The following is a 72,089-nucleotide window of genomic DNA, read 5'->3' on the forward strand; positions in this document are numbered from 1 at the left end:
AGACAGAGGGTCAGAGGGATCTTGGTGTGCAAGTTCACAGATCCCTGAAGGCGGCGGAACAGGTAGATAACGTGGTAAAGAAGGCATATGGGATACTTGCCTTTATTAGCCGAGGCATAGAATATAAGAGCAAGGAGGTTATGATGGAGCTGTACAAAACACTGGTTAGGCCACAGCTGGAGTACTGTGTGCAGTTCTGGTCGCCACACTACAGGAAGGATGTGATCGCTTTGGAGAGGGTGCAGAGGAGATTCACCAGGATGTTACCAGGGCTTGAGCGCTTCAGCTATGAAGAGAGACTGGGAAGATTGGGTTTGTTTTCCTTGGAGCAGAGGAGGCTGAGGGGGGACATGATTGAGGTGTACAAAATTATGAGGGGCACAGATAGGATGGATACTAAGGAGCTTTTTCCCTTCGTTGAGGGTACTATAACAAGGGGACATAGATTCAAGGTAAAAGGCGGGAGGTTTAGAGGGGATTTGAGAAAGAACTTTTTCACCCAGAGGGTGGTTGGAGTCTGGAACTCACTGCCTGAAAGGGTTGTGGAGGCAGGAACCCTCACAACATTCAAGAAGCATTTGGATGAGCACTTGAAATGCCATAGCATACAAGGCTACGGACCAAATGCTGAAATATGGGATTAGAGTAGACAGGGCGTGATGGCCGGCGCGGACACGATGGGCCGAAGGGCCTCTATCCGTGCTGTATAACTCTATGACTCTATGACTCTATGCTCTTTCCAGGTGGTGAGGACTGGACTCTTCACACTTTCTGATGTTAGGAGAACCTTTCACATATCAGTGACTTCTTGGCCTCACGAGCAGCCAGGTGAGCCTCTGCTCTGCCCTTGGGTTCCTCCTCCTCCTCCTCCTCCTCAATGTGGGTGGCAGATGTGGATGAAGCCTCCTCAAGCGGCACCCCTCTCTGTTGTGCAGGGCACAAAACACTACTATAATGCGTCCCACTCTGTCTGGTGTGTATTGAAGCACTCCTCCAGAACTATCAAGGCACCTGAGGCGCGTCTTGAGCAGCCCTATAGCATGCTCAATTGTAGATCTGGTGGCGATGTGGCTGTCGATATATCAACGCTGTTGCTCGGTGATGGGGTTCCTCAGAGGTGTCATGAGGTGTCATGAGCCACGTGTGCAGGGGGTACCCCTTGTCCCTCAAGGGTATTCGGTGCATGGAAGAGGGGCGGGATGTTGGATTCCCTCAGAATGAAGGAATTGTGGCAGCTACCAGGGAATCTGGCGCACACTTGAAGGAATCTTTTGCGGTGGTCACAGATGAGCTGAGTGTTGATGGAGTGATACCCCTTTCTGTTGATGAACAGTCCTGGCTCATGTAGAGGTGCTCGTATTGCTGTATGGGTACAATTGATAACACCCTGCACCCGTGGGAAGCCAGCCACAGCGTGGAATCCCACTGCCCTCTCCGTCTGGCCAAGGTCATCCATGGGGAAGTTGACGTTGTGCGAGGCTCTGCAAAACAAGCCGTCGGTGACCTGCCTTATGCACTTGTGTCCAGACGACTGAGAGACCCCGGCGATGTCCCTGGTGGCACCCTGGAATGATCCGGAGGCGAAGAAGTTGAGGGCAGTGGTGACTTTGACAGCAACAGGTAAGGAGGTGCCGCTCGGCCCAGCCGGGAGCAGCTCGGCGTGAAGGAGGCTGCAGATGTCTGCAACTACCTGGTGACTGACTCTGAGCCTCCGTATACAATGCTCCTCAGAGAGAGGTCCAGGATGCTGAGCATCGGTCTGTAGACCCTGTGGCGAGGGTAGTGCTTCCCGCGACGTCGCTCCCTCTGTTGTTGCCCTCTGTGCTCTTATGCAGGTGCCTGTGGTGCAGCACTGTGTTGTGGAGCTGCAAATAGCGGAACTGCACACCATGCCTGTCGAGGCTGGTGATGTTGCTCGTCCTCGGATGCAGTGGTGAATGCAGCCATGGTGCCTCTCCATCCTGATGGTGCGAGTTTGAGGGGATCTGAAAAGTTGTTAAATATGTGTGAACAGAAAAATGATGAGTGGAAAGTAAGAATTTTCAGTGAAAACACAAAGATCTTGCAGCCAAAAGTTTGTGTGAAAGAACTGAGTGCCCTGCAGCAAGAACTCACCTTTTCTCCCCATCTGTCAAACAAGCATTTGAATGTGCAACTAGCTGCTGACTGAAACACGTCTGGTAGAACACGGAGTGTTTCTCACAGCATGGGAGACACGCTGAGGATGCTTCAAAATCGGACCCCTGCCTTAATGTGGGCAAAATTAAGTATTTCAAGTACTTCAAGTATGTACATAAGTCTCTTAACTATTAACCCACGGCTTTAATTCCGCATTTGGGAGGCGCGCGCGCACCCAGACGCGTCAATGGGGAACCTGGAAGTCTGTGGGTTGGAGCTGGGTTCCAAACCCGCATGGGATTTCCGCGATTTTCGGAGCCCCCCTGCCACCAACTACTTCATTCCAAAATCGACCCCATGATGTGTGCATGAAGCTAGAAAATGGCAAGCGTGCTGCAATTTATTTAGTTGAACACATTCGCCAATACCATGAGGAAAACAAAACTAGCCAGCAGAAAGTTAACATTACCTATGATGTGTTACGTGTGAGGCAACCAGTATGCAGAAGTGCATGATGAAGATGCTCTGAAGAACGGGTTTCAGACATGCTCACTTACTTGACAACAGCCCAACATGAAATAGTTAACGTGGCTCAGGAGAGTGAGAAAAGCTTTTAAGCAAGGCACTGACACATGCTCCATTGAGAAACCAACTAATTAATTAAACAATCAGGATAGAGTTAAATACTGGTACCAATCAGAGGGATTGAAATTCAAATAAAGAGGGACATAGAAATTTGGATTTCCAAAATTCAGGGTTAGGTTCCTTTGAGTTAACAATGAAATTGGGACAATTGAGGAAAAATATCCACAAGATGGATCTTAGTAAAAAGAGAGGTGGAGAATCTTTTAAGTCCATGATTTCTCGATAATATGGTACACTGTAGTTTTCTGTGCAGTGCATTATGATTTTCTTTGTCTATGACACGATGTGTAATATTAACCAAATGAAACTTAGAAGCAATATGTGTATTTGTGTGTGTGTTTATGTAATTAAGTGTATCTTAAGGTGATCTTAGTCAAGACCGAGAAAAAAGTTACAGGGTAAGGTGAAAATTGACCCAGAGAGGTTTCATTCAGGTTCAATGGGAGGGAGATGTAAGAATATGGTTTAAACTGAGCATAGTCAAGTATCCCACCTCACATAGCGTCTAGGTATTGGGCAAGAGGGCGGTACTGGGGGAGATAAAGTTGCTCTCCGTGTGAACAAAAGCAGCTTGTAAGCCAGGAGATAAAGGATAAGGTAGTCACGCCATGTGGGGTACAGTTCATCTGAAGTTGTTTAACACAGAGCCAGCACGGGAGTGGGTAATTTACGGCTAGGAGGTAAGACCAATGATGCGTATATGCAACCTCGACAGCTGAATTGTATAAAGATAGGCTACTCTGCATCCAAAGGTTAGAGCTCTTGGGACAGTTGGAAGTGAAAAGGGGGGGGCCAAGAGTTAACTCAGTCTATAAGTAGCTAGCCCCTACTCAGACTCAGAGTACAGGACAGTACCAGGCAGGTAAACAAGAATGAGAGTGTGTGAATGAAGAAATGGGGAACAAGGTCGTGGCTTCTACCCAAAGGACAATGGGATAATATAATTCTCAATTGTGCTTTGTAAACCATTGCTTAAATACTGTAACATATTGATTCTTGCTTGTGCTAAATCAAGTCGTATGGCAATTAACCATTATGGTGTCAGTCTCGAACAATTGAACAAAGTCAAATTTACTACAAGGAGTATTTGAGATTAATAACATGGAAGCATTTAAGGGGAAGTTAGATAAGCACATGAGGGACAAAGGACTAGAAGGGTATCCTGACAGGGCTAGATGAAGTTGGAAGGGAGAAGGCTCGTGTGGATCATAAACGCCGGCATAGACTAGTTGGGCTGAATGGCCTGTTTCTGTGCTGTAGTTTAGATATAACTCAATGTAAGTGGCTGCTGCTCTACGATTGTTCCAATTGGTTAGTTGATCAAAAAATAACCATCGGGGATGGAATTGGAATCCAGTGAGCTGTTTGTTTCCTTTGCTGTTCTCATTCTCTCTTGCTGTCTCACAAAAACAATAGGTTGTTTAGATCAGGAATCGAGCTAGGATCAGCCCTGTGATGGACAGACTAGAATCCGTCACTGAATCACCGAGACACAGGAAATGCTGTTAAATCTTCTCCAGGGACTGTTCCATGAGTAGTGAGGAGGTTTCCTAAATGGTTAAACAGTACTTATGACCATCCTATTGTGGTTTTACCATCCAACGTGTATAGCAGGCTAATCGCTAGAAGTGATAGGGACTGTAATTCAAATGTTGGGAACTCTTTAATACTTTGAATACCACAGAGAGGTCAAGAAGGATGAGAAAGATAAGGCATCATGATCGCTGCGACTTTGGTTAGGACTATTTCGGTGCTGTATGAAGAGCAGAAGCCAAACTGGAGGGATTCGAGCATAGAGCGATGGAAAAGATCTGCATGAGGCATGAACAGGAAGGCAACAATGTGTTCAGGAGTTCAGAAGGGGGTGGTAATTGGTGAAGACAGAAGATTCATGCGTGGGTTTTTGGAGGAGGGGTGGTGAATAAAGGCAAATTGAATGGGAGGGGGATGGTGCTGGAGGAAAAAGAACCACTGACAATGCCAGGTACCGTGGGGGCCAGGAAAAGAAGTTTGTGCACTCACCTTTTCTATACTGATTTATACTCCATGAAAGAAGTATACTCCTCTTCGTACAGGAAATTTCATAAGTGCTAAGACTCACTGAACTGTCTCTAAACTGCATAATTTTAACAAGAGAAAGATTAATGAAGACAAATGTAGGTCCCTTACAGTCAGAAACGGGAGAATTTATAATGGGGATCAGGGAAATGGCAGAGCAATTAAACAAATACGTTGGTTCTGTCTTCACGGAAGAGGACACAAATAACTTCCCAGAAATGCTAGGGAACCAAGGGACTAGTGAGAAGGAGGAATTAAAGGAAATTAGTATTAGTAAAAAAATAGTGCTGGATTAATTAATGGGACTGAAAGCCGATAAGTCCCCAGGGCCTGATAATCTGCATCCCAGAGCACTAAAAGAGGTAGCCATGGAAATAGTGGATGCATTAGTTGTCATCTTCCAAAATTCTATAGATTATGGAACAGTTCCTTCAGATTGGAGGGTGGCAAATGTAACCCAATTATTTAAAAAAGGAGGGAGAGAGAAAACAGGGAACTACAGGCCGGTTAGCCTAACATCAGTAGTAGGGAAAATGCTAGAGTCTATTATAAAGGATGTGATAACAGGATACTCAGAAAATATCAGCAGGATTAGACAAAGTCAACAGGGATTTATGAAAGGGAAATCATGTTTGACAAACCTACTGGAGTTTTTTGAGGATGTAACTGGTAGAATAGGTAAGGAAGAACCAGTAGATGTAGTTTATTTGAATTTTCAGAAGGCCTTTGATAAAGTCCCACTTAAGAGGTTCATGTGCAAAATTAAAGCACGTGGGATTGGGGGAAATATACTGGCATGGATTGAAAATTGGTTAACAGACAGGAAACAGAGAGTAGGAATAAATGGGTCTTTTTTGGGGTGGCAGGCGGTGACTAGTGGGGTACCGCAGGGATCAGTGCTTGGGCCCCAGCTATTCACAATATGTATCAATGATTTGGATGAGGGAACCAAATATAATATTTCCAAGTTTGCTGACAACACAAAATTGGTGGGATCGTGAGTTGTGAGGAAGATGCAAAGAGGCTTCAAGGCGATTTAGACAAGTTGAGTGAGTGGGCAAATACATGGCAGATGCAGTATAATGTGGATAAATGTGAAGTTATCCACTTCGGAAGGAAAAACAGAAAGGCAGAGTATTATTTAAATGGTGATAGATTGGGAAATGTTGATGTACAAAGGGACCTGGGTGTCCTTGTACACTGGTCACTGAAAGCAAACATGCGGGTGTAGCAAGCAGTTAGGAAGGCAAATGGTATGTTGGCCTTCATTGCAAGAGGATTTGAGTACAGGAGCAAGGATGTCTTACTGCAGTTATACAGGGCCTTGGTGAGACCACACCTGGAGTATTGTGTGCAGTTTTGGTCTCCTTACCTATGAAAGGATATACTTGCCATAGAGGGAGTGCAGCGAAGGTTCACCAGACTGATTCCTGGGATGGCAGGACTGTCGTATGAGGAGAGATTGGGTCGACTTGGCCTGTATTCACTCGAGTTTGGAAGAATGAGAGAGGATCTCATTGAAACATATAAAATTCTGACAGGGCTAGACAGACTGGATGCAGGGAGGATGTTTCCCCTGGCTGGGAGGTCCAGAACGAGGGGTCACAGTCTCAGGATACAGGGTAGGACATTTAGGACTGGAGATGAGGAGAAATTTCTTCACTCAGAGGATGGAGAACCTGTGGAATTCTCTATCATAGAAGGCTGTGGAGGTCAAGTTGAATATATTTAAGAAGGAGATAGATAGATTTCTAGACACAAAAGGCATCAAGGGGCATGGGGAGAGACTGGGAATATGGTATTGAGATTGAGGATCAGCCATGATCATATTGAATGGTGGAGCAGGCTCAAAGGGCCGAATGGCCTACTCCTGCTTCTATTTTCTATGTTTCTATGTAACAATAGAGAAACTCTAATTTTTATATTTTAATAACAACAGACTAGGAGATAGGTTTGTATCTAGCACAACCTAGTAATCAGGACCTTCCACAAACTTGTAAAAAGAACTTTCATTTGACAAATGATTTTGATGTTGTTAAAATGTTAACAATCCTAATGTCGATAGCTTGACTCCTACTGATGGAAGCATGCCTGTCTCTCTCTCTCTCTCTCCTTCTCAGCGGGAAACTCTATAATGGGTCAGCCATTATACAAAACAGATCTCTCTCCTCCTTGCAGCGATGAACTCACAAGTGTGACGAATAGGCTGGAGTTTTGCTTAGCATGGGAGATCAACATGCATTTACATAGCACCTTTAGTGTAAAAAAATGTTGTAAGGCACTTTAGAGCTGGAATCTGAACAAAGCGGTAATAGGAGGGGGACTAGGGAATGTGCTGAAGATACCATCAAAAATGTAAGAGGATTTTTTTCTTTATTGATAGGGAATTTGTGGAAGGTGCATCTGTTGAAGGGTGGGAAGGAGACTGTGGCAAAAATGGAACGTTTTCATCTATGGGAGATTATTGATTGGATTCTGTTCTGGTTACAGCACATACAATTTTAAAACTAAGGTTTACTTAAAAGAAAAATAACAGCAGCTTTTTGTCAGAGTCACAGCATTTTCTCTCTGATACCAATGCCTGACATACATTCAATATCTATAAAAACAGAAAATGCTGGAAATCCTCAGCAAGTCAGGCAGCATCTGTGGAGAAAGAAACAGAGTTAACGTTTCAGGTCGATGACTCTTCGTCAGAACTGGAAGAAGTTAATGATTAAACAGTTTTTAAGCAAGTACAGAGCCAGGGAAAGAGTGGGAGGAAGGGGAAGGGAGGAAAGAACAAAAGAGAAAGTCTCTGATAGGGTGGAGAGCAGGAGGGTAGTAATGGGACAAGTAGAGAAAATAAATGGGTCTAGAGGAGCTGTAAATGGCAACATCAGAATGATTACCAGCACTTGCTGTCCGAAAAAATGGAAGCAGTGGACATGATCTAAAGTTATTGAACTTCACGTGATATCAAGAAATGGCTGAGTGCACTGGATACAGCAAAGGCTATGGGCCCCGACAACATCCCGGCTGTAGTGCTGAAGACTTGTGCTCCAGAACTAGCTGAGGCTCCAGCCAAGCTGTTCCAGTACAGCTACAACATTGGCAGCTACCCGACAATGTGGAAAATTGCCCAGGTATGTCCTGTCCACAAAAAGCAGGACAAATCCAATCCGGCCAATTACTGCCCCAACAGTCTACTCTCAATCATCAGCAAAGTGATGGAAGGTGTCATCGACAGTGCTATCAAGCAGCACTTACTCACCAATAACCTGCTCACCGATGCTCAGTTTGGGTTCCACCAGGACCACTCGGCTCCAGACCTCATTACAGCCTTGGTCCAAACATGGACAAAAGAGCTGAATTCCGGAGGTGAGGTGAGAGTAACTGCGCTTGACATCAAGGCAGCATTTGACCAAGTGTGGCACCAAGGCGCCCTAGTAAAATTGAAGTCAATGGGAATCAGGGGGAAAACTCTCCGGTGGCTGGAGTCATACCTAGCACAAAGGAAGATGGTAGTGGTTGTTGGAGGCCAATCATCTCAGCCCCAGGACATTGCTGCAGGAGTTCTTCAGGGCAGTGTCCTAGGCCCAACCATCTTCAGCTGCTTCATCAATGACCTTCCCTCCATCATAAGGTCAGAAATGGGGCTGTTCGCTGATGATTGCACAGTGTTCAGTTCCATTCGCAACCCCTCAAATAATGAAGCAGTCCGAGCCCGCATGCAGCAAGACCTGGACAACATCCAGGCTTGGGCTCATAAGTGGCAAGTAACATTCGTGCCAGACAAGTGCCAGGCAATGACCATCTCCAACAAGAGAGAGTCTAACCACCTCCCCTTGATATTCAATGGCATTACCATCACCGAATCCCCCACCATCAATATCCTGGGGATCACCATTGACCAGAAACTTAACTGGACCAGCCATATAAATACTGTGGCTACAAGAGCAGGTCAAAGGCTGGGTGTTCTGTGGTGAGTGATTCACCTCCTGACTCCACAAAGCCTTTCCACCATCTACAAGGCACAAGTCAGGAGTGTGATGGAATACTCTCCACTTGCCTGGATGAGTGCAGCTCCAACAACACTCAAGAAGTTCAACACCATCCAGGACAAAGCAGCCCGTTTGATTGGCACCCCATCCACCACCCTAAACATTCACTCCCTTCACCATTGGCGCACTTAGTGGCTGCAGTGTGCACCATCCACAGGATGCACTGCAGCAACTCGCCAAGGCTTCTTCGACAGCACCTCCCAAACCCACGACCTCTACCACCTAGAAGGACAAGAGCAGCAGTCACATTGGAACAACATCACCTGCACGTTCCCCTCCAAGTCACACACTATCCTGATTTGGAAATATATCGCCGTTCCTTCATTGTCGCTGGGTCAAAATCCTGGAACTCCCTTCCTAACAGCACTGTGGGTGAACCTTCACCACACGGACTGCAGTGGTTCAAGAAGTCGGCTCACCACCACCTTCTCAAGGGCAATTAGGGATGGGCAATAAATGCTGGCCTTGCCAGCGACGCCCACATCCTATGACTGAATTAAAAAAAAATTAGAAAAGAGTGATCAGGATGTTTCCAGGTCTTACGGATTAAGTTACGAAGAAAGGCTGGAAAAAAAATGGAAGGGGACATGATCCAGATCTTTGAAGCAATGAAAGGTATAGACAGGATGGAAGTAAACAATCTGTTTAACTTGGACAATGAGCACAGGACTGGAGGAAAGAAAAGAAGAAAGAAAAACATGCATTTATATCGCGTCTTTCATGATCTCAGGACGTCTCAACGTGCTTTGCAACCGATTAAGAACTTTTGTGGTGTAGTCACTGTTGCAATGTAGGAAACGCAGCTGCCAATTTGCGCACATCAAGGTCCCACAAACATCAATGAGATAAATTATGAGATAATCTGTTTTTGTGATGTTGGGAGATAAGTGTTAGGCAGAATGCCGGGAGAATTCCCCGGCTCTGCTTTGAAAAGTGCTATGGGATCTTTGAAATCCACCTAAGAGGGCAAACGGAGTCTCAGTTTAACGTCTCATCCAGATGATGGCACACTCTGGCAGTACAGTATTCCCTCTATTCTGCACTGATGTGTTAGTCTAGATTATGTGCTCAAGTTTCTGGTGTGGACTTGAACCCACAACCTTCTGCCTTCAAGAGGCAAGAGTACTACCACTGAGCCAATCAGACCTGAACTTACCTTGTATCAATTTGTACCTATGTCCCATTGTCCTACAGTCATGGTTTAACTCGAAAAAGTGCTTAGGATTGTCCTTTCCTATTCCACTCAGTATCTTATACAATGCTATAGAATAATGATTGACACTGGATGCTGTGGGCTTGATGAGCTGAATTCTCAAACACAGCCAATACATTGTGACAGGTACTGACAAGCTGGGTTTTAAATTTGCTTCCTGCTAAATTGGATTCTTGTTTTAATCACAATAGTTATTTGAAATCAATTAGCTGGCCAAAATTAAATAGTCTTTTATCTTAATGCATAATTCATTTGTCAGTGCATCACGTCTAATATGTTAATATTTAACTTTTTAACTCGACAAATATAGATAAAATGTTTCAAGGAAAATGATGGGATGAGTGATTGAGTTTAGGTTAGGTAAGTAACCTGTTACAGAGAGCTGATGTACATTTCTGTTCAGAAACTAGCATTTTTAGTGCCTCTGGGACTTGGAATGGAAAATTATATCGTACGTGATAAGTATACCAATCTTCCGGGTTTGTTGGGGGATAGTAGACTGCACTACATCACTTGCATTAAATTCAGTACTGCCTTGCTGCTTAGCACGTTATACTTACTGGTACCTTCATCTCCCCCCTAAACAAGTCAGGTGGAGCAATTCCAAAGTCGAGACTAAAACTTTTGATTTTAGGCTCTTACTTTTTTTTTTAGGAGTTCCAGATTCCAAAGTGGGGGGGGGGGGTGTTATCTTTGACCAACTTTAGCTCAGTGATCATTTTTCACATGGCAGTTCTGAGGATGACAAAAAAATTCATTTTAATATGTAAAATATCAAGCCATAAACTCATGTGTAGCTCTTTCCACAGCTAAAATGTTTAGTACCAGAAAGGGAAAAAATACAGCCTCTGCTTATAACAATAGAAGTTTACAGCACAGAAAGAGGCCATTTGAAAATAAAAACTTGGATTTATATAGAGCTTTTCACAACCTCAGGATGCCCCAAATCACTTTACAGCCAATTAAATACTTTTGAAATGTAGTCACTGTTATAATGTAGGAAACAAAGCAGCCGATTTGCACACAGCAAAGTCCCACAAACAGCAATGAGATAACGATCAGATAATCTGTTTTTTAGTGATGTTGGTTGAGGGATAAATGTTGGTGCATTGTATCTGTGCTTTGCTAGAGCAATCCCAAACTAATACTACTGCTTCGCTTTCTCCCCACAGCCCTGCGTCTTTCTCGGTTTTAAAATTTGCATTTTATTTTAAAGATGCAATGGTCTCTACTTCAACCACTCACTGTGGCAAAGCAATCCAATCTCCAACAGCCCTCTCTGTAAAGAAATTTCTCCAACTCCCTGTTCACTGTCTTACTGACAATTTTAAGTTGAGGAACCCTCGTCACTGACTCACTAACTAGAGGAAAAAATCTTTTCCTGTACATTTTTCATTGCCCTTAATAATTTTAAATCTATTAATTCTCCTCTTAGCCTTTTCTACTTCAGTGTAAATAGTCCCAGTATCTCGAGTCTCTCCTAGAACTATTAGGCCCGATTTTAACCTAACCCCCACGGCGGGAATGGGGCTGGTCCGGGTCAGATGCTAATTTTATGCCCTGCCCAATTTTACACTTCATTGCAGTCAATGGAGAGTAAAATGGGGCAGGGTGTAAAATGGGCACCCAATCCGAAGCAGCCCATTCCCACCGGGTGAATTAGGTTAAAATTGGAGTTATAGTTTCCCATGCCTGGCATCACCCTGTATTTGTAGGATATTTAAAGAAGAAAGAAACACTTGCATTTATATATCCCCTTTCATGACTTCAGGACATCCCAAATTACAGCAAATGCAACGGGATCTTGATAAATTGGGCCAGTGGGCCGATGAATGGCAGATGGAGTTTAATTTAGATAAATGTGAGGTGATGCATTTTGGTAGATCAAATCGGGCCAGGACCTACTCCGTTAATGGTAGGGCGTTGGGGAGAGTTATAGAACAAAGAGATCTAGGAGTACAGGTTCATAGCTCCTTGAAAGTGGAGTCACAGGTGGATAGGGTGGTGAAGAAGGCATTCAGCATGCTTGGTTTCATTGGTCAGAACATTGAATACAGGAGTTGGGATGTCTTGTTGAAGTTGTACAAGACATTAGTAAGGCCACACTTGGAATACTGTGTACAGTTCTGGTCACCCTATTATAGAAAGGATATTATTAAACTAGAAAGAGTGCAGAAAAGATTTACTAGGATGCTACCGGGACTTGATGGTTTGACTTATAGGGAGAGGTTAGATAGACTGAGACTTTTTTCCCTGGAGAGTAGAAGGTTTAGGGGTGATCTTATAGAAGTCTATAAAATAATGAGGGGCATAGATAAGGTAGATAGTCAAAATCTTTTCCCAAAGGTAGGGGAGTCTATAACGAGGGGGCATAGATTTAAGGTGAGAGGGGAGAGATACAAAAGGATCCAGAGGGGCAATTTTTTCACTCAAAGGGTGGTGAGTGTCTGGAACGAGCTGCCAGAGGCAGTAGTAGAGGCGGGTACAATTTTGTCTTTTAAAAAGCATTTGGACAGTTACATGGGTAAGATGGGTATAGAGGGATATGGGCCAAGTGCAGGCAATTGGGACTAGCTTAGTGGTATAAACTGGGCGACATGGACATGTTGGGCCGAAGGGCCTGTTTCCATGTTGTAAACTTCTATGATTCTATTCTATGAAATGGAGTACTTTTAAAGTGTAGTCACTGTTGTAATGTAGGAAATGCAGCTGCCAATTTGCACACTGCAAGGTCCCACAAACAGCAATGAAATAAATGACCAGATAATCTCTTTTAGTGATGTCAGTTGAGGGATAAATATTGGCCAGGACAACGGGGAGAACTCTCCTACTCTTCTTCGAATAGTGCCATGAGATCTTTAACGTCCACCTCGGAAGGTAGACGGGGCCTCATTTTAACATCTCAGCTGAAAGACAGCACCTCCAACAGTACAGCACTCCCTTAGTACTGCACTGGAGTGTCAGCATGGATTATATGCTCCGGTTTCTGGAATGGGACTTCAACCTACAATCTTCTGACTCAAGAAGTGAGGATGCTACCACTAAGCCACGGCTAGATTCAGAGAGGGGTAAACTTTTTGGAGCTTTAATATCCTATCAATAGTGGGGTGCAAAAACAGTTCACAGTTCTCTAACTGTGAACTAATCATTGTCCTGTACAAATTTATCATTACTTGTTTAGTCTTACCCTCTATGCCCTTTTTATAAAACCTTAAAATGCTATTGGGCTTTTTTGCTGACTATACCTGCACTCATAATTTTAGGGAGCTGTGTAGTTGAACCCCTAGGTCTCTCTATTCCTCGATTTAAACATCTTTCCATTAAGTGTATAATCCCATTCTTTGTTTATCCTTTCAAAACATGTTAGATACACTTCTCCACATTACATTTCCTCTGCCACCTGTCTGCCTATTCCACTAAGCTGTCTATCTCCTCCTGAAGTCTTTTGCAGTTGTCTTTACTTTTGTGTCATCAGCAAATTACAAAATCTATGCCCTCGTCCAAATTATCGCTATACACCGAGAACAAAAGTGGGCCCACCACTGACCTCTGGGCAAAGACCATCTCCAACATTTCTCCGATCCGATCAACACCCATTAACCCTAATCCTTTGTTCTCTGTCCATCAATCAACTTTCTATTCATGCCGTATATTTCGTCTTGAACCTCATACTTGAAGCTATCTAACAAGCCTCCTATGACTTCTGTAAATCCATAATAACAACATCTACTGTGTTCCCTTTAACTATCGCCTCCATCACTTACTTAAAAAACACTAATAAATTTATCAAAGACAACTTGCCTGTTACAAATCAATGCTGGCTGTCCTTGATTAGCCCATGTATTTCGAAATGTTTACTATATTATCTTGAATTGTGGAGTCCAAGGGGTAAAAATTCGTCTGGGCAAGCTTTCCGTCCTAGACTCAGTGCTGTGCAAGGAGTGTGCGCCCAAACCAAGAGATCCAAGGATTGATGGAAATTGTTCCTCAGGCCTCATCAAAATATTCGGGGTGAGCTGCCAGCGCTGGACACGCCACCAAAAGCATCAATATTGGGCCGCCTGCCTCACCGGCAGGGGTCCTCAGGTAAATCTCAGGAGGCAGGTTCGAGCGGGCATGATCACAATGCCAGTGGAGTTGGGGGGGCACTCCTGGTTATTCTTTTATAAAAGGCTCAGAAATTTACTTTTAGTTGGCGGCCGTGGTGGCGGCTCTAATTAACATATTTGGGGGCCTAACGCCTGCTTTAGGCATTCGCCTGGGACGCCTTAAAAAATGGGTCCCACGAATATAGCAGTGGGACCAATGCCTGTGCAGATTGGCCGCAGTCTGTCCCACTGCTAAACTGGTATGATTTGTGCCCATTTTAAGCCCGAGAAACAAGTGCAGCGTGTACCAATTTCCACCCACAAGAGCCTGTCCACATCTGACTTTAGACTAATTGGAATATAGTTACGCAATTTACTCTTTTATTCCCTTCCTGTTACATTGGCTACCTTCATATCCCCTGACACAATTTATATATCTAAGGAGGATTAAAAAATTGAGCCTCTGCTATCTCCCCTCTCACTTCCTTCAATAGCCTAAGGTATACTTCTAAAAGCTAACTTTTTCAGAACCAATCCCTTTCCGACCGTTATCTGACAAGTGTTCCACATCCTCCCCTAGTACGCCTGCACTCTCATTTCCATCATCATTTGTGAGAAACGATGAAAAATATTTAATATGTCTGCCATATCTTCATCCTCCATAATTAGACCCTGACCTTGAGCTGTACTAACCTCTCTTCAACTACTCTTACTTTTTATATGCTTATAAAAGCTCTTACTGTTTCCACTTATATTATTTAGCCACTTTCATATTCTCTTTAACCCTTCTATTCCCCCTTTGCACCTCCCCAATACACTTTCTATATTTGGCAAGAAGTCCCTTTGAATTGTTATCAGATGCCTCCCTTTTAACTTTAAATTTAGATTAATCTATTTATCTATTCTTTGATGCACTCCCCTTTCAACTTCTAGGAATATATTTATTTTGACTGTATTCAGCTCATGCTTGAAGATTCCCTTCTGCTAATCTGTCATATTAACTTTTCGGCCCAGTTAATTTTGGTCTTCTTATCCCACTGAAGTTTTCCTTTTTCCAGAGTGATCGATTGAAAAAGAATTACTGCCAGTCCCACGGCCCCATAGTCCTATTTAGGCTGCAGCAAGGCGCTGCAACAATTCCCCTTGCCGTTCAAAAGAAAAAAGAAAGACTTGCATTTTTATACTGCCTTTCATGACCTCAGCCATACCAAAGTGCTTTACACCAATTAAGTACTTTTTGAAGTGTAGTCATTGTTGTAATGTAGGAAACACAGCAGCCAATTTGCGCGCAGCAAGCTGATAATGACTAGATAATCTGTTTTAGTGATGTTGATTGAGGGATAAATATTGGTCAGGACACCGAGGAGAACTCCTCTGCTCTTCTTCAAAATAGTGCCATGGGATCTTTTACGTCCATCTGAGAGGGCAGACAGGGCCTCAGTTTAACATCATATCCGATAGGGGGCACCTCCAACAGTGCAGCACTCCCTCAACACTGCACTGGAGTGTTAGCCTCGATTTTGTGTTCATATCTCTGGATTGGTACTTGAACCTACGACCATCTGACTCAAGAGACGAGAGTGCTACCATTGAGCCACAACTGACACCTATAAGCATAATGCCTAACATTAATGGTGGAAAATGAGCCCCCTAATGCTGTATCCCAGTGGCAATCAAAAGAAAGATCAGTTGCCATTTGGATAGTAAAAGACCAGCGAGGCACTAAAGATCAGTCCAAATTTCTAGCTCGTAGCATTTAGTCCAACAGAGTGATAAGTTGTCGCTCTGAAATCACACTGGCTCCATGGGGCAGGGTCCCCCTTTGTGCCAATGCTGGTATGAGCACCAACCCAGGACATTCAAAATAACTCTGTCCCTAAGAGTTGGGATGAGGTCAAGGCAAGGGTACTTCCAACAGCAGAGTGGGACTTCCAGAATTTTGACCCTCCTTGCTCTTCTGACTAATTCGAATCGACTTAGATGAGGGTATAGAAATGAGAATCTTCATAATAATCAGGGAAAAATCATGAGGAAAAAATTGCAACCAGATTCAGGAGGATTTAGATCTTTTAGGTAACTGAACCAATAGGTGGCAGGTGCAGTTCAATGGGGAAAAGTGAGAAGCAATTAGTGTGTGCGCAAGGAACTAAAAGAGAGAACATGCATTAAATTAAATAGCAGTAGTGTGCTGATCAGAAAAGAGCTCTTGAAGTAAAATTTATGAGCAGAGCTTCAGACTAAAGGAGCGGATATCGGATATTCGGGCCGGAGGGAGAGGTCAGCCTGGCCAATTTGCAGCCTGTGTGACATTCCGCCCATTGAAATGAATTGGGTGCCTGAATTCTCTCTTCATCTAAAGCCCTGTGCCAGAAATGCCAAGTGGAAAAGTTTACTCCTTTGTGGTCATGGTGGATAAATCTATGAAGCCAGCAGCATACAGTTTAATTGCAATCAAAATGGCAAATGAGGCATGGGATTGAATTAGGGAAGGGATAGAGTAAAGGCATTGGTAAGACTCATCTGGAGTAATGTATGCAATCTTGGGTACTTAATCTAATCAATGAATGATTATCATTGTGAGGTACAGATGTAAGGAACAAGGCTGATTCCAGCTTTCAGGAATTCTTTGGCAAAGAGAAGACTTCGAGGTGATCTGAATATTCAAGATTATGAAGGGATTTGATCCGGGAAAATTGTTCACTATAGTGAAAGGTTCAAATTTCAGGGGACATAAGTTAAAATGAGGAAGTTAGGAGCTAGAAGGGAAATCAGGGTGAACTTTTTCCAAGCAAAAGGGATAAGTTACCAGGGAAGGCCTTTAAAACAGATTATAAATGGGTTCATTTACAGATAGAGATAAGACTAAGCATACGAACCTGGAATTTCCTGCCAGCAAAAGTGGGAGCTGTGCAGGCAGATGAGGGAAAATTCAGGAGATCCTCAATTTCCATGCCAAGCGGACCACAATCATAATCCAAGTGTACAGAAATGGAGGGCTCCCTCTACAATGGCAGCATTTTCAATTCCTGAGTTGATTCTATGCTCGCAGTGAACTCTCACACAAAATTACAAACTCCAATCTGATTCCAAATACTGATCAGTGGAGGTTGCTGGAATTTTCCAGCTTTCATGCAACACACATGTCGTGCACTCATCCCACCCATTTCAAATGGACGTTAAAAGCCAGCCAGGCATAGGCATGATGGAAATGGATCCCTTAAAATGCTGCAATCTTCATTTCTTTTTTGCTGTCATTCAATTACAATGTCAGGGCTGCTCCTTAACTAAAGCTAATTGAAGAAAATGAAGAAGAGCAAAGAAGAGATGCCAAGGATATCAGAGTGACAACATAGGAGACTGGCAATGTCCACCATTGTTCCACCAATCATACGTACTAGTCCAGCTATCTGCTAATAATGGAGGAGCCTGTCCCATGCACTTTGGAAATAATCTTGCACTTGCTCTTTTTTTTCTTGCAGCAAACTGACAAAAGTTTTGTTTTCATCTTAAAACTTTAACGCAGTGGGGAGCTAGGGGTGGTTCCTGTTCTTTTGCTTTTGCTAATGACAGGAGATTTCCTTTGAAAGTGAAAATGGTTGCTGCCATTGTAGAGGGAGCCCTCCATTTCTGTACACTTGGATTATGATTGTGGTTCGCTTGGCGATGGTGCAATTTTGGGAATGCTCCATTACAAGGGGGAAAATTGTGAGTGTAATCAGTAACACAGCTTAAAGTGTGAAGATTGGACTGTCGATCCCATCGACTTTCTCCCACTCGATACTGCTGCTGCTACCTCAATTACCTGTGCAACTGAGGCCCCATTTGAATGCAGTGAATTGAATGGACAATTCCACAATCTGGTGTCCCAGTGATTGAATTACCCCTTCAGTTTTGCTGCAGTGCCAATGAAAAGGCCATAATTGGAGATCTCGTGAGTAGATCTGGAGGCAGTGCTATAAATACAGAGTGTACCAAGAACCATCCCGCCCAGTGTCACAGCTCTCTTACTTTGTTTCCATTACTCACTCGCTGGGGCTGATTGTAGTGTCCTGCACATTCTGTCGGTGTCCATTTTCAGATGCAGACAGGGTGTAAGAAACCTCAAGGTCAGATGACAATCTGCTCGGCTGTATTGCCATTTTAATTTTGACCCCATCCCAATTTTCTGTTGGACCTGGAACACCTACTGGGAGCTCCCATCTGAAGCAGGTCGTAGCAGCTTAATTAGTATATTCAAAAAGGGGCGAGTCTAAAGGGGGCAGGGGAAGTCTGGTTCTCCATTTACTGCCTAGGGGGGGCATCAGGATGTTAAGTCTCCAGCACACCCAGGAAACCTGGTGGGAAAGGGGGACTTGGGATGGACTTTTCAGGCAGGCAGTCCTTTTAAAGTGCCCATCGTGATTCAATTAAGTGTTTTTAGGTTATTTCTGGGACTAATTTTTTTTCTGGTGGCACTTAGACTTCCATAAACATTTGTGCCAGTTATTAAGTTTTTCTTAGCTTGTAGCTCCCTTTCCTGGCACTTATGGGTTTTCCAATGTGAGTCCACTGAGCTGACATGTTCAGAAGAAAAGAAGGGCCGGCAGAGCAATGCTGGGCAGGATCAGCTGCCCAAGAGGTGCTCTGTTCCCTCTGGTTGGCACCCACACTCCTGCACCTTCAGAGAGAGGTGAAATTACCTTGCTTCAATGGACATTGTGCTGGTGAAGGGGCCTCTTCGGAAAGAAGCTTTGCGGCAGTCTCTCGGTGGATTCAGTACAATATTTGAATGCCTGACTAATGTTGGATGGTTCTTCAGAATCACCCCAATCACAGGAGCGAGCCTTTGGCTTAGCGATAGCATTCGCACCTCAGAAAGTGCAGTGTTCAATCCACTCTCCAGACAGTCCCAGTGAGTGAAGACCAGAGCTCCAGCTCTGAAATCTGGGTGGACATCCAGCGAGATACTCATGTCCATTTGGTTGTTGGTAGATGCATTCAATCCTCATCTTATGGGTTGTGGGAAACCATAAAACCCTCCTGCTGTACAGGATAAAAACAATGGCAGTAATGGAAGGGCTTCTGGCACCACCTTCCCTCCCCTTGGCATTCCCAGCGTGTTGTGCAGTGTGAGAACATAAGAAATAGGAGCAGGAATAGGCCATATATCCCCCTGAGTCTGCTCCGCTATTCAATAAGGTCGTGGCTGATCTTCCACCTCAACTCCACTTTCTCGCCCTATCCCCATATCCCTTGATTCCCTTAATGTCCAAAAATCTGTCGATCTCAGTCTTGAATATACTCAAGGACTGAGCATCCACAGCTTTCTGGGATAAAGAATTCTAAAGATTCACAACCCTCTGAGGTGAGTTTCATGCTGAAACTTTTCTACGTTATCTCATCAATGGAGCCAATAATGTGGTCTCGGCTATGTACATCCCTCTGAGTGAAGAAATTTTTCCTCATCTCGGTCCTAAATGGCCGACCCCTTATCTTGAGACTATGAACCCTAGTTCTAGACTCACCAGCCGGGGAAACAGCCTCTCAGCATCTACCGTCAAGTGCGGGGCGAGGTCACCTCATTCAGGCACAGCAATCCCAATAATACATAGCCGAGACCACATTATCGGCTCCGTTGATGAGATAACAGAAGCCTTCACTCTGCATCTTATTTCAGCTGTACCTCTTGATTGCAATTGATTCAGTCTGGGTACAAAGTCTGGTAAAGTGTTTCATTTCCCAGCGCTGATATCCATTTCTTTTAATCAGCATGAAACTCAACTACATGTTCAAGTTAATAAATAAAGGATTTGTATCGCTGTTCCTCGGCAAGTAAAACACCTGAAAACCATCAGAAAACAACAGTAAGGACAGCTTGCAGGGATCATTTTCTAATGTTGCAGTGTTGGGTGAGACCCTCCCCTGCTGAGAGTCCATATCACAAATTTTAAGCAGTTGGAAAATAGTCTCGTGCCAGGAATTCTGACAAACAATCTTGTTGCCCGAGGCTCTCCAGGTAGTGGCAGGTTGAGTGAGGCTGAACGTGAAAGAGATGCATTAGAGGGTGAGTATGAGATAGAGCCACAATGACTACTTTGTGCAGGTGCCTGTTGTGCAGCACTGTGTTGTGTAGCTCCACATGGCGGAGGTGGACGGCCTGCCTGGCGAGGCTGGTGATGTTGGTCGTCCTCCAATGGAGTGATGAATGCAGCAATGGAAACCCCATCCTGACGGTGTGAGTGTGAGGGGGTCCGCAAAATAGGTAAATGTGTTTGGACAGCAGAGTTTAGGGTATGATTTAATAATTTGGAGCATGGAGACAACGGTGTGGCTGGCAAAACTTTGTCTGAGGTGACAGAGTGCCCTGCTGCAATGAATGAGGGTTTACCCCACACCTGTTAAATGGACCTTTGCAGCTGCCACTGGCTACTGGGTGCAACACGTCTGTTTAAACAGAGAGTGTTTCCCCCAGCATGGGAAACACGCTCTGGGTAGTTCAAAATCCGAATCCTCCTAAAATCTCCAACTAATGAGGTCTGTAAACGACCTCAAGTACCCAGATAATGATCTTAAGTGGGATCCCGCCGGCTTTGATTGCCAGTGGGAGTCTCGCATGTGGGGGCTGTGCGCGCACCGATTCGCATCATTGGGGAACCCGGAAGTGGGCGGGTTGGAGCTGGGCTCCGAACCCGCTCCAGGAATCCCCAATTTTAGGAGCCCCCCCCCCCCGCCACGAACGCACCCGCTCGGCCATCCGAAAATTGACCCCAATGCCTCTATTTATAAAGCCAAGGATCCCTTTTGAACAGCCTTCTCAACTTGTCCGGCCACCTTCAAAGACTTGTGTATGTACATCCCCAGGTCTCTCTGTTCCTGCACCCACTTTAAAATTGTACCATTTAGTTTATATTGCCTCTCCTCATTCTTCCCACTGCAATGAATCACTCCACACTTCTCTGTATTAAATTTCATCTGCCATGTGTCTGCCCATTTCACCAGTCTGTCTATGTCCTCCTGAGGTCTGTTACTAATCTCCTCACTGTTTAGTACATTTCCAAGTTTCATGTCATGTGCAAACTTTGAAATTACGTCCCGTATACCCAAGTCCAGGTCATTAACGTATATTAAAAATAGCAGTAATCCCAACACTGACCCTTAGGGGACAGCCTGCACACCTCCCCGCAGTCTGAAAAACAACTGTTCAGCATTATTCTCTGCTTTCTGTCCCTTAGCCAATTTCAAGTCCACGCATCTACTGCCCCCTTAATCCCATGGGCTTTAATTTTGCTACAGGTCTATTATGTGGTACTTTATCAAATGCCTTTTGAAAGTCCATAAACACATCAACCGCACTACCCTCATCAATCCTCTCCATTACTTCATCAAAGACATCGGGTTATTGATTCAGGTGAGGTTGAAGAAAGAGTAAAATAACGTGTATAAAAGCTGCAAGATCACCATAGCAACAGGAGTAGGCCATTCAGCCCCTCAAATCTTTTCCACCATTCAATTAGATCGTGACTGATCCGTTCCTCAACTCCATATCCCTTGATATGCTTACCGACCAAAAATCTATCTATTTCATTCTTCAAAGCTCCAATTGTCCCAGCATCCACAGCCTTTTGGGATAGAGGGAGTTCCAAATTTCCACTACTCTTTGTGTGAAAAGTGCTTCCTGATTTTTTTTTTATTTGTTCATGGGATGTGGGCGTCGCTGGTAAGGCCAGCATTTATTGCCCATCCCTAATTGCCGTTGAGAAGGTGGTGGTGAGCCGCCTTCTTGAACCGCTGCGTCCATGTGGTGAAGGTTCTCCCACAGTGCTGTTAGGAAGGGAGCTCCAGGATTTTGACCCAGCGATGATGAAGGAACGGCAATATATTTCCAAGTCGGGATGGTGTGTGACTTGGAGGGGAACTTGCTGGTGGTGTTGTTCCCATGTGCCTGCTGCTCTTGTCCTTCTAGGTGGTAGAGGTTGCTGATTTGGGAGGTGCTGTCGAAGAAACCTTGGCGTGTTGCTGCAGTGCATCCTGTGGATGGTACACACTGCAGCCACAGTGCGCCGGTGGTGAAGGGAGTGAATGTTTAGGGTGGTGGATGGGGTGCCGATCAAGCGGGCTGCTTTGTCCTGGATGGTGTCGAGCTTCTTGAGTGTTGTTGGAGCTGCTCTCATCCAGGCAAGTGGAGAGTATTCCATCACACTCCTGACTTGTGCCTTGTAGATGGTGGAAAGTCTTTGGGGAGTCAGGAGGTGAGTCACTCGCCGCAGAATACCCAGCCTTTGACCTGCTCTTAGAACATAAGAACATAAGAAATTGGAGCAGGAGCAGGCCAATCGGCCCCTCGAGCCTGCTCCGCCATTCAATAAGATCATGGCTGATCTGATCCCAACCACAAATCTAAAGAACACAAGAAGTCGGAGCAGGACCCGGCCACATAGCCCCTGGGCCCTCTCCGCCACCCACAGGGCATTGACCGATCCGAACTCAGCTTCATGTCCAATTTCCTGCCCGCTCCCCATAACCCCTAATTCCCTTTACTTCGAGGAAACTGTCTATTTCTGTTTTAAATTTATCTAATGATGTAGCTTCCACAGCTTCCTGGGGCAGCAAATTCCACAGACCTACCACCCTCTGAGTGAAGAAGTTTCTCCTCATCTCAGTTTTGAAAGAGCAGCCCCTTATTCTAAGATTATGCCCCCTAGTTCTAGTTTCACCCATCTTTGGGAACATCCTTACTGCATCCACCCGATCAAGACCCTTCACAATCTTATATGTTTCAATAAGATCGCCTCTCATTCTTCTGAACTCCAATGAGTAGAGTCCCAATCTACTCAACCTCTCCTCATATGTCCGCCCCCTCATCCCCGGGATTAACCGAGTGAACCTTCTTTGTACTGCCTCGAGAGCAAGTATGTCTTTTCTTAAGTATGGAGACCAAAACTGTATGCAGTATTCCAGGTGCGGTCTCACCAATACCTTATATAACTGCAGCAATACCTCCTTGTTTTTATATTCTATCCCCCTAGCAATAAAAGCCAACATTCCGTTGGCTTTCTTGATCACCTGCTGCACCTGCATACCAACTTTTTGATTTTCTTGCACTAGGACCCCCAGATCCCTTTGTACTGCAGTACTTTCCAGTCTCTCGCCATTAAGAAAATAACTTGCTCTCTGATTTTTCCTGCCAAAGTGCATAACCTCACATTTTCCAATATTATATTGCATTTGCCAAATCTCCGCCCACTCACCCAGCCTGTCTATATCCCCTTGCAGGTTTTTTATGTCCTCCTCACTCTCTACTTTCCCTCCCATCTTTGTATCATCTGCAAATTTTGATATGTTGCACTCGGTCCCCTCCGTCCAAATCTTGTAGCCACAGTATTTATTTGGCTGGTCCAGTTAAGTTTCTGGTCAATGGTGACCCCCAGGATGTTGATGGTGGGGGTTTCGGCGATGGTAATGCCGTTGAATGTGAAGGGGAGGTGGTTTGACTCTCTCTTGTTGGAGATGGTCATTGCCTGGCTCTTGTCTGGCGCGAATGTTACTTGCCACTTATCAGCCCAAGCCTGGATGTTGTCCAGGTCTTGTTGCATGTGGGCTCGGAATGCTTCATTATCTGAGGGGTTGCGAATGGAACTGAACACTGTGCAATCATCAGCGAACAGCCCCATTTCTGACCTTATGATGGAGGGAAGTTCATTGATGAAGCAGCTGAAGATGGTTGGGCCTAGGACACTGCCCTGAGGAACTCCTGCAGCAATGTCCTGGGGCTGAGATGATTGGCCTCCAACAACCACTAACGTCTTCCTTTGTGCTAGGTATGACTCCAACCACTGGAGAGTTTTCCTCCTGATTCCCATTGACTTCAATTTTACTAGGGCGCCTTGGTGCCACACTTGGTCAAATGCTGCCTTGATGTCAAGGGCAGTCACTCTCACCTCATCTCTGGAATTCAGCTCTTTTGTCCATGTTTGGACCGAGGCTGTAATGAGGTTTGGAGCCGAATGGTCCTGGCAGAACCCAAACTGAGCATCGGTGAGCAGGTTATTGGTGAGTAAGTGCCGTTTGATAACACTGTCGACGACACCTTCCATCACTTTGCTGATGATTGAGAGTAGACTGATGGGGCGGTAATTGGCCGGATTGGATTTATCCTGCTTTTTGTGGACAGGACCTACCTGGACAATTTTCCACAATGTCGGGTAGATGCCAGTATTGTAGCTGTACTGGAACAGCTTGGCTAGAGGTGCGGCTAGTTCTGGAGCACAAATCTTCAGCACTACAGCTGGGATGTTGTTGGGGCCCATAGCCTTTGCTGAATCCAATGCAATCAGCCGTTTCTTGATATCACGTGGAGTGAATCGAATTGGCTGAAAACTGACTTCTGTGATGGTGGGGATATCGGGAGGAGGCCGAGATGGATCATCCACTCGGCACTTCTGGCTGAAGATGGTTGCAAACGCTTCAGCCCTGTCTTTTGCACTCATGTACTGGACTCTGCCATCATTGAGGATGGGGATGTTTACAGGGCCTCTCCTCCCATTAGTTGTTTAATTGTCCACCACCATTCACGACTGGATGTGGCAGGACTGCAGAGCTTTGATCTGATCCGTTGGTTGTGGAATCGCTTAGCTCTGTGTATAGCATGCTGCTTCTGCTGTTTAGCATGCATGTAGTCCTGAGTTGTAGCTTCACCAGTTTGGCACCTCATTTTTCGGTACGCATGGTGCTGCTCCTGGCATGCTCTTCTACACTCCCCTTTGAACCAGGGTTGATCCCCTGGCTTGTTGGTAATGGTAGAGTGAGGAATATGCCGGCCCATGAGGTTACAGATTGTGCTGGAATACAATTCTGCTGCTGCTGATGGCCCACAGCGCCTCATGGATGCCCGGTTTTGAGCTGCTAGATCTGTTCTGAATCTATCCCATTTAGCACGGTGGTAGTGCCACACAACACGTTGGTTGGTGTCCTCAATGCTTCCTCCAAGTGATGCTCAACATGGAGGAGGACTGATTCGTCAGCTGAGGGAGGGCAGTCGGTGGTAATCAGCAGGAGGTTTCCTTGCCCATGTTTGACCTGATGCCATGAGATTTCATGGGGTCCAGAGTCAATGTTGAGGGCTCCCAGGGCCACTCTCTCTTGACTGTATATCACTGTACCGCCACCTCTGGTCGGTCTGTCCTGCCGGTGGGACACGGCATACTCAGGGATGGTGATGGAAGAGTCTGGGATGTTGGCTGAAAGGTATGATTCTGTGAGTATGGCTATGTCAGGCTGTTGCTTGACTAGTCTGTGGGACAGCTCTCCCAATTTTGGCACAAGTCCCCAGATGCTGAATGGCCTATCTCTAATTTTAAGATCATGCCCTCTTGTTCTTGATTCCCCCACCAGAGGAAATAGTTTCTCTGTACCTACTCTATTGAATTCTTTTGTCATTTTAAACACCTTGATCAGATCACCCCTCAATCTTCTATACTCAAGGGAATACAAGCCAAGTTTATGCAAACTGGCCTCATACTTTAACCCATTAAGCCCCAGTTACATTATGGTGAATCTGTGTTGCACCCCCTCCAAGGCCAATATGTCCTGCTTGAGGTGTGGTTCCCAAAACTGAATGCAGTACTCCTGATGGGGTCTGACAAAGACTCTATACAACTGAAGTTATATTAAATGCACATTATATTGCTTTTTGGGAGCTGCCAATTTGTACAGAAGTGAACTATACTCTTTAGATGGCTTGTTTAGCTGTCTGAGGTGTCAAATAAATTAATCTCAGTTGTATGAATATTAACATATCATTTGCTCTCAAAAGTTATCACCTCTTGTGCTGCAGTAAGATTACAGTTTGCCAAGTTTAAATTATAGTGTAGGTAAATCAGAAATGTCAGCTTGGCTTAGTTAAGAGAACTTACCCTGAGTTGGAAGGTTGTGGGTTCAAACCCCACAATCCATGACATCAGAATATAACCTAGGCTGATGCTCGTGTCAGAGTGTCTGGTCTTTTAGTTGAGACTTCGAATCAAGGCCCCATTTTCTTGTTCAGGTGGATGTAAAAGATCCCATGGCACTATTCAAAGAGGAGCAGGGGCGTTCTGGTGTCCTGGCCAAAACTCATCCTTTGACAAAACACCACCAAAACAGATTAATTGTTTATTCATCTCATTTTCTTTTTGGGAGCTCTTGCTTTGCATAAATTAGATGCCACATTTGCCTACATAATGACAGCAAATTATTGGCTGTGAAATGCTTCATCTCCCTCCTGTTCCAGATATTTCCTGCTTTACATTGATGCTAGCTTCTAGCCGATCTCAAATTAGATAAAGTTAAATTTGTCTCAGCGATAGTAGAATTCACTGTAAATTCACACTTTCATTTAAACCCATGTCGGATGAATAAATCAATGAATTATTCCCTCATAGGGGAATCAGTAAAGCTTTGCAGTCATTGCAGCAACAACTTGAGCATTCAATGTTTGTTCATCCCCTTGCTACTCAGAGGTAACATCATTTTATTACTCATGCTGATGATTATTGGGATGTATATTTGGATTAATTACTCACTAACAAGCTTTAAATTATTCAGGGTTCTGCCTTCTGTCTGTTGTGGAAGAATTGTGATGGGTATGTTATTTAAATTAGTTAATCTCCTGTGGTATTTCACACAGCCAAAAGGAAAAACAAAAACTTCTGTCTTTACTATAGAATGATACAGCAAAGAAGGAGGCCATTCGATCCATCGTTTCTGTGCCGGCTTTTTGAAAGAGTTATCCAATTAGTCCCATTCCCCTGCTGTTTTCCTATAGCCCTGCGAATTTCAAGTATATATTCAATTCCCTTTTGAAAATTATTATTGAATCTGCTTCCAGCACCCCTTCAGGCAGGTCATAAAAACTTGCTGCGTAAAAAAGTTTCTCTTCATTTTCCCCCTGGATTTTTCGCTAATTATCTTAAACAGACACCAGAATGAAAAAAACTGGAATATAACATAAAAGATAGAATATAATGGGCCAGAATTTGCTGTCAAAATAACGGCAAGGCTAATGGCACTCGTCGTTATTTATGGGTAAATGGTCAAGCAACATTAGGCAAGGTGCAGATGCACGGTTAAATGTGAATATGCAAATGTTGCTGTCCGAGTTGCACGGCTCCTCCGATAGCCTCGGGAGAACGACATCTCGCCTTTAGCCTCCCCATTGTTATTTTAGGAATTTGTTGTATTTGCCCATTAATTGCCTATTAAACTCGCCACTGAAAGCTAAGTATTGTCATTTACATGGTAAGTGTTAATTGCTGCCAATGAACCTCTCTGGCACCGGAAATTAACTATAGTGTGGAGTCTCATTTCTTTAGATTTTGAATTTTTACGGGGAGATTTTGAAAATGTCAATTTTTTTTTTACTTTTCCTTAGTCTCTTTTTCTCTCTCTCTCTTAATCCAATCTTTCTTTCCCTCTCTTTATTTCTCTTTCTGTACCTGATTTGACATTGAATTCACCCCCTTTAATTCACTCTCCTTCTCAGTCCTTCCGCTGTTTATTTCCCAATCCTTAAATCTCATTGGTTAAGGAGACCCCTGTTGCTTGCCCTGTTCTCACAGGTCCCAGATCCCTGTTTCCCTCGCTGTGCTGTTATCAGCTCGCACTTTCAGCAACTTTGTGGGCAAAAATGTTTTGAGCTGAAGGGTGTAGAGGTAAGTCTAACTAATGGTAGATGCCATTAGATGCCCTGCTACAGCAAATTCTGGACCAATAAGACTGCTCCTTTCACAGAGCATGTACAATTTATCCTTTAATAGAGTCTATCCCATCCTTTCAATCTTTCCACACACCATGTATAATCTATCATTTTTTTTCTTCTTTATTCGTTCTGGGGATGTGGGTGTTGCTGGTAAGGCCGACATTTGTTGCCCATCCCTCGTTACACAAAGAAGGTGGTGGTGGGTCTTCTTCTGAAGGTTATCCTGAGAAGGTAACTGAGTGGAATGCTAAGCCACTTCAGAGGGTAGTTAAGAGTCAACCACATTGGTATGGGGCTGGAATCACATATAGGCCAGACTGTGCAAGGACAGTACGTTTACCTCGCTAAGGTGAACCAGTTGGGTTTTTACAAAAATCCGACAGCTTCATGGTCACTTTTGTGAACTGTAGCTTGGGCATTCTCCCAATCACCTGAGAGAAAAGTTCTCCCCATCTCCCAAAGATAATCAAGTAAAACTTCAGCTGTAGCTCAGTGAGTAGCTTTCTTGCCTCTGAGTCACAAGGTTGTAGGTTCAAGTCTCATTCCAGACACTTAAGCACATATTCCAGCCTGACACCTAAGTGCAGTTCTGAGGGAGTGCTGCTTTATCAGAGGTGCTGTCTTTTGGATGAGACGTTAAACCAAGCTCAGCCTGTCTTCTCAGGTGGACGTAAAAGATCCCATGGCACTATTTTTTGCTTTCTTTTTATCATCACATTTCCACAATTCAACCCCGCCTGGCTACCCCTCTTCCCAGCACACAGATGTTTCAAATGGAAATGTGCTGTTTGCACCCAAATTCTTGATGGCATGCTTATTTGCTTAGCTTCAGATGCAGATTTGGATTGGTGGAGGAAGCAAACTAATGGTGGGAGCAGAAAACCTGTGTATTTGTGAAATTTAGAAGGATGGAGATATTTAAAGGGAGTATCACAATAGGAGGACAAATATTCCACAACCCTTTGGTGAACCTTCAAAGGCATCTCAACCCATTGGCAGCCTTTATTTATTTGTATACAGCAGAAATAAGAGAAAAATACAGAAATCTGATGACAGCTGGACAGAAATCTGATGACCTCAAGGCCCTCATGATCCCTTTGTTGACATAGTAGGGACCAGGGCCCCTGTATAAAGTCTTAGTAATTACGAATGCCACATCTCTGACTTCCAGTGAGATTTTGGATGGTCCAGCTAGGTGAGGATAATCACCACAGTTCCATGCAATTCAGAACCTGCCCAGGTGCAAGGTTCTTGGTGCCTCCAATAGAAGCTCTACTGCCAGCAGTCCAGATCCACACGTCACACCAAGTGAGCGGTAAAGTCGCCTACACTGGGAATTTCCTTGGAGGGTCCTCCCTATCAGCGAATCTTGACTTTGGTGCAAGATTGGTCCCGGACGACCGTGTCAAAGGGATTTCTTTCCGATCTTCCTCCAAAGTTACGGCGGCCGATCAGGACAACCCGAGGGCAAATTCTTGGCCCTAGTGTCTGCCTGATTTCAAATATGTGCAAAACGGTTCCCCTCATTTTACTTGAGATCTAATTATATATTAGTCAGGATTGGAAAACTGATCGTCAAAGGAAAAGGGGAAAAAATGCCAGAGTTTGTTTCTAGACACTATGAAGGACGATGGTACTTACTGTTAGGCATAACTTGTAAGTTAAGTACTTATTTCTTTTTCATCCCTTCCTCCTCAGGATCCTATATTCTTTTTCATGAAGATCAGTGCCGTGCCACAAAACTCAGAATGTACTGAAAAGCTCCAATAGCTATTTAAAAAGACGCATGCTGTGAATTGAACTTTTATGAACAGCAATATACATGTTGCAGTGGTTATTTCTCTGTGGAGAACACATTCAAATTATTCTGGAGAGTGCATTTCCCCCTGCACCTAATCTGTGCTGCACATAATGAATAACTGCATTAAAATACAATCTTTTCTGACAAAGTGCTGATGGAAGAAAATAAGCAATTATTCATTTAATCCCACACTTGGACCATCGAATGTAACAATGATCAAAAATCATTCCAATTTAAAATGATTTTATCATATATCCCTTCAAGCTTTCTCCTCCCCCACTCCCCCCGCCCCGTACAGTCAAGCAAAAACAATGGGGCCTATTTTTCTCTGCCTATTTCCTGGGTAAAAAGCAGAGGAAGTAGGCTGGAGACCCAGTATGCTAGATCTCCTCCCTCACCCTTTGCACTTTACACTCACTCCTGGGGTATCTATCCAGTGTGAAACAGGCAGAGAAGATGTAAGTGATGCAAAAGTGATGTCCGGATGTTTCCTGCATCAATTTCCTCGGTTTCAGCCAGTCGAAGGCCCAAATGCTGATTTGCACACTACGAGTCGTCTTCGGAAATTCTGCAGCGACCTCAGATGGGAGTGTTGGAAATGTAATTTCTGTAATACTGTAGTCAGAGGTGGCAGTCCTATGCCAATGTGCCAAGAATGATTTGAAACATAGAGTCAAGCACGTATAGGTTTATTAAGGGTTAAATGAACAAACATACTCACAGCCAACGAGATTACAAAAGATGCTTGCTGCAGAAGAGCGCATGTTACACTCAGTTCAGCTCAATCTTCTCTCCTCTCTATCTCTTCTCCTTCTTTCAATTCCTTATGGCTATGACCTCACTCCTTTTATACTGTTCCCAGCTGCACTAATCCGTAGGTATCTGCAGTCCACAACCCCTCACACACATCTCTCGATATCAACCAGTACTGATCTCTATCGAGATGATCTAGGCCTTCTAAACATCTATCACTCAAGGCTTTCTTTCTGATGTCTGTTTTCCCAGCACTTAACATATTGGAGTTTAGAAAGAGCAAGACATAGAATGTATTATTTTGGTTAGTTACAGATAACTTAATTTCTAAATGTAAACAATGTGTAACCTGATCAAGAAAGCAGGCTGATCTGACCTCTGTACTGAACAACTGTAATAATTCCAAACACGTCGCTATTTCTCCTCTCTTCATCCCCAAATTTGGCATCTCTTCAAAGCTGACCATATCTTTCTGGATTATAAAGTGTTATCCATAGAAAATAGAAGTTGTGTAAATCATGAAACAATAGAGTAAAGAGATAAAGGGAATAGATCTGCTACGATATAACCATTGGCAACAGCATAATATCAGTGAAGATTTGCTCGGTCAAAAAGAAAAGTTTCAATGGAGTGGTATTACATATTTGTAAACTGCTTTGCAAACCATAGCACATAGGAACAGGACTAGGCCATACAGCCCCTCTAGCCTGTTCCTTCATTCAATCAGATCATGGCTGATCTGTACCTCAACTCCATTTACCTGCTTTTGTCCCATATCCCTGGATACCTTTATCCAACAAAAATCTATTGATCTCAGTCTTGGATCAGCCTGGACTACTGAATTTATTAAGAGTAGGAAAATTTGGAGAGAAGATTGTGTCTGATTCTGTCATACACAGCGTCTGCTGTCAGTTAGAGTGCTGAGCTTGAAATGCACCAGTATGTGGTCCAAGAGCTGCTCCATTCGAACTCCTAGCTTCCAGCATAGTCACCTCTGGGAGTTCTTATACCAGGTTCCACAGGACGATGGGGTAACCTTTACCCTCCATACTGTCTTCACCTCCACCATCCCACCAGGTACATCCAAAACTGTCCGATTTGCTCGTAAATAAATAACAAGAAATTTGTTTGCACAGGGAATAAAATTAGGAATGCACAGGAGGTTGGTTAACATCTGATAAAAGAAAAGGCAGGTTAATGCTCTGAGTGAAGACCTCTCCTCAGAACACTTTTATTATTGCTACAAATACTCGGAAAGAATGCTACCTTGTCTCCTGATTTTTTTTTCAGAACGTACATATATAAATACACAGCTACACAGATTTTTGGGTACATGATTCTGTTGAAAATCCAACACTTAAAATCTATTCATTGTAAAGCACATAAAATTTACCAAATATCCACATTTCTTTTGACATCAAATTCATTTTTTATTGCATGGCAACACATCCCAGACTTCCCCTTAGAAATGCATGACCAATGTTTTGCCTTCAACACAGGCACTTCATGCTTTCATGCACTTCTGTTTTTTATTCCTCCAAGTGAAGGAACATTATGTATACCTACAGTATATTTATATATATTCAGGTAGTTGGTCTGTAAGTGCTCGACACGCTCCATGTGGTTTTAGTCTACACTCCCAGTCAGCCCACTGCCATCTGTACTAATGCAATAAATATAAACATGGGCAGCACTACTGATCCACTACATTGTGCAGAAATTAAAAGCAGTGCCAAGATTTTATCTCCAACTCCAAGGCAATGACTGCAGTATTTTAATGGAGATCAGCAGAGGGCTGTGTTAAGGGGAACTCAATGTATAACAATTAACACTTAATTGGCCTCACCACGTGTACTGGGACAAAATAACCAATCACACTACATGGCTTTGCACAAATTTGGTGTCAGTGGAGGACTGCCGCAAATAACTGTCATTTCATGGTTCCCCAGCAGGTTTAGTACCCAAGGCAGTGGTCACTAGCCCAAAATCAGAGCAAACAGGTCCAGGAACCAATTTTGTGGGCAAGTGGCTATCAAAGAAGCATCAATGGGTACTAGGGAGGCTCCACAGGTCTAGGAGCAGAATAGGAAGAAGTGGAAGAAAGTTCCAGTGAAAGTTGCTTGACTTCTTTAAGAACATAACAGGTAAAGCAGATGCTTCTGCTTTCGTTGATATCTTCAGTCAATATGTGGCTACAGTCTATGGGGGTTAAATTCGATAACCCCCGAAGTTGGGCTTGGGGGTCATGGTGCGTGATTAAACTGTGCCTGGTGGTTGAGATGCAGGCAGCACATGAGATTCGTGCTGCAGGCTCATCTCCATGATCCCCACGTGCAGCCAGCGCTACCTGCGCTGTTGAGTGGCTGCATGCACCAGCAGGGGGCCCGATATGGGGCGTGGCCAGCACTACTTAAAGGCAACCTGCACCTTTTAAAGGGGAGGTGCACTGTCAATGCAATCGGTGGAGGAGGACAAGTGGAATGTCTAGTTCTGCAGAGAGCATGCACCAAGGAGACCTTGGTGGAGGAGGTGGATGCAAGGAGGGCCATCTTGTATCATGTATGATGCCGGGAGACCCTCCAGACACAAGCTGCGGAGGCAGTGGGAGGAAGTGGTCCTGGAGGTGCATGCCAGGAGCATTGCACCAGGCACTTGGACGCAGTGCAGGAAAAAGTTCAACGATTTGACACAAGTGGTCAAGGTGAGTGAATGCAAGTGTCAAGTGGCACATCCTACCAACTGCACCACTGCTCCACGCATGACACCCCCCGTCACCCACCCACCAACAAATGCTTCCCATCCGTACACACGCTGCACTTCGGATGCTGCATCTCACCCTCACATAGTACCACTCTTGCAATCCACACATCCACATCTCACACTGGCAGCTGTTTGATCATGTCACGCACATCACCCAAACATCTTGCAGGACACTCACTGATACCTTCTCCTGCAAGACAGAGGGAAGTGTGACGCATAACAGCCGGCAGCAGCAAAGAACGGACAGAGGACAGGCACGCTGACACGTCCTCACCCCCATGGAGGAGACCATGCTGGGGATCATTGGGCGGGCCGTCGCTGTGGCCGTGGCCGTGGCCACTGATGGCACTGGAGGTATTGAAGATAAGGGTCCCTGCGTACCTAATCCTCCTTCTCGTTTCCCACATCTCCCTCACCCCACAATCTTTTCTGACTCGTGCTGCAGGTGGTGTCAGCACGCACGTCTTAATTGCTCCTCTCCCCGCTCCACAACTTAACCTGTCTCCCTTTGTCATTGCAGACACCCAAGAACTGGAGACAGCACCGTCTGACCTCTCGTGAACCGCAGCTGATGGATGCACTGATCTTTGCTCATGTTGAGGTAAGAGTATTGGTCCCTGAAGGCCCTCTTTGGATATGGCCTCCTGCTCAGTGCCCTGTGCCTCCTCCTCCTCCTCCATCTCCTCGCAGCTTGACCTGCTCTGCGTGGCCTCTCTGTATGCTCGCAGTCGTGTTCAATGCCCAGTGGGAGCCCTAGCAGGCCACCCATGGTTGCCAGAAATCTTGTTCAGCACACTGTTGTAAATGCCACCAACAGTAATGCAGGACCTGCCAGACCACTCTCTATATACTATTGCAACTCTCTCCAAATATAAGAAGCTTCAACAAACATGTACAAATGCATCAGCAGCCAGAAGCAATAATCCAGCAACTAACCTACAACACCTGCATGATCCCTTTAAATAGTGCTGATGAGGCATCCTCCAGGCTGCCTACGACCTGTTCAGCTATGTGTGGTTAAGACAGTGTTTGGGGGAGTGCTGAGTTCTAAAATCGCATCTGTCCCTTTAAATCAGCATTGTACACTGATCTACTGCATATTCTCCATGCTGCCGGTATTTGTTATCTGCGCGTGTGCAAACGCCTTCCCCAAGATGGCATCCAGCGCATATCACGCTAAAAGCGTGCGTGCGCTTTCTAGACACCATTTTGGGTCCTTAGGAGGCTGTGTAGCGCCTACAAAACGGGTGTTACATGGCCCAATTTATAGCCCGATATTTTATGCTGCATTGACCACATATATAGATTCCTTTAATGCAGTCCACGCAGAGGAAAAACACACATTTTTTATCTCGCCTGTTATTACCACTGTTCATACAGTTCCACCCGTCAAAACATCTGGCATTCATTATCTACTCACTGCTTGTTAAAGCCAGTGAAGGAGTTGGTAATTAATCTTCACACTGTTTGCTGTTTGCCTTTAGGGATACAATTCCGCATGTAATACAGTGTGCTCACCAACTGGCATAGTGCTATTATTTCCCCAGAAAAGCTCTAGGATGTTGGCATGGATTCCAATCCTGTTCTGCATTACCCCAGAACACAGAGTACAGTTAATGGCCACTGATGTTTGACTTTGACTTGCACTATCTGTACGGCCAGGACTAATCACCCACCTTGAAGAGAGAATTGTATTTTACAAGGTTGAGCCTGCTCACGGAGATCATTATAGAACTGTACCATCCACTCAAAGACATGCTGTATGGACCGTCAGCATTTCCTTTGTTGTGAGGCTGACGATGGCAGTAAATTTTTATGCCTTTCTTAGCTTCCAAGCTCCACAGAGGCATGAGACATATTTGGCCCACAATTTTATACAGCAGGTTGTAATTTGTTGATCCAGTTACATAGAATTATATAGAACTTACGGCATAGAAACAGGCCAATCAGCCCAACAGTTTCATGACAGTGTTTAGTTCCACACGAGCATCCTCCTTCCCTTCTTCATAGAATCATAGAAAGGTTACAGCACAGAAGGAGGCCAGTTGGCCCATCGAACCCCGTGCCGGCTCTTTGTAAGAGCAATCCAGTTAGTCCCATTCCCCTGCTCTTTCCCTGTAACCCTGCAACTTTTGTCCCTTTAAGTATTTATCCAATTCCTTTTTGAAACTCACGATTGAATCTGCTTTCAGGCAGCACATTCCAGAACATAACTACTCGCTGCGTAAAGAAGTTTTTCCTCATGTCGCCTTTGGTTCTTTTGCCAATCACCTTAAGTCTGTGTCCTCTGGTTCTCGACCGTTCTGCAAATGAGAACAGTTTCTCTTTATTTACTTTATCTAAACCCTTCATCATTTTGAACATTTCTATCTAATCGCCTCTTAATTTTCTCTGCTCTAAGGAGAACAATCCCAGCTACCCCAGTCTATCCACGTAACTGAAGTCCCTCATCCCTGGAAACATTTTAGTAAATCTTTTCTGCACCCTCTCTGAGGGCTTCACATCCCTCCCAAAGTGCGATGCCCAGAAATGGACACAATACTCCAGTTGTGGCCGAACCAGTGTTTTATAAAGGTTCAACATGACTTCCTTGCTTTTGTACTCTATGCCTCTATTTATCAAAACCCAGAATCCCGTATACTTTTTTAACCGTTTTCTCAACCTGTCCTGCCACCTTCAAAGATTTGTGCACATATACCCCCAGGTCTCTCTGTTCCTGCACCCCCTTTGGAATTGTACCCTTTAGTTTATATTCCTCTCCTTGTTTTTCCTGCCAAAATATATCACTTCGCACTTCTCTGCATTAAATTTTATCTGCTATGTGTCCACCCATTCCACCAGCCTGTCTATGTCCTCTTGAAGTTTATTATTATCCTCCTCACTGTTTACTACTCTTCCAAGTTTTGTGTCGTCTGCAAATTTGGAAATTGTGCCCTGTACATCCAAGTCCAAGTCATTAATATATATCAAAAAAGCAGTGGTCCCAGCACTGACCCCTGGGGAACACTACTGTATACCTTCCTCCAGTCTGAAAAACAACCATTCACCACTACTCTCTGTTTCCTGTCATTTAGCCAATTTCATATCCATTCTGCCACTGCCCCTTCATCTAACCCCTTCAACATATCCTTCTATTCCTTTCTCCCTCATGTGTTTAGCTTCCCCTTAAAAACATCAATGCTATTCACCTCAACTACTCCTTGTGGTAGCGAGTTCCACATTCTAACCACTCTCTGGATAAAGAAGTTTCTCCTGAATTCCCTATTGGATTTATTAGTGACTATCTTATATGGCCGCTAGTTCTGGTCTCCCCCACAAGTGGAAACATCTTCTCTACGTCTACACTATCAAACCCTTTCATAATCTTAAAGATCTCTGTCGGGTCACCCCTCAGTCTTCTCTTTTCTGAGAAAAGAGCCCCAGCCTGCTCAATCTTTCCTGATAAGTATAACCTCTCAGTTCTGATATCACCCTAGTAAATCTTTTTTGCACCTTCTCCAGTATATCCTTTTTATAATATGGAGACCAGAACTGTTCACCGTCCTCCAAGTGTGGTCTAACCAAGCTCTATACAAGTTTTACATAACATCTCTGCTTTTCAATTCTATCCCTCAAGAAAGGAACCCCAGTATTCGGTTTGCTTTTTTTTTATGGTCTTATTAACCTGCATCGCTACTTTTAATGATTTGTGTATCTGTACCCCCAGATCCCTCTGCTGCTCTACACCATTTGGACTCGCACTCCTCCTCAGTATTAACTATGTCCCCCAACACTCAAGAAGCTCGATACCATCCAGGTCAAAGCAGCCCGCTTGATTGGCACCACATCCACCACCGTAAACATTCACTCCCTTCACCACTGGCGCACAGTGGCTGCAGTGTGTACCATCCACAGGATGCACTGCAGCAACTCACCAAGGTTTCTTCAACAGCACCTCCCAAACCTGCGATCTCTACCACCTAGAAGGACAAGAGAAGCAGGCACATGGGAACACCACCACCTGCACGTTCCTCTCCAAGTCACACACCATCCCGACTTGGAAATATATCTCCATTCCTTCATCTTCGTTGTGTCAAAATCCTGGAACTCCCTTCCTAACAGCACTGTGGGAGAACCGTCACCACACGGACTGCAGTGGTTCAAGGCGGCGGCTCACCATCACCTTCTCGAGGGCAATTAGGGATGGGCAATAAATGCCGGCCTCGCCAACGACGCCCACATCCCATGATCGAATAAAAAAAAGTCATGAGTCTACCTTGCGGTATCTTATCGAAGGCCTTTTGAAAATCCAAAGATATTACATCTGCTGCATTTCCATTGTCTACCCTTTCTGTTACTTCTTCAAAAAATTCAATAAGGTTGGTCAAGCATGACTTTCCTTTTTGAAATCCGTGCTGACTATTCTTAAGGATGTTCCCAAGGATGGGTGAAACTAGAACTAGGGGGCATAATCTTAGAATAAGGGGCTGCTCTTTCAAAACTGAGATGAGGAGAAACATCTTCACTCAGAGGGTAGTAGGTCTGTGGAATTTGCTGCCCCAGGAAGCTGTGGAAGCTACATCATTAAATAAATTTAAAACAGAAATAGACAGTTTCCTAGAAGTAAAGGGAATTAGGGGTTACGGGGAGCGGGCAGGAAATTGGACATGAATTTAGATTTGAGGTTAGGATCAGATCAGCCATGATCTTATTGAATGGCGGAGCAGGCTCAAGGGGCCGATTGGCCTACTCCTGCTCCTATTTCTTATGTTCTCATTATATTTTCACTTTCTAGATGTTTTTCTATTACATTTTTGAATATTGATTCCATTATCTTTCCTACTTTCCTATCACCGATGTCAAGTTAATAGCGGGGGGGGGGGTGGAAATTCGATAGGGCTTATTATTAGGCGTAGGTAGCATGATCCACTATTAACCTGCGCCCAGCAGCCCCTGCGTAGGCAGGATGAGAATTTCGTCCAGCCTCAATACTCACCGTTAATCTGCGTTAAAATCCAGGCCTTGCATGTTGATTCAATGCAATTCACACTTTCCACCAGCAGGGGAAAGCTCCAATATCTTAAAGGGAGGATGTCTCGTCAAATCTCTTAAAAGTAGCCGATACCTATTATTTGCTAAAAATAACAGTCTGCCGTCTGCGCGGAGTCTTAACAGTGATCAGACATTGCACATATAAAACACAGATGCAAGTCTCGTCCCTATTTTTAAAAACTGATGAGTTATATTAAAACATTAAATAAAGGTTGTGCACTACAAATCCCACATCCTCCAATCTGCATGCCAGACCTCACCGATCTGCCGATCTGAGTTGGTACCAGGCCTGTGAGAGTGCGTGCACCAAGGTTTTCTGCTGAAGCACTAGAGGCCTTGATGCAAGAGGTGGACAGAAGGAGGGACATCCCATATCCCCAGGAAGGTGGTGGTGGGCGGGGGGGGGGGGGTGGCAAGAGGCCCTCCAGATATATACCCAAAAGGCAGTGGGAGGCAGCAGGGGACGAAGTCAATGCCAGGGGCACAGCATCACGAACATGAATGCAGTGCAGGAAGAAGTTCAATGCTTTGACACGAGTGGTCAAGGTGAGTGAGGTCAACTGTCAAGTAGCGTCTCCTACCAACTGCACCACTAGCCACATCCACTGCTCCACGCACTGCACCCCCCATCACCCACATACCAACAACCTCTTTCCATCAGCACTCAACACTTTCAATCCAATGCTTCCTCTCACTCTTACACATTACTATTGTTTCAAGCCACCCAGCAACAACTCACTGGCCACACGCTGGCAGCTATTCAACCATGACAGGCACATCACCCAGACACACGTCCCGCTTTCTTGCGGAAGAAGGTGGCGCGTAACAGGAGGCAGCAAATGGCAGTGACATTTAGCCCCTCAAGCCTGTTCCGCCATTCAATGAGATCATGGTGGGGTTTGATGAAGAGGGGTGGGAGGATGCTCGTGTGGAGCATAAACACTGGCATCGACCAGTTGGGCTGAATGTCCTCTTTCTGTGCTGTACATTCGATGTAGTTCGAGGTAGAATCACTTATGTTAGGTTCCATTTTATATTCTGTCGTTATTTCAAAGAATTAAAGAGTATAATATCTGTACAAAAGGCATTCTCAAAGGCCAGCTGGCACAGGTTTACATTTAGATTCACTTCATCACTCTAAACCGGAGACTCAGTATCGTGGTTTTAGTGGCATGGTTCCTTTTGTGTCATACTGACCCTAAAACACCAATGTCTTTCTGTACAACTCGAGAACCTAAGACGTCAGAATGGAGATTGCGAGTGAGTGAAGGGTTATGGAATGCTGAGACCAAAGGATTAATGCAGCTGGCAACAGTGTAAATGTAGTGAGATCATAACTATAGATTGGGAGATGAATATCTGGAGGGTTGAACTGGCTGTGATGCGCGCATCTTCTGTGACCAATGCTATCTCGGTGATTATCAATGTGTATGTTCAGGTTCATTTAACCTTTAATAAACTTTCAAGCATTTGACCACGTGATGGATTCATTCTTGGCCTATAGATGCAGGACTGCAGTCTTTATCTGTGATATCATAAAAATTCACATTCCTAACACATAGCACTGCAGATGGGACACGAGTTCTTATGTATTGCAATTTATTAGTTTTATTTAATACTCCCTGCATTACAGTTTATGTTTGTTTTATTGTTCTGTTTTGTTTTGAGATAGTGCTAAATGACCGGTTCAAATGAAAATGCTCACAACTGAGAAATATAAAGGCCTAATTGACGCATTACTCCTACAGGGATTGTTAATGGCTGCTAAGGCAGTAGCCAAGGAGTTAAATGAATGTCGCAACTTTATTCAGAAACTAGTGAGAAGTTAGGTGAAGAAAGGGAAGCCAAGGCCCAAGAGGTCCTGAATATATCCCTGTCTACTCAAGTAGAGCAATTTAGAAATCCGGATGTAATCCGTGAGAATGAGCATTTCAGAAGGCAAAGAACAGAATTGGAGAGAAAAGTGTAAACCTTCCTTCAGCACCATTTTCAGATGCAGTCCCCAACTGCTCCTATTTCTGCCAGAGCGGATAATGATTTGTACTTTTATACTGACTATGGAGATGTCTGTACTCAGTATCCCAGTGCTAAGTCCCTTTCCCCCAGACCCAATGCTAAGTTCCACTCCCCCAGCTCCCTTATCAGCACCCCAGCTGATTGAACCATCAAATTTTCATATCGGCGACCCTGAAGCCGGGCATTATGTGATTGAGAGATAGCAACCAAATGGCTCTCCACCCCTGCAGATGTGAAAACGTTAACTGCACACGAGGAAGAATTTCAGCAGGCGAGAAAGAAAGGAGTAGATATAACTTGTCAGGCACTGATTAATAAAAAACCAGAACAGTGCTCATAACATTGTAATAAAATGACAATAAAATTGACGAGTAGTTAATATCAGCCCTTTCATGGCAGACAAAGCTGTAATGCTGTTTCGTAAAAGTCTCTTGGTTAGTCACGCCAAGTGTTATAAAAGAAATAGGGAAAAGAGAGAGAAATTAAAAGCCCACAAGGCCGTTAACCGGACTTTCACCGCACTGGGCAGGGGTAAAGACACAAGCTGTGACCAGTGGTCCAATGATTCTGATAACATCATAGCACTGCAGAAACCCAAGTCCCCTGAGCCATTAAACCAAATGGCAAAACAGAACCTGAACCAGTAGGCAAAACAGGAGGGCCAATTTAAGCCTGAGGTTTTGAATCAGTACAGAATGGGGTGAAATAGCAGAAATTGAAAATTGTTTTGGGAGAAAAAGGAGAAAAGTAAAAAGCTACATGATTACTTTAGTTTTCAGCGTACTGTCTCTTTAAAAATGTATGTGAACGTTCACTTTTCAGTACTGCTGGCTGTGGCTGGCTCCGCCCCTCTCCAGTCTGCAGCCTTAATGTTTTGTACTCCTTAGCTTAGTTAACATTAAGACTGTAGAGGTATTTCAACCTTTGTTTTAACTGCGAAAGCTAATTTTTCCTCAGTTATATTTAGTGCATTTACAGATTTACATTTGCCGAAGAAAACAGGAGAGGAAGATAACTTGTAATCTATTGGGTATTTTGTAAGCACATGGGGGGTGAAATTGGCCCATTTAGCACCCATTTTTTAGGTGCTTCGCAGCCAACTAAGTCTCGAAAATGGGGTCCGAGATGCGTGCGTCACTTCCGATGGGAAGTGTGCAGGATACCATCTTGGTAAAGGGGTTTGTACGCGCTCATCTAACAAACACCGGCAGCATGTAGAGTAGGGAGATTATGACGCGAATCAGTGTGCAACGCTGATTTAAAGGGACTGCTGCTATTTTGCAACTCCACACTTCATCCAATGCACTATCTTAACCTTGCACAGTTAAACATGACTTAAAAGGCATGAAGGACCCCCCCTGCCAGTGCTATTTAAATGGATAATGCAGGAGTTACAGGTTAGTTGCTGGATTATTTCTTTTGGCCTTGCAACAGTTCTAAATGTGTGAGGGTGAGATAAAGCGCATGATTTGAACAGTTCAGTACTGGCCAAAAGAGATTGTTGGTAAGTGGGTGATGGGGGTGTAGTGCATTGAGCAGTGGATGAGGCTAGTGGTGCAGTTGGTAGGATATGCCACTTGAAACTTGAACTCACTCACTTTGACAACTCGATTCAAATCATTTAACTTCTTCCTGCACTGCATTCATGTTCTTGGAGCTATGCACCTGGCATTTGCCTCCTCCCCTACTTCCTCCCACTGCTTCTTTAGCATATGTCTGGAGGGCCTCCTGTCCCCCCGCTGGATACTGGGGTATAGGTACTGGATGCGCCTCCTTCTCTCCATCTCTTGCAGCAAGGCCTCCAGTGCATCATCAGAGAACCTTGGTGCACGCTGTCTCCCAGGGACAGCCATTCTTCAAAGTATCACTGCACAGATTCAGCTTTGAAACGACTCCCACCACTTCTTGTAGCCACAAGGCACCTCCCCTTTAAGAAGTGCGAGCACTCGCGATATCAGGGCCCCCTTCTGATGCGTGCAGCCAATCAACAGCGCAGGTAGCACTGGCTGCACGCAGCAATCATGTTAAACAGCAGGCAGTACGAAAGTAACGTGCTGCCTGCATCACAACAGCCGGGCGCGTGTTAATCACGTACCATGATCCCCGTGCCCATTTTCAGGGGTTATCCAATTTAATACCCATGCTGTCCTAACTTTATACATGTATGTGTTATTTGAGATATTGGGCACAATTTTAATATGCCGGCAGGAAGAGTCTGGGGTGGGTGGGTGATTTCCAGGCGCCAAACTCGGAAGGGAAGTGGACGGGTCGATCGCAACCCTAATGAGGCCAATCAAAGCCTCGTCCCGGTTTCACGCCTGGCACCAGCCTGATTGACAGGCTGGCTGCTGACGGCAGCTGCACATCTGAGGGTGGGGGGAAGGAAGAAAGAGAGAGAGAGAGAGAGACCTCATCGGCAGTTAGGATAGAAATGGAGGGGAGGGGGAAACAAAGATTAGAGTGGAGACATTGGATATCAGGATCAGAGGGCAGACATCGGACATTGGGATCAGAGTGGGGGGGTCCAGGCAACATTGTTTCTCAAGGTAATTTTATTTAATTTATTTTTCACTGATCCGACCCTTTCCGTCTGGTTTTACCAGGCGTGAATGGGAAGCCGTGGGAAAGCCGCCCAGGTAACGTTAAAATCTTTTTAACTATCCAATACACAAAAAATAAACTACCTTAAGTACCTCAATGAAATACATTTGCTCCTTTAATTATCAGCCCACCAGATTTAAGTGGGGGCGGGACTTCCTGGTGACTGCTGTACGCCCGCACACAGATTTGCCTGAGACTCATTCAAAAATGTGTGGGTTCCAGCCGGGATGTCTGCCCGCTCCTAAAAATAGTGATTTTCTTTGCCCCCCTGCGCCCAACCCACCCGTTTTTCCCTTTTAAAATCGTGCCCATTGAGTTCCTCTGTTTCTGGGTCTGCACTGAATTAGAGTAATTGATGCTAATTAACCTGAGTTTACAGTCTGAGAGTCTGATCAAATTATTAAATTAAGAATACTGGTTTTCTGTGGCTGGCCACGACAGACAACTGGTAAGTAAACTATGTCCACAGTCTCTGGATCACGACAATTGGCGCTTCTGAGTTCATCACCCATAACAGGAATCAATAATTTAAGCTTTATCAGAGTAAATAAGGAGTAAATTATTGACTATAAATAAGGTGACCGGAGTTGTTATGTTAAATATCGGGGAACGGGAATACAGCTGATATCTAACAAAGCCTAGTTAAATACAAGTCCACCTGAAGATTGTGCCCCCAAACTCTTGGGAGCTCTACGGTAGTGCTCCTTTGTCTCAGTTGTTTTGGTCTATTTATAAAGAAATTACAAAAATGAATTTGGCCTGGGCATACTGGGTTGAGTTTGGTAATGAACAGCACCCTTTGGAATCTTGTCCAAACGGACCTGCGTCCAGGAAAATACTGAAGGGCCTTCTGCCATCTCTATGGCAACAACTGGAGACACCTTGTGATTGGACTGTACTGACCGAACCCCAGGTCAAAAATACTTTAACGCTTGCACCAAAGAATGAACAAAATAAGGGGTATTGAACACTTCTCAACTACAAAACAGGGATAAATGAGTTAACAAAAAAACGGGGTTTAATCTGAAACATTTGAAGGTATATTCCTTTATGTGCATGAGACAGGGCTAGGAAAAACTATGGGCGCTAAATTGGGCCATGTAGCGCCCGTTGTTTCAGCACTATACGGCCACTCTGACATCCAAGATGGCGTCTTGGATACGCACGCATGTTTACAGCGTGATGTGTGCCGGACGCCATCTTGGTATAGGCGTTAGCGCAGGCGCAGATAACGAACGCTGGAATCGTGCAAAGGAGGGAGAAAATGGCTTCAATCAGTGTGCAATGCTGATTTAAAGTGATAGACACCATTTTGGGACTTAACGCTCAACTCAACGCACGGTCTTAATCCCGACCATGTGACTGTGTCTTAGAGTGCCTGGAGGAGCTCTGCCGATGCTATTTAAAGGGGCCATGCTGGATTTACAGGTTAGTGGCTGGATTATTGCTTCTAGCTGTCGAGACATTTGTAACTGTTTTTGGAGGTCTCCTAGACTTGAATAATAGGATGCGGGGACATGGCCTAACATTTAGAGCCAGGATGTACAGGAGTGAAGTTAGGAAATGCTTCTACATGCAAAGGGTGGGAGAAGTTTGGAACTCTCTTCTGTAAATGGCAGTTGATGCTAGCTCACTTGTGAATGTTAAATCTGAGATTGATCGATTTCTGTGAACCAAGGGTATTATGGGATATGGGGCTAAGGTGGGTATATGGAGTTAGGTCACAGGTCCACCATGATTTCATTTGAATGGTGGAACAGGCTCGAGGGGTTAAATGCCACTGCCACTTGCTGCCTCTTGATATATGCTGCCTTCTCCTGCAAGAAAGCGGGACGTGTGTCTGGGTGATGTGCCTGTCATGGTTGAATAGCTGCCTGTGTGTGTGGAGTCTGAGTTGTGGGTGGGTGGCTTGAAACAGTGATAATGTGTAAGGGTGAGAGGAAGCATCTGGTTGGAAGAGTTAAGTATTGATGGGAAGAGTGACTTTGTTGCTATGTGGGTGATGGGAGTTGTAGTGCACGGTGCAGCTGGTAGGAGACCCCACTTGACAGTTGACCTCACTCACCTTGACCATTCATGTCAAAGCATTAAACTTCTTTCTGAACTGCATCCATGTTCATGATGCTGTGTGCCTGGCATTGACTTCATCCCCCGCTACCTCCAACTGCCTTTTGGATATATGTCTGGAGGGCCTCTTGTTCCTCCACCCACCGTGGATATAGGATATCCCTCCTTCTGTCTACCATTTGCACCAAGGCCTCTAGTGCATCAGCAGAGAATCATGGTTCATGCACTCTCGCAGGCCTGGTACCTACTCAGATCAGCAGCTTGGTAAGGTCTGGCGTGCAGATTGGAGGATGTGGGATTTTGTAGTGCACAACCTTTATTCAATGTTTTAACATAACTCATCAGTGTGTAAACATAGGGATGGGACCTGCATCTGTGTTTTACGTGTGCGATATCTGATCTCTGTTCAGACTCTGTGCAGACAGTTGACTGTTATTTTCAGCAAAAAACAGGTACCAGCTACCTTTAAGAGATTTCTAAGTGTATTCATATACACTTTAAGAGATTGATCTCCCCCTGATGGTGGAAAGTGTGAATTGCATTTTTTCCCCGTGCAAGGCCTGGAATGGAACGCTGATTGCAGGTGAGTCCTAGGGCCGACCGAAACTTGCCTCCTGCCTGTGCAGGGGTCATTGGGCGCAGGGTAATAGCACATCACGTTACCTATGCCCAAAAACGGCCCCTATGCAATTTTACCCTCTATTTTTCTTATGTAATGAAAAATCTAAAATTCTGCCTTCCCCAACAGGATTGTGTTTCACAGAAATGTGAAGGGTAAGAATAGCGATAATGCAATCAATCAACTAACGTTTTTTGTTTGTTTTAGCAGATTTTCAATTCCTAAGGAAATCTTCCACTTATTTAATTATACAGTTTTTTATTTACCTGTAGTACCGACACTTAAGGTAGCAATTTTGGAAATTGGGAAAACATTCATGCCTTTACGGATTATGTTCGAAAATTGGCTTCATACATTACAAAAATCAAAGATGACAGAATTCATATACACTTGATTGCTAACATCATTTCTATGACTGTAACTGTATCTTTATGCAAGTTTTATTTTACTTCCAATTGATTGCAGCAGGTTTAAAAGTTAAGAGGATGCATTATACACTACTAAATGCAAAGCTTTTTTATAAGATAGAGTGCAAGGGAGTTTGAATAGTTACAAAATTACAGTTACAGGATGATGTCTTGTTTTAAATCAATTCAAATTATTTCAAATCACTGCTTCTTTAAATTTATTTGCGTACAGCAAGCCTGACACTGCTGTTGTGGTGGCCGATTCCGACCCCTGCAAGTTTTTTTTACCCAAAGTTACACAACCAAGACGGTAATTGATCTCTTACTTCTATTCTCTCAAGTCATGAAGAATTCAAGATTAGATCTTCAGGCCTGCTTAAATACTTACTAATCAAAATTTTGCTAAGTTGCAATGATGAAAGTAAAGACATCGGGCGCTACACGGCCTCTCCGACATCCAAGATGGCGACTTGGCTGCCCACGCACGATTTTAGCGTGATGTGCGCCGGACACCATGTTGGTGTAGGAGTTAGCGCAGGCGCAGATAACAAACACTGGAATCATGTAAAGTAGGGAGAAAATGACTACAATCAGTGTTTAACGCTGATTTAAAGTGATAGACACAATTTTGGCACTTAACGCTCAAGTCAACGCACAGTTTTAACCCCGACCATCTGAACGTGTTTTAGAGTGTCTGGAGGACCCCACGAGCGCTATTTAAAAGGACCATGCAGAATTTACAGGTTAGTGGATGGATTATTGCTTCTCGCTGCTGAGACATTTGTAACTGTTTTTTGCGGTCTTCTATACTTGAATACTAGCACGCGTGGACATAGCCTAACATTTACAGCTAGGTCGTGCAGGAGTGAAGTTAGGAAATGCTTCTATACGCAAAGGGTGGAAGAAGTTTGGAACGCTCTTCTGCAAATAGCGGTTGATGCTAGCTCACTTGTGAATTCTAAATCTGAGATTGATAGATTTCTGTGAACCAAGGGTATTAAGGGATATGGGGCTAAGGCGGTACATGGAGTTAGGTCACAGGTCCAGCATGATCTCATTGGATGGCGGAACAGACTCGAGGGGCTAAACGCCACTGCCACTTGCTGCCTCCTGTTATGCACCGCCTTCTCCTGAAAGTGCAGGAATATCTTGTTATCTGTGGCATGATTTTGGGATCTTTTGCGTGCAGATGTGATATGTTGTGGGTGAAGCAACCAAAATGCGGAATGCATGATGAAGACTCACTGAAGAACGGGTCTCAGGTGTGCTCAGTCACATTGACAACACACGGCATGAAATGGTTAATGTGGCTCAGCAGAGCATATACTGTACCATTACTGAATTAAAACTTTTTATATAAGGCACTGATACATGCTCCATAGAGATACCAACTTTTTATTTTTAATAAATATTAATGACCTGGACTTGGACTTGGGTAAACAGGCTATAATTTCAATGTTTGCAGATGACACAAAACTCAGAAATGTAGTAAACAATGTGGAGAATAATAACATACTTCAAGAGGACATAGACAGACTGGTGAAATGGGCAGACACATGGCAGATGAAATTTAATGCAGAGAAGTGTGAAGTGATGCATTTTCGTAAGAAGGAGAGGCAATATAAATTAAATGGTACAATTTTAAAGGGGATGCAGGAACAGAGAAACCTGGGGGTGTATATACACAAATCTTTGAAGGTGACAGGACGACTTGAGAAGGCTGTTCAAAAAGCATATGGGATCCTGGGTTTTATTATAGAGGCATAGAGTACAAAAGCAAAGAAGTTATGGTACACCTTTATAAAACACTGGTTAGGCCTCAGCTGGAGTATTGTGTTCAATTCTGGGCACCACACTTTAGGAAGGATGTCAAGGCCTTAGAGAGGGTGCAGAAGTGATTTACTAGAATGGTACCAGGGATGAGGGACTTCAGTTATGTGGAGAGACTGGAGAAGTTGGGGTTGTTCTCCTTAGAACAGAGAAGGTTAAGGGGAAATTTGATAGAGGTGTTCAAAATCATGAACGGTTTTGATAGAGTAAATAAGGAGAAACTGTTTCCACCAGCGGGAGGGCAGTAATCAGAGGACACAGATTTAAGGTGATCGGCAAAAGAGCCAGAGGAGACATGAGGAAACATTTTTTTGTGCAGCGAGTTGTAATAATCTGGAATGCACTGCCTGAAAGGGTGGTGGAAGCAGATTCAATAGTAACTTTTAAAAGGGAATCAGAAAGGAAAAATTTTACAGGGCTATGGGGAAAGAGCCGACACAGGCCTGATGGGCCGAATGGCTTCCTCCTGTGCTGTACCTACTATAATAATATTACAGTTCCGCAGAGGGACGATATACTAGAGGGTTTAAAGACTGAATCTATTTTGTTAGAGCGAAGGAACAGAAAAGGAGCTGTGACATTGCTGGATGCTTACTAGAGAGCCCCAAATAGTGGGAAGGGATACAGGAGCAAATCTGTAGGCAAATTTCAGAGAAACTTAAAAATAATAGTGCAGTAATAGTAGGGCAAGGAGGGAGAAGAATTCTTAATATGTGTATAGGAGAACTTTCTTAATCAGTATGTTTCCAGCCCAAAGAGGAAGGAAGCAGTGCTGGATTTAGTTCTGATGTGGAGATGCCGGTGATGGACTGGGGTTAACAATTGTAAACAATTTTACAACACCAAGTTATAGTCCAACGATTTTATTTTTAATCCCACAAGCTTTCGGGGGCTTTCCCCTTCCTCAGGCGGTGTGGAAATTTAGTTCTGGGGAATGAAGTAGGGCAAGTGGAGTGTGTTTCAGTGGGAGAACACCTGGGTAATAGTGATCATAATATAATTAGGTTTAAAGTAGTTATAGAAAGGGAAAAAGAAAAATCAAAGATGAAAAAACTCAACTGGAAGAAAGACAATTTCAATGATTTGAGAAGGGATCTAGTACAGGTGGAGTGGAAACAAAGATTGGCCAAGAAAACAGTACATGAGCAATGGCAGGCCTTCAAGGCGGGGATAGTCCGGGTACAAATCAAGCATAGTCCCATAAGGAGGAAAGACGGGGTATCCAAAGCTGGAGCTCCCTGGATGAAAAAGGAATTAGAGGTTAAAATAAAACAGAAAAAGATTTATGACAATGTCAGGTACAGAATACAATCGAAAATCAGGCAGAATACAGAGAGTGCAGGGTGAAATTTAAAAAGGATATAAGAAGGACAAAGAGAGAGTATGAGAAAAGATTAGCAGGTAATATAAAAGGGAACCCAAAAATCTTTACAAACATATAAAAAGTAAAATGATAGTTAAAGGAATGGTGGGGCTGATTAGGGACAAAAAAGGAAATCTTGTGGAGACAGAGGGCACGACTGAGATACTGAATGAATACTTTCAACTGTCTTCACAAACGAAGAGGATGAAGTTAATGTTGCAGTAGAGGAGGGGGGAATAGAGATATTGAATAGGATAAAAATAGATAGAAAGGAACTGCTAAATAGGTTGGCATCACTCAAAGTTAACAAGTCATCCGGTCCAGATGATATGCATTCTAGGTTGCTGAGGGAAGCAAGGGTTGAGATAGCAGAAGCTCTGACCACAATCTTTCAATCTTCCTTGGATATGCGAGTGGTGCCAGAGGACTGGAGGATTGCAAATGTTACACTGTTCAAAAAAGGGGAGAGGGATAAACCTGGTAACTACAGGCCAGACAGTCTAACGTCAGTTGTGGGGAATCTACTAGAGACCATTGTCAAGGACAAAATTAATTCTCACTTGGAAAAGCATGGGTTAATAAGGGACAGCCAGCATGGATTTGGTAAAGGCAGATTGTGTCTGAGTAACTTGATTGAGTTCTTTGATGAAGTTTCAGAGTGGATTAATGAAGGTAGTGCAGTAGATATTGTACATATGAACTTTCAAAAGGCTTTTGATAAAATACCACATAACAGACGTATTCAGAAAATAGAAGCTTATGGGATTAAAGGGACGGTTGTAACTTGAGTACATAATTGGCTAAGGGATAGGAGGCATAGAGAAGTGGTGAATGGATGTTTTTCTGACTGGAGAGAAGTATGCAGTGGGGTCCCCCAGGGGTCGGTATTAGGACCATTGATTTTCTTGCTATATATAAACGACTTGGTCTTGGGTATAGGGAGTACAATTTCAAAGTTTGCAGATGATACAAAACTTGGCAACCTGGTAAATAGTAAGCAGGATAGTAGCAGGCTTCAGGAGGACGTAGACAGACTGGTGAAATGGGCAGACACATGCAGATGCAATTTAATGCGGATAAGTGTGAAGTGATGCACTTTGGGAGGAACAACATGGAGAGGCTGTGTAATCTAAATGGTACTATTTTGAGGGGGATGCAAGAGCAGAGGGACCTGGGGGTGCATATTCACAAATCTTTGAATGTGGCAAGGCAAGTTGATAAGGCAGTTAAGAAAGCGTATGGGTTACTTGGCTTTGTAAATAGGGGCATTGAATACAAAAAGAAGGAAGTCATACTAAACCTTTACAAATCCGGTTAAGGTCTCAGCTGAAGTATCATAGAATCATATGATCATAGAATGGTTACAGCGTAGAAGGTGGTTATTTGGCCCATTGAGCCCATGCTGGCTCTTTGTAAGAGCAATCCACTTAGACCCACTCCCCCGCTCTTTCTCCATAGCCCTGCAAATTTTTTCCCTTCAAGTATTTATCCAATTCCTTTTTGAAACCCACGATTGAATCTGCTTCCACCACCCTTTCAGGTAGCGCATTACAGATGCGTAATTTTTTTTCCTCATGTCGCCTTTGGTTCTTTTGCCAATCACGTTAAACCTGTGTCCTCTGGTTCTCGACCCTTCAGTCAATGGGAACGGTTTCTCTTAATTTACTTTATCTAAACCCTTCATGATTTTGAACATTCCTATCAAATCTCCTCTTAATGTTCTCAGCTCCAATGCTCCCAGCTTCTCCAGTCTATTCATGTAACCTGGCACCATTCAAGTAAATCTTTTCTGCACCCTCTTTAAGGCCTTCACATCCTTCCTAAAGTGCTGTTCCCAGAATTGGGCACAATATTCCAGTTGTGGCCAAACCAGTTCAACTGGTTCAACATAACTTCTTTGCTTTTGTACTCTATGCCTCTATTTATAAAGTCCAGGATCCTGTATGCTTTTTTAACTGCTTTCTCAACCTGTCCTGCCACCTTCAAAGATTTGTGCAGTTATACCCCAGGTCTCTCTGTTCCTGCACTCCTTTTAGAATTGTACCATTTAGTTTATATTGCCTCTCCTCATTCTTCCTGCCAAAATGTATCACTTCACACTTCTCTGTGTTAAATTTCATCTGCCATGTGTCTGCCCATTCCACCAGCCTGTCTACGTCCTCTTGAAACCTATTACTATCCTCCTCACTGTTTACTACACTTCCAAGTTTTATGTCATCTACAAATTTTGAAATTGTGCCTTGTACACCCAAGTTCAAGTCATGAATATATATCAAAAAAAGCAGTGGTCCTGGGGAACACCACTGTATACCTTTCTCCAGTCCAACCGCTAACCACGACTCTCTGTTTCCTGTCACTTCGCGAATTTCGTATCCATTCTGCCACTGCCCCTTTTAGTCCATACTTTGACCTCCCAGAAATTCAAGGGGAAGGTCTGCAACCACAAAAAGGTCTATGTTAATGCAGCGATGCTCTCGGATAAAAGTAAGGGAGGTCGACTCAGCCTTGAGGAGTGTGCAGGCTAATTATGTTGTAATATTCCAGTGATTTAACTAAACAGATAGATCACCAAAAAAAACACACAATAAGATGGATCTTAACAGTATGGCATCAGCAGCAAGACCATTACATTATTGACCACAGAAGCAGGAAGCTTACTGCCATGTGATAACATAAAACAGGTCGATCATTGCAACATAAACAAGATCACTGGCACATGATAACTAACAAGATCACTGCAACATGACAACATAAACAGGCAGATGTTTGCAATACTAACAAGCAGATCACTGCATGAAAAAGCAGATCACCACAACATGGCATGAATAGACATATCACTGCATTGTATTCAACATAAACAGGTAGATCATTGCAACATTAACAAGTTCATTGCAACACAATAACATGAACAAGCAGATCACAAAAACTTGAACAGACAGATTACTGCCACATGATCACAAACATAAAAAGGCAGAACACTGCACTGTATTCAACATAAACTGGGAGATCACTGCATTGTATTCAAAAAAACTGGTAGATCACTGCATTGTATTCAATTTAAACTGGGAGATCACTGCATTGTATTCAACAAAAACTGGGAGATCACTGCATTGTATTCAACAAAAACTGGTAGATCACTGCATTGTATTCAACAAAAACTGGTAGATCACGACATTGTATTCAACTTAAACTGGTAGATCACTGCATTGTATTCAACATGAACAGACAGATCACTCCATTCAATTCAACATAAACTGGGAGATCACTGCATTGTATTCAACATAAACTGGCAGATCACTGCATTGTATTCAACAGAAACTGGCAGATCACTGCATTGTATTCAACATAAACTGGCAGATCACTGCATTGTATTCAACATAAACACTGCATTGTATTCAACATAAACTGGAAGATCACTGCATTGTATTCAACAAAAACTGGCAGATCACTGCATTGCATTCAACAAAAACTGGCAGATCACTGCATTGTATTCAACAAAAACTGGTAGATCACGACATTGTATTCAACTTAAACTGGTAGATCACTGCATTGTATTCAACATAAACAGACAGATCACTCCATTCAATTCAACATAAACTGGGAGATCACTGCATTGTATTCAACATAAACTGGCAGATCACTGCATTGTATTCAACATAAACACTGCATTGTATTCAACATAAACTGGGAGATCACTGCATTGTATTCAACAAAAACTGGTAGATCACTGCATTGTATTCAACAAAAACTGGTAGATCACGACATTGTATTCAACTTAAACTGGTAGATCACTGCATTGTATTCAACATAAACAGACAGATCACTCCATTCAATTCAACATAAACTGGGAGATCACTGCATTGTATTCAACATAAACTGGCAGATCACTGCATTGTATTCAACAGAAACTGGCAGATCACTGCATTGTATTCAACATAAACTGGCAGATCACTGCATTGTATTCAACATAAACACTGCATTGTATTCAACATAAACTGGTAGATCACTGCATTGTATTCAACAAAAACTGGCAGATCACTGCATTGTATTCAACATAAACTGGCAGATCACTGCATTGTATTCAACAGAAACAGACAGATCATTGCATTGTATTCAACATAAACTGGTAGATCACTGCATTGTATTCAACAAAAACAGACAGATCACTGCATTGTATTCAACATAAACTGGCAGATCACGGCATTGTATTCAACACAAACTGGTAGATCACTGCATTGTATTCAACAAAAACTGGTAGATCACGGCATTGTATTCAACTTAAACTGGTAGATCACTGCATTGTATTCAACATGAACAGACAGATCAATCCATTGTATTCAACATAAACAGACAGATCACTCCATTCAATTCAACATAAACTGGGAGATCACTGCATTGTATTCAACATAAACTGGCAGATCACTGCATTGTATTCAACATAAACTGGCAGATCACTGCATTGTATTCAACATAAACTGGCAGATCACTGCATTGTATTCAACAGAAACACTGCATTGTATTCAACATAAACAGGCAGATCACTGCATTGTATTCAACATGAACAGACAGATCATTGCATTGTATTCAACATAAACTGGTAGATCACTGCATTGTATTCAACAAAAACTGGCAGATCACTGCATTGCATTCAACTAAAACTGGCAGATCACTGCATTGTATTCAACATAAACTGGCAGATCACGGCATTGTATTCAACATAAACTGGCAGATCACTGCATTGTATTCAACAAAAACTGGCAGATCACTGCATTGTATTCAACAAAAACTGGCAGATCACTGCATTGTATTCAACAAAAACTGGCAGATCACTGCATTGTGTTCAACATAAACTGGCAGATCACGGCATTGTATTCAACATAAACTGGCAGATCACTGCATTGTATTCAACATAAACTGGCAGATCACTGCATTGTATTCAACATAAACTGGCAGATAACTGCATTGTATTCAACATAAACTGGCAGATCACTGCATTGTATTCAACATAAACTGGCAGATCACTGCATTGTATTGAACATAAACAGACAGATCACTGCATTGTATTCAACATAAACTGGCAGATCACTGCACTGTATTCAACATAAACTGGCAGATCACTGCATTGCATTCAACATAAACTCGCAGATCACTGCATTGTATTCAACATAAACTGGCAGATCACTGCATTGTATTCAACATAAACTGGCAGATCACTGCATTGCATTCAACATAAACTGGCAGATCACTGCATTGCATTCAACATAAACTGGGAGATCACTGCATTGTATTCAACATAAACAGATAGATCACTGCATTTTATTCAACATAAACTGGAAGATCACTCCATTGTATTCAATATAAACAGACAGATCACTGCATTGTATTCAACATAAACAGACAGATCACTGCATTGTATTCAACATAAACTGGCAGATCACTGCATTGTATTCAACATAAACCGGCAGATCACTGCATTGTATTCAACATAAACACTGCATTGTATTCAACATAAACTGGCAGATCACTGCATTGCATTCAACATAAACTGGGAGATCACTCCATTGCATTCAACATAAACTGGCAGATCACTGCATTGTATTCAACATAAACTGGCAGATCATTGCATTGTGTTCAACATAAACTGGCAGATCACTGCATTGAATTCAACATAAACTGGGAGATCACTCCATTGCATTCAACATAAACTGGCAGATCATTGCATTGTATTCAACATAAACTGGCAGATCACTGCATTGTATTCAACATAAACTGGCAGATCACTGCATTGTATTCAACATAAACAGGCAGATCACTGCATTGTATTCAACATAAACTGGGAGATCACTGCATTGTATTCAACATAAACTGGTAGATCATTGCATTGTATTCAACATAAACAGGCAGATCACTGCATTGTATTCAACATAAACTGGCAGATCACTGCATTGTATTCAACACAAACTGGCAGATCATTGCATTGCATTCAACATAAACACTGCATTCTATTGAACATAAACTGGCAGATCACTGCATTGTATTCAACATAAACTGGCAGATCACTGCATTGTATTCAACATAAACAGACAGATCACTGCATTGTATTCAACATAAACAGACAGATCACTGCATTGTATTCAACATAAACAGACAGATCACTGCATTGTATTCAACATAAACTGGCAGATTACTGCATTGTATTCAACATAAACTGTCAGATCACTGCATTGTATTCAACATAAACACTGCATTGTATTCAACATAAACTGGTAGATCACTCCATTGTATTCAACATAAACAGACAGATCACTGCATTGTATTCAACATAAACAGACAGATCATTGCATTGTATTCAACATAAACACTGCATTGTATTCAACATAAACACTGCATTTCACTGCATTGTATTCAACATAAACAGACAGATCACTCCATTGTATTCAACATAAACATGCAGATCACTGCATTGTATTCAACATAAACAGACAGATCACTGCATTGTATTCAACATAAAATGGCAGATCACTGCATTGCATTCAACATAAACTGGTAGATCACTCCATTGTATTCAACATAAACAGGCAGATCACTGCATTGTATTCAACATAAACAGACAGATCATTGCATTGTATTCAACATAAACACTGCATTGTATTCAACATAAACTCTGCATTGTATTCAACATAAACTGGCAGATCACTGCATTGTATTTAACATAAACTGGCAGTTCATTGCATTGTATTCAACATAAACACTGCATTGTATTCAACATAAATACTCCATTGTGTTCAACATCAACTGGCAGATCACTGCATTGCATTCAACATAAACTGTCAGATCAATGCATTGCATTCAACATAAACTGGCAGATCACTGCATTGTATTCAACATAAACACTGCATTGCATTCAACATAAACTGGCAGATCACTCCATTGTATTCATCATAAACTGGCAGATCACTGCATTGCATTCAACATAAACTGGCAGATCAGTGCATTGTATTCAACATAAACTGGCAGATCATTGCATTGTATTCAACATAAACTGGTAGATCATTGCATTGTATTCAACATAAACTGGCAGATCACTGCATTGTATTCAACACAAACAGACAGATCATTGCATTGTATTCAACATAAACTGGTAGATCACTGCATTGTATTCAACAAAAACTGGCAGATCACTGCATTGCATTCAACTAAAACTGGCAGATCACTGCATTGTATTCAACATAAACTGGCAGATCACGGCATTGTATTCAACATAAACTGGCAGATCACTGCATTGTATTCAACAAAAACTGGCAGATCACTGCATTGTATTCAACAAAAACTGGCAGATCACTGCATTGTATTCAACAAAAACTGGCAGATCACTGCATTGTGTTCAACATAAACTGGCAGATCACGGCATTGTATTCAACATAAACTGGCAGATCACTGCATTGTATTCAACATAAACTGGCAGATAACTGCATTGTATTCAACATAAACTGGCAGATCACTGCATTGTATTCAACATAAACTGGCAGATCACTGCATTGTATTGAACATAAACAGACAGATCACTGCATTGTATTCAACATAAACTGGCAGATCACTGCACTGTATTCAACATAAACTGGCAGATCACTGCATTGCATTCAACATAAACTCGCAGATCACTGCATTGTATTCAACATAAACTGGCAGATCACTGCATTGTATTCAACATAAACTGGCAGATCACTGCATTGCATTCAACATAAACTGGCAGATCACTGCATTGCATTCAACATAAACTGGGAGATCACTGCATTGTATTCAACATAAACAGATAGATCACTGCATTTTATTCAACATAAACTGGAAGATCACTCCATTGTATTCAATATAAACAGACAGATCACTGCATTGTATTCAACATAAACAGACAGATCACTGCATTGTATTCAACATAAACTGGCAGATCACTGCATTGTATTCAACATAAACCGGCAGATCACTGCATTGTATTCAACATAAACACTGCATTGTATTCAACATAAACTGGCAGATCACTGCATTGCATTCAACATAAACTGGGAGATCACTCCATTGCATTCAACATAAACTGGCAGATCACTGCATTGTATTCAACATAAACTGGCAGATCATTGCATTGTGTTCAACATAAACTGGCAGATCACTGCATTGAATTCAACATAAACTGGGAGATCACTCCATTGCATTCAACATAAACTGGCAGATCATTGCATTGTATTCAACATAAACTGGCAGATCACTGCATTGTATTCAACATAAACTGGCAGATCACTGCATTGTATTCAACATAAACAGGCAGATCACTGCATTGTATTCAACATAAACTGGGAGATCACTGCATTGTATTCAACATAAACTGGTAGATCATTGCATTGTATTCAACATAAACAGGCAGATCACTGCATTGTATTCAACATAAACTGGCAGATCACTGCATTGTATTCAACACAAACTGGCAGATCATTGCATTGCATTCAACATAAACACTGCATTCTATTGAACATAAACTGGCAGATCACTGCATTGTATTCAACATAAACTGGCAGATCACTGCATTGTATTCAACATAAACAGACAGATCACTGCATTGTATTCAACATAAACAGACAGATCACTGCATTGTATTCAACATAAACAGACAGATCACTGCATTGTATTCAACATAAACTGGCAGATTACTGCATTGTATTCAACATAAACTGTCAGATCACTGCATTGTATTCAACATAAACACTGCATTGTATTCAACATAAACTGGTAGATCACTCCATTGTATTCAACATAAACAGACAGATCACTGCATTGTATTCAACATAAACAGACAGATCATTGCATTGTATTCAACATAAACACTGCATTGTATTCAACATAAACACTGCATTTCACTGCATTGTATTCAACATAAACAGACAGATCACTCCATTGTATTCAACATAAACATGCAGATCACTGCATTGTATTCAACATAAACAGACAGATCACTGCATTGTATTCAACATAAAATGGCAGATCACTGCATTGCATTCAACATAAACTGGTAGATCACTCCATTGTATTCAACATAAACAGGCAGATCACTGCATTGTATTCAACATAAACAGACAGATCATTGCATTGTATTCAACATAAACACTGCATTGTATTCAACATAAACTCTGCATTGTATTCAACATAAACTGGCAGATCACTGCATTGTATTTAACATAAACTGGCAGTTCATTGCATTGTATTCAACATAAACACTGCATTGTATTCAACATAAATACTCCATTGTGTTCAACATCAACTGGCAGATCACTGCATTGCATTCAACATAAACTGTCAGATCAATGCATTGCATTCAACATAAACTGGCAGATCACTGCATTGTATTCAACATAAACACTGCATTGCATTCAACATAAACTGGCAGATCACTCCATTGTATTCATCATAAACTGGCAGATCACTGCATTGCATTCAACATAAACTGGCAGATCAGTGCATTGTATTCAACATAAACTGGCAGATCATTGCATTGTATTCAACATAAACTGGTAGATCATTGCATTGTATTCAACATAAACTGGCAGATCACTGCATTGTATTCAACACAAACAGACAGATCACTGCATTGTATTCAACATAAACTGGCAGATCACTGCATTGTATTCAACATAAACTGGGAGATCACTGCATTGTATTCAACATAAACAGATAGATCACTGCATTTTATTCAACATAAACTGGAAGATCACTCCATTGTATTCAATATGAACAGACAGATCACTGCATTGTATTCAACATAAACAGACAGATCACTGCATTGTATTCAACATAAACTGGCAGATCACTGCATTGTATTCTACATGAACAGGCAGATCACTGCATTGTATTCAACATAAACACTGCATTGTATTCAACATAAACTGGCAGATCATTGCTTTGTATTCAACATAAACACTGCATTGTATTCAACATAAACTGGCAGATCACTGCATTGTATTCAACATAAACTGGCAGATCACTGCATTGCATTCAACATAAACTGGGAGATCACTCCATTGCATTCAACATAAACTGGCAGATCACTGCATTGTATTCAACATAAACTGGCAAATCATTGCATTGTGTTCAACATAAACTGGCAGATCACTGCATTGAATTCAACATAAACTGGCAGATCACTGCATTGTATTCAACATAAACAGGCAGATCACTGCATTGTATTCAACATAAACTGGGAGATCATTGCATTGTATTCCACATAAACTGGTAGATCATTGTATTGTATTCAACATAAACTGGCAGATCACTGCATTGTATTCAACACAAACAGGGAGATCACTGCATTGTATTCAACATAAACTGTCAGATCACTGCATTGTATTCAACATAAACTGGTAGATCACTCCATTGTATTCAACATGAACAGGCAGATCACTGCATTGTATTCAACATAAACAGACAGATCACTGCATTGTATTCAACATAAACATACAGATCATTGCATTGTATTCAACATAAACACTGCATTGTATTCAACATAAACACTGCATTGTATTCAACATAAATACTCCATTGTGTTCAACATCAACTGGCAGATCACTGCATTGCATTCAACATAAACTGTCAGATCAATGCATTGCATTCAACATAAACTGGCAGATCACTGCATTGTATTCAACATAAACACTGCATTGCATTCAACATAAGCTGGCAGATCACTCCATTGTATTCATCATAAACTGGCAGATCACTGCATTGCATTCAACATAAACTGGCAGATCAGTGCATTGTATTCAACATAAACTGGCAGATCATTGCATTGTATTCAACATAAACTGGTAGATCATTGCATTGTATTCAACATAAACTGGCAGATCACTGCATTGTATTCAACACAAACAGACAGATCACTGCATTGTATTCAACATAAACTGGCAGATCACTGCATTGTATTCAACATAAACTGGGAGATCACTGCATTGTATTCAACATAAACAGATAGATCACTGCATTTTATTCAACATAAACTGGAAGATCACTCCATTGTATTCAACATAAACAGACAGATCACTGCATTGTATTCAACATAAACAGACAGATCACTGCATTGTATTCAACATAAACTGGCAGATCACTGCATTGTATTCTACATGAACAGACAGATCACTGCATTGTATTCAACATAAACTGGCAGATCATTGCTTTGTATTCAACATAAACACTGCATTGTATTCAACATAAACTGGCAGATCACTGCATTGTATTCAACATAAACTGGCAGATCACTGCATTGCATTCAACATAAACTGGGAGATCACTCCATTGCATTCAACATAAACTGGCAGATCACTGCATTGTATTCAACATAAACTGGCAAATCATTGCATTGTGTTCAACATAAACTGGCAGATCACTGCATTGAATTCAACATAAACTGGGAGATCACTCCATTGCATTCAACATAAACTGGCAGATCATTGCATTGTATTCAACATAAACTGGCAGATCACTGCATTGTATTCAACATAAACTGGCAGATCACTGCATTGTATTCAACATAAACAGGCAGATCACTGCATTGTATTCAACATAAACTGGGAGATCACTGCATTGTATTCCACATAAACTGGTAGATCATTGCATTGTATTCAACATAAACTGGCAGATCACTGCATTGTATTCAACACAAACAGGGAGATCACTGCAATGTATTCAACATAAACAGATAGATCACTGCATTTTATTCAACATAAACTGGAAGATCACTCCATTGTATTCAGTATAAACAGACAGATCACTCCATTGTATTCAAGAAAAACTGGCAGATCACTGCATTGAATTCAACATAAACTGGGAGATCACTCCATTGCATTCAACATAAACTGGCAGATCATTGCATTGTATTCAACATAAACTGGCAGATCAGATCACTGCATTGTATTCAACATAAACTGGCAGATCACTGCATTGTATTCAACATAAACAGGCAGATCACTGCATTGTATTCAACATAAACTGGCAGATCACTGCATTATATTCAACATAAACTGGCAGATCACTGCATTGTATTCAACACAAACTGGCAGATCATTGCATTGCATTCAACATAAACACTGCATTCTATTGAACATAAACTGGCAGATCACTGCATTGTATTCAACATAAACTGGCAGATCACTGCATTGTATTCAACATAAACAGACAGATCACTGCATTGTATTCAACATAAACTGGCAGATCACTGCATTGTATTCAACATAAACTGGCAGATCACTGCATTGTATTCAACATAAACAGACAGATCACTGCATTGTATTCAACATAAACTGGCAGATCACTGCATTGCATTCAACATAAACTGGCAGATCACTGCATTGTATTCAACATAAACTGTCAGATCACTGCATTGTATTCAACATAAACTGGTAGATCACTCCATTGTATTCAACATAAACTGGTAGATCACTCCATTGTATTCAACATAAACAGGCAGATCACTGCATTGTATTCAACATAAACATACAGATCATTGCATTGTATTCAACATAAACACTGCATTGTATTCAACATAAACACTGCATTGTATTCAACATAAACTGGCAGATCACTGCATTGTATTTAACATAAACTGGCAGATCATTGCATTGTATTCAACATAAACACTGCATTGTATTCAACATAAATACTCCATTGTGTTCAACATCAACTGGCAGATCACTGCATTGTAATTCAACATAAACAGTCAGATCACTGCATTGTATTCAACATAAACACTGCATTGCATTCAACATAAACTGGCAGATCACTCCATTGTATTCAACATAAACTGGCAGATCACTGCATTGCATTCAACATAAACTGGCAGATCACTGCATTGTATTCAACATAAACTGGCAGATCATTGCATTGTATTCAACATAAACTGGTAGATCATTGCATTGTATTCAACATAAACTGGCAGATCACTGCATTGTATTCAACACAAACAGACAGATCACTGCATTGTATTCAACATAAACTGGCAGATCACTGCATTGTATTCAACATAAACTGGGAGATCACTGCATTGTATTCAACATAAACAGATAGATCACTGCATTTTATTCAACATAAACTGGAAGATCACTCCATTGTATTCAATATGAACAGACAGATCACTGCATTGTATTCAACATAAACAGACAGATCACTGCATTGTATTCAACATAAACTGGCAGATCACTGCATTGTATTCTACATGAACAGGCAGATCACTGCATTGTATTCAACATAAACACTGCATTGTATTCAACATAAACTGGCAGATCATTGCTTTGTATTCAACATAAACACTGCATTGTATTCAACATAAACTGGCAGATCACTGCATTGTATTCAACATAAACTGGCAGATCACTGCATTGCATTCAACATAAACTGGGAGATCACTCCATTGCATTCAACATAAACTGGCAGATCACTGCATTGTATTCAACATAAACTGGCAAATCATTGCATTGTGTTCAACATAAACTGGCAGATCACTGCATTGAATTCAACATAAACTGGGAGATCACTCCATTGCATTCAACATAAACTGGCAGATCATTGCATTGTATTCAACATAAACTGGCAGATCACTGCATTGTATTCAACATAAACTGGCAGATCACTGCATTGTATTCAACATAAACAGGCAGATCACTGCATTGTATTCAACATAAACTGGGAGATCACTGCATTGTATTCCACATAAACTGGTAGATCATTGCATTGTATTCAACATAAACTGGCAGATCACTGCATTGTATTCAACACAAACAGGGAGATCACTGCAATGTATTCAACATAAACAGATAGATCACTGCATTTTATTCAACATAAACTGGAAGATCACTCCATTGTATTCAATATAAACAGACAGATCACTCCATTGTATTCAAGAAAAACTGGCAGATCACTGCATTGAATTCAACATAAACTGGGAGATCACTCCATTGCATTCAACATAAACTGGCAGATCATTGCATTGTATTCAACATAAACTGGCAGATCAGATCACTGCATTGTATTCAACATAAACTGGCAGATCACTGCATTGTATTCAACATAAACAGGCAGATCACTGCATTGTATTCAACATAAACTGGCAGATCACTGCATTGTATTCAACATAAACTGGCAGATCACTGCATTGTATTCAACACAAACTGGCAGATCATTGCATTGCATTCAACATAAACACTGCATTCTATTGAACATAAACTGGCAGATCACTGCATTGTATTCAACATAAACTGGCAGATCACTGCATTGTATTCAACATAAACAGACAGATCACTGCATTGTATTCAACATAAACTGGCAGATCACTGCATTGTATTCAACATAAACTGGCAGATCACTGCATTGTATTCAACATAAACAGACAGATCACTGCATTGTATTCAACATAAACTGGCAGATCACTGCATTGCATTCAACATAAACTGGCAGATCACTGCATTGTATTCAACATAAACTGTCAGATCACTGCATTGTATTCAACATAAACTGGTAGATCACTCCATTGTATTCAACATAAACTGGTAGATCACTCCATTGTATTCAACATAAACAGGCAGATCACTGCATTGTATTCAACATAAACATACAGATCATTGCATTGTATTCAACATAAACACTGCATTGTATTCAACATAAACACTGCATTGTATTCAACATAAACTGGCAGATCACTGCATTGTATTTAACATAAACTGGCAGATCATTGCATTGTATTCAACATAAACACTGCATTGTATTCAACATAAATACTCCATTGTGTTCAACATCAACTGGCAGATCACTGCATTGTAATTCAACATAAACAGTCAGATCACTGCATTGTATTCAACATAAACACTGCATTGCATTCAACATAAACTGGCAGATCACTCCATTGTATTCAACATAAACTGGCAGATCACTGCATTGCATTCAACATAAACTGGCAGATCACTGCATTGTATTCAACATAAACTGGCAGATCATTGCATTGTATTCAACATAAACTGGTAGATCATTGCATTGTATTCAACATAAACTGGCAGATCACTGCATTGTATTCAACACAAACAGACAGATCACTGCATTGTATTCAACATAAACTGGCAGATCACTGCATTGTATTCAACATAAACTGGGAGATCACAGCATTGTATTCAACATAAACAGATAGATCACTGTATTTTATTCAACATAAACTGGAAGATCACTCCATTGTATTCAATATAAACAGACAGATCACTGCATTGTATTCAACATAAACAGACAGATCACTGCATTGTATTCAACATAAACTGGCAGATCACTGCATTGTATTCTACATGAACAGGCAGATCACTGCATTGTATTCAACATAAACACTGCATTGTATTCAACATAAACTGGCAGATCATTGCATTGTATTCAACATAAACACTGCATTGTATTCAACATAAACTGGCAGATCACTGCATTGTATTCAACATAAACTGGCAGATCACTGCATTGCATTCAAAATAAACTGGGAGATCACTCCATTTCATTCAACATAAACTGGCAGATCACTGCATTGTATTCAACATAAACTGGCAGATCATTGCATTGTGTTCAACATATACTGGCAGATCACTGCATTGAATTCAACATAAACTGGGAGATCACTCCATTGCATTCAACATAAACTGGCAGATCATTGCATTGTATTCAACATAAACTGGCAGATCACTGCATTGTATTCAACATAAACTGGCAGATCACTGCATTGTATTCAACATAAACAGGCAGATCACTGCATTGTATTCAACATAAACTGGCAGATCACTGCATTGTATTCCACATAAACTGGTAGATCATTGCATTGTATTCAACATAAACTGGCAGATCACTGCATTGTATTCAACACAAACAGGGAGATCACTGCATTGTATTCAACATAAACAGATAGATCACTCCATTGTATTCAAGAAAAACTGGCAGATCACTGCATTGTATTCAACAAAAACTGGCAGATCACTGCATTGTGTTCAACATAAACTGGCAGATCACGGCATTGTATTCAACATAATCTGGCAGATTACTGCATTGTATTCAACATAAACTGGCAGATCACTGCATTGTATTCAACATAAACTGGCAGATAACTGCATTGCATTCAACATAAACTGACAGATCACTGCATTGTATTCAACATAAACTGGCAGATCACTGCATTGTATTCAACATAAACTGGCAGATCACTGCATTGTATTCAACATAAACTGGCAGTTCATTGCATTGTATTCAACATAAACACTGCATTGTATTCAACATAAATACTCCATTGTGTTCAACATTAACTGGCAGATCACTGCATTGCATTCAACATAAACTGTCAGATCACTGCATTGTAATTCAACATAAACAGTCAGATCACTGCATTGTATTCAACATAAACACTGCATTGCATTCAACATAAACTGGCAGATCACTCCATTGTATTCAACATAAACTGGCAGATCACTGCATTGCATTCAAGATAAACTGGCAGATCACTGCATTGTATTCAACACAAACAGACAGATCACTGCATTGTATTCAACATAAACTGGCAGATCACTGCATTGTATTCAACACAAACAGACAGATCACTGCATTGTATTCAACATAAACTGGCAGATCACTGCATTGTATTCAACATAAACTGGGAGATCACTGCATTGTATTCAACATAAACAGATAGATCACTGCATTGTATTCAACATAAAGAGACAGATCACTGCTTTGTATTCAACATAAACTGGCAGATCACTGCATTGTATTCTACATGAACAGGCAGATCACTGCATTGTATTCAACATGAACACTGCATTGTATTCAACATAAACTGGCAGATCATTGCATTGTATTCAACATAAACACTGCATTGTATTCAACATAAACTGGCAGATCACTGCATTGTATTCAACATAAACTGGCAGATCACTGCATTGCATTCAACATAAACTGGGAGATCACTCCATTGCATTCAACATAAACTGGCAGATCACTGCATTGTATTCAATATAAACTTGCAGATCATTGAATTGTGTTCAACATAAACTGGCAGATCACTGCATTGAATTCAACATAAACTGGGAGATCACTCCATTGCATTCAACATAAACCGGCAGATCATTGCATTGTGTTCAACATAAACTGGCAGATCACTGCATTGTATTCAACATAAACTGGCAGATCACTGCATTGTATTCAACATAAACAGGCTGATCACCGCATTGTATTCAACATAAACTGGGAGATCACTGCATTGTATTCCACATAAACTGGTAGATCATTGCATTGTATTCAACATAAACTGGCAGATCACTGCATTGTATTCAACACAAACAGACAGATCACTGCATTGTATTCAACATAAACTGGCAGATCACTGCATTGTATTCAACGTAAACAGGCAGATCACTGCATTGTATTCAACATAAACTGGCAGATCACTGCATTGTATTCAACATAAACAGATCGATCACTGCATTTTATTCAACATAAACTGGAAGATCACTCCATTGTATTCAATATAAACAGACAGATCACTCCATTGTATTCAACATAAACTGGCAGATCACTGCATTGCATTCAACATAAACTGGCAGATCACTGCATTGTATTCAACATAAACGGGCAGATCACTGCATTGTATTCAACATAAACGGGCAGATCACTGCATTGTAATCAACATAAACTGGCAGATCACTGCATTGTATTCAACATAAACAGACAGATCACTGCATTGTATTCAACATAAACTGGCAGATCACTGCATTGTATTCAACATAAACAGACAGATCACTGCATTGTATTCAACATAAACAGACAGATCACTGCATTGTATTCAACATAAACAGACAGATCACTGCATTGTATTCAACATAAACAGACAGATCACTGCATTGTATTCAACATAAACTGGCAGATCACTGCTTTGTATTCTACATGAACTGGCAGATCACTGCATTGTATTCAACATAAACACTGCATTGTATTCAACATAAACTGGCAGATCATTGCATTGTATTCAACATAAACACTGCATTGTATTCAACATAAACTGGCAGATCACTGCATTGTATTCAACATAAACTGGCAGATCACTGCATTGCATTCAACATAAACTGGGAGATCACTCCATTGCATTCAACATAAACTGGCAGATCACTGCATTGTATTCAACATAAACTGGCAGATCATTGCATTGTGTTCAACATATACTGGCAGATCACTGCATTGAATTCAACATAAACTGGGAGATCACTCCATTGCATTCAACATAAACTGGCAGATCATTGCATTGTATTCAACATAAACTGGCAGATCACTGCATTGTATTCAACATAAACTGGCAGATCACTGCATTGTATTCAACATAAACACGCAGATCACTGCATTGTATTCAACATAAACTGGCAGATCACTGCATTGTATTCCACATAAACTGGTAGATCATTGCATTGTATTCAACATAAACTGGCAGATCACTGCATTGTATTCAACACAAACAGGGAGATCACTGCATTGTATTCAACATAAACAGATAGATCACTGCATTTTATTCAACATAAACTGGAAGATCACTCCATTGTATTCAATATAAACAGACAGATCACTCCATTGTATTCAAGAAAAACTGGCAGATCACTGCATTGTATTCAACAAAAACTGGCAGATCACTGCATTGTGTTCAACATAAACTGGCAGATCACGGCATTGTATTCAACATAAACTGGCAGATCACTGCATTGTATTCAACATAAACTGGCAGATAACTGCATTGCATTCAACATAAACTGGCAGATCACTGCATTGTATTCAACATAAACTGGCAGATCACTGCATTGTATTCAACATAAACTGGCAGATCACTGCATTGTATTCAACATAAACTGGCAGTTCATTGCATTGTATTCAACATAAACACTGCATTGTATTCAACATAAATACTCCATTGTGTTCAACATCAACTGGCAGATCACTGCATTGCATTCAACATAAACTGTCAGATCACTGCATTGTAATTCAACATAAACAGTCAGATCACTGCATTGTATTCAACATAAACACTGCATTGCATTCAACATAAACTGGCAGATCACTCCATTGTATTCAACATAAACTGGCAGATCACTTCTTTGCATTCAACATAAACTGGCAGATCACTGCATTGTATTCAACATAAACTGGTAGATCATTGCATTGTATTCAACATAAACTGGCAGATCACTGCATTGTATTCAACACAAACAGACAGATCACTGCATTGTATTCAACATAAACTGGCAGATCACTGCATTGTATTCAACATAAACTGGGAGATCACTGCATTGTATTCAACATAAACAGATAGATCACTGCATTGTATTCAACATAAAGAGACAGATCACTGCTTTGTATTCAACATAAACTGGCAGATCACTGCATTGTATTCTACATGAACAGGCAGATCACTGCATTGTATTCAACATGAACACTGCATTGTATTCAACATAAACTGGCAGATCATTGCATTGTATTCAACATAAACACTGCATTGTATTCAACATAAACTGGCAGATCACTGCATTGTATTCAACATAAACTTGCAGATCACTGCATTGCATTCAACATAAACTGGGAGATCACTCCATTGCATTCAACATAAACTGGCAGATCACTGCATTGTATTCAATATAAACTTGCAGATCATTGAATTGTGTTCAACATAAACTGGCAGATCACTGCATTGAATTCAACATAAACTGGGAGATCACTCCATTGCATTCAACATAAACCGGCAGATCATTGCATTGTGTTCAACATAAACTGGCAGATCACTGCATTGTATTCAACATAAACTGGCAGATCACTGCATTGTATTCAACATAAACAGGCTGATCACCGCATTGTATTCAACATAAACTGGGAGATCACTGCATTGTATTCCACATAAACTGGTAGATCATTGCATTGTATTCAACATAAACTGGCAGATCACTGCATTGTATTCAACACAAACAGACAGATCACTGCATTGTATTCAACATAAACTGGCAGATCACTGCATTGTATTCAACGTAAACAGGCAGATCACTGCATTGTATTCAACATAAACTGGCAGATCACTGCATTGTATTCAACATAAACAGATCGATCACTGCATTTTATTCAACATAAACTGGAAGATCACTCCATTGTATTCAATATAAACAGACAGATCACTCCATTGTATTCAACATAAACTGGCAGATCACTGCATTGCATTCAACATAAACTGGCAGATCACTGCATTGTATTCAACATAAACGGGCAGATCACTGCATTGTATTCAACATAAACGGGCAGATCACTGCATTGTAATCAACATAAACTGGCAGATCACTGCATTGTATTCAACATAAACAGACAGATCACTGCATTGTATTCAACATAAACTGGCAGATCACTGCATTGTATTCAACATAAACAGACAGATCACTGCATTGTATTCAACATAAACTGGCAGATCACTGCATTGTATTCAACATAAACAGACAGATCACTGCATTGTATTCAACATAAACAGACAGATCACTGCATTGTATTCAACATAAACAGACAGATCACTGCATTGTATTCAACATAAACTGGCAGATCACTGCTTTGTATTCTACATGAACTGGCAGATCACTGCATTGTATTCAACATAAACACTGCATTGTATTCAACATAAACTGGCAGATCATTGCATTGTATTCAACATAAACACTGCATTGTATTCAACATAAACTGGCAGATCACTGCATTGTATTCAACATAAACTGGCAGATCACTGCATTGCATTCAACATAAACTGGGAGATCACTCCATTGCATTCAACATAAACTGGCAGATCACTGCATTGTATTCAACATAAACTGGCAGATCATTGCATTGTGTTCAACATATACTGGCAGATCACTGCATTGAATTCAACATAAACTGGGAGATCACTCCATTGCATTCAACATAAACTGGCAGATCATTGCATTGTATTCAACATAAACTGGCAGATCACTGCATTGTATTCAACATAAACTGGCAGATCACTGCATTGTATTCAACATAAACACGCAGATCACTGCATTGTATTCAACATAAACTGGCAGATCACTGCATTGTATTCCACATAAACTGGTAGATCATTGCATTGTATTCAACATAAACTGGCAGATCACTGCATTGTATTCAACACAAACAGGGAGATCACTGCATTGTATTCAACATAAACAGATAGATCACTGCATTTTATTCAACATAAACTGGAAGATCACTCCATTGTATTCAATATAAACAGACAGATCACTCCATTGTATTCAAGAAAAACTGGCAGAACACTGCATTGTATTCAACAAAAACTGGCAGATCACTGCATTGTGTTCAACATAAACTGGCAGATCACGGCATTGTATTCAACATAAACTGGCAGATCACTGCATTGTATTCAACATAAACTGGCAGATAACTGCATTGCATTCAACATAAACTGGCAGATCACTGCATTGTATTCAACATAAACTGGCAGATCACTGCATTGTATTCAACATAAACTGGCAGATCACTGCATTGTATTCAACATAAACTTGCAGTTCATTGCATTGTATTCAACATAAACACTGCATTGTATTCAACATAAATACTCCATTGTGTTCAACATCAACTGGCAGATCACTGCATTGCATTCAACATAAACTGTCAGATCACTGCATTGTAATTCAACATAAACAGTCAGATCACTGCATTGTATTCAACATAAACACTGCATTGCATTCAACATAAACTGGCAGATCACTCCATTGTATTCAACATAAACTGGCAGATCACTGCATTGCATTCAACATAAACTGGCAGATCACTGCATTGTATTCAACATAAACTGGCAGATCATTGCATTGTATTCAACATAAACTGGTAGATCATTGCATTGTATTCAACATAAACTGGCAGATCACTGCATTGTATTCAACACAAACAGACAGATCACTGCATTGTATTCAACATAAACTGGCAGATCACTGCATTGTATTCAACATAAACTGGGAGATCACTGCATTGCATTCAACAGAAACAGATAGATCACTGCATTGTATTCAACATAAACAGACAGATCACTGCTTTGTATTCAACATAAACTGGCAGATCACTGCATTGTATTCTACATGAACAGGCAGATCACTGCATTGTATTCAACATAAACACTGCATTGTATTCAACATAAACTGGCAGATCACTGCATTGTATTCAACATAAACTGGCAGATCACTGCATTGTATTCAACATAAACTGGCAGATCACTGCATTGTATTCAACATAAACTGGCAGATCATTGCATTGTATTCAACATAAACACTGCATTGTGTTCAACATAAACTGGCAGATCACTGCATTGCATTCAACATAAACACTGCATTGCATTCAACATAAACTTGCAGATCACTCCATTGTATTCAACATAAATACTCCATTGTGTTCAACATAAACTGGCAGATCACTGCATTGCATTCAACATAAACTGTCAGATCACTGCATTGTATTCAACATAAACAGTGAGATCACTGCATTGTATTCAACATAAACACTGCATTGCATTCAACATAACCAGACAGATCACTGCATTGTATTCAACACAAACAGGCAGATCATTGCATTGTATTCAACATAAACGGGCAGAATACTGCATTGTATTCAACATAAACTGGCAGATCACTCCATTGTATTCAATATCAACTGGGAGATCACTGCATTGTATTCCACATAAACTGGTAGATCATTGCATTGTATTCAACATAAACTGGCAGATCACTGCATTGTATTCAACACAAACAGACAGATCACTGCATTGTATTCAACATAAACTTGCAGATCACTGCATTGTATTCAACATAAACAGGCAGATCACTGCATTGTATTCAACATAAACTGGCA

The sequence above is a fragment of the Heptranchias perlo genome, chromosome 4, assembly GCF_035084215.1.
Source record: "Heptranchias perlo isolate sHepPer1 chromosome 4, sHepPer1.hap1, whole genome shotgun sequence".
Taxonomy (NCBI): Eukaryota; Metazoa; Chordata; class Chondrichthyes; order Hexanchiformes; family Hexanchidae; genus Heptranchias; species Heptranchias perlo.